This window comes from Platichthys flesus, chromosome 17, assembly GCF_949316205.1.
Source record: "Platichthys flesus chromosome 17, fPlaFle2.1, whole genome shotgun sequence".
Classification (NCBI taxonomy): Eukaryota; Metazoa; Chordata; class Actinopteri; order Pleuronectiformes; family Pleuronectidae; genus Platichthys; species Platichthys flesus.
Window position 1 is genome coordinate 9,521,594 of NC_084961.1, and position 51,722 is coordinate 9,573,315.

Sequence of the window (51,722 nt, forward strand, 5' to 3'; positions counted from 1 at the left end):
CAAACACTGCACTAAGAAGCCCTTTCAGGTTTAATACAGATGTGAGCAGTGTGTAACTCAATATATATGAAACACCACACAACAGAAACCAGGATATCTCATATTTATTGCTAACTAACTAATCCTGCACCTGTGAGGGGTTGAGGGGGAATCCTTCCTCTGCTTGTCACAGGGGGGATTTCTTCATGTCTTCAGGCTTTGCTGTCTTTTTTTTTCTTTCTCTTCTTTGGAGGGAGCTCTGAGTTCCTCCTATCTGCCTCTGGAAATGGTTTCCATCCTCAGTTCTTTCCCTCTCGGGCCCACGGTATTTTTAGATGCATCCCGAGGATTTCACTGGGCAGTGAGGACAGGACACACGACAGCCTGCACACGCAGTCCAGCTGAAAACATCACAGACTGCATGCAGGCACACATGCAGGCTCCATATGCATGCTTCTATGCAGGGTTGTGCACATGCATTCGCTCACTGAGACTCAAACATATGGTCAGATCTGTGTTGCACACACACACACACACACACACACACATACAATACACACGCATCCTCTGAGAGTTGGTGTACTGTATTTCTTGGCAGAGTGACCTTGCTTTAACTTTCTTGTCCTCACGCCCGAGCTACCCCCCCCCCCACCCCCCCTCCAACCCCCCTTATGTCAGGAAAGTGGACAACAACATGTGTTTTCCCACAGTACAAAACTCCAAGGAGACTAAGCTCAGGAAGACTGTCAATTCAACAACTGTTGAACTGAAAAAAAACGGGCAGACACACTGCCTCTGTGTGTGTGTGTGTGTGTGTGCGTGTGTGTGTGTGTGTGTGTGTGTGTGTGTGCGTGTGTGCTCCTGCATTTGAACAAACAAGCCTGTTCATTAGTGATGCCCATGAATTCAGAACATATTTCTGATTAGCAAGCGGCACACAGGACCTCACCACAAGGCCTCACTCAACAAGAAGTGAAACGAACTGATACAAAGCCTGGCTCGCGGGTAGGCTCCACTCAGGGTCAATCAGGGAAATGATTTGGTGGAACAAAATGGTATGTGAAGCGCAAACCTATGTACGACACGCTCAAGGCACGTCTCCTGGCCGAGCCACCCGATCTGGACCGAAACTTCCATGCTCACACACACACACACACACAGAGAGAGAGAGACACTCCATGGAACAAAAGCCGAGGAGGAGAAAAGCACAGACATGGAAATATCCACTCATAAACTCAATTTATCGCCCCTTTTGTCATTTACGGTGCTGCCAGACGTTTGGCGTTCCTCTGAGAAAGAGCAGAGCACTTTTCAGGGCCGGGTGGTATTATTTGCCTTTTTCCCATCTCAGCTGAAAAGTTCCTCTCAGAGTGACACACGGTTGAGAGTTCGGGGATTCTAGCTTTAGCCAGATGTCTTCTTTCCTCAAAGTGAGAGTGTCGTGCCAAGGATGGAAATCCCCACTGCAGTGATGGTGTGAAGCCGTCAGAGGAGGTCAGAGGATTTGCGGTCGGGGCAGCAACATGAAACCAGGTTACGGACAAGTATGAGCACATTTACTCCGGGTAATTTACTTTATTAAGCTCGAATGAGTGAAAGAGTCGCTGTTGACTCGTCTTCAACCTGATCCGCCTCCTGCTCTCCAGATGTCATCGCTTGAGCACAAATGTCAACTCAGCAGAAATCACCCTTGTAACGCCGGCCGGGGATGGTGATGAGCCCGTTTCACACCGTTCCTGCTCTCGGGTTCCAGCTCGGAGCCGCGCTCCAGTAACACAGTTCCATGCATCGCTTTACACCTGCAGCCGTTTGGCATTACACGGCTGTCATGGCAACCAAAGTGTGTAATATTATGTTAAGTGGCCGGGCAGCAGAGGCCCTCGGCTGTGTTCGTCGCTGGAAAACCTGTTTTAATTTCATGGAATCTTGTGTGACCCCCCCCCAGCTGGAGCCTTGACTACAGACGTCAACGCACAACAGGCTCCGTTAAGAAACTAGAGCCTTTTAAAGGAGTTAATTACCCAAATTATGTGAAGTTGTTAATTACGAGAGAGAAGACAAAGGCACAAAGACACAGGTATGGGTAGTTTCAAGAACTTTTTAAATCCCATAATAGGTTGAGCGGTGATATACACACTCCTTAACATTTGCTCTACAGACGACTACCAGGCAATAATCCACATCTCAGCAGGTTCTCAGCTCGCACATTTGGGTTAATATAGCGAGTCGGAACAAACAGCCCCCCCCCCCCCGATCAACTATTCCTTTGAATGGTCGCCATAACAACATCACCATGGTAATCAGCGGGTATTAGACTTTGTTTCTATTTATGCGATGATGTCAGCCGATGTGGAAATCTCCAACTTTGTGTTTCACGGCTGACGAAGGATGAAGGGTGACGGAGGAATCTAGACCGTCACACACACACTCCGGCATTTTGGATCTGAGTTTGCGTGCAGAGTTGCTGGCAAATGTCCCCACGTGGCACCATAGTCAAGACGCTGGACTCCATTTGGTAAATTGACTTAATCGGTTCACACACATGGACTGAAAGCAGTGGCCAATGCTGGTCTCACCACCAGAGCAATTTGGTTCGGTGAGTCTGAACAATATCACCTTTTTGATAAGACTTGATTTAGGTGTGAAGGTGAAAGAAAGAGAGAGAGAGGGTGCAGACAGAGCTGGGACAAAAACGAATCTGCAGCCGCTGCAGGAGTCGGTACATCGGCTCAGCCAGGTGAGCCATCAGGCAGCCCAACCCTCAGATCATTGCATAATCTGTCCCACCTCAAAAATCTCTTGTCCCAGATTTAAATGGAAGGATTAAGTGATTTTAATGGGTTGGGAAATCTTTATTTGTTCATTAAGCTACATGAAGAGTGAAGAGTTGACAGGAAAGAGAGGGTTGGGTTTTACGACCAAAAAAGATATCAAGATTAAAATGTGCTTATCTACTGACATTGATAATTATCAATATAAATGATCTCAGATTTTTGCTCCTGAGTGAAGCTTGTGGTTTTAAATTCTTCTTCATGAGCGGTGATTGAAAAACATTTAATATTGCATTATATAATATATCTGAGGAAGATCAATTATTATTGTATTATTGTTTTATATCTCCTCACTGTGCACAATTTGTGACTTTTGTTATATTGCTACTGATGAATATTATGTTACGATAATTGTTGATATTATTTTAATGCCAATTCCAAGAGAGGAGACAGAGTGGAAATGCATTTTAAGATTTTGTAGGTAACTGAATGTTCTGATTCACTTGCGTGACGTGGATTCGCGGTACCGAGAAATACAAACTAACAAACACAGGAAGCTGCGATAAACAGCAGGTCAGGAACCATTAATCAGGAAGTCTGTGAAATCAAAAAGGGAGGAGGAGGAGAATCATAAAGACAAAAGGAATCATGCAGGCCATAAGTATGGGTTTTAGAAACACTCCGTGAGGCCAAAGGTCTTGAGTACAAAGGTTATAATTAAACCTAGACAGATCGTATGCAGCAACTGTATATTCTCACTGAACAAGATTCCCCAATGCGGAGTGCTGGAGGAGGAATCCTCGCTAACAGCTCAATGTCTGAGACAAAGGTAATGTAACATGTATCCATCTGACACTACAATCAAATCTATTTTTATACTCAATCACACACAATAATAATAATAATAATGAAACTACAAAATAAATTCTACTACTAACGGCTCAAGATTAACTCTTTCAAAACAGGCCAAAGACACACACCAGTCTGCCAGTACATTAAAACCAGTATTAGTGTGATCAGTGTACGAGACAAGGTTTCGGACACACACACTGTTTACTGGCTGCATGTGTCTAGTAGCATGTGAGTAATAGCCACCACATGTATGTGCTAAAATACCAGTTCTTTCCAACTGCTGTGAACTTTGCCTTTAAGGTGAGGCCAGAAACACACACTGATCCAGGTGTGGCTGGTGATATCTCGCTTCATTGTTCAGGCCTCTCACTCCGACACAGCAGAATAAAAGAGCTTGTAATATCATTAATTCAGGATTTTCTGCAAACCCTTACCCGGAGGCTGTGTGGGACAGATGGAGATTTACACACTTCATGTCCATCCTTTCAACCTGTGTAGTCTGTGAGGATTATTACACCAGATGCTTTCACTCGGGTCATAAAAATATCCTTATTCACAGGAAACAATTAAACATTCACTGCCCGGTGCAGAGCCTTCCCTGTCAGATTTTCATGAGGGAAACTTAATAAAAGCTTTTGGGGTAATTTCACTAGAGCTAAAAATGATCTACAGTAGTGAAGACTGGCCACACACACGTGCACACACACACTCAAACGACATAAATTTCTCCTTATGCACATCTACTATTTGTGGGAAAAGTGTAAATGAAGTTTCCTACTTCACGATTGGCTTGTGAAGTGGAGAGAAATCAGGGGTTGCTGCCATGGGGACAGCACCACAGGAGCTGTATAATACCACAATCATTAATGTAATGATAAGGGATTAGATGATAGGATGAGATGTAGTGGAGGTGTTAGGGAAATGAAAGTTTGAACAAATGCACAAGACATAGTCAGCTTTCCACATCAGCAGCGCCACCTCCAGGCGGATAGGAGACATAACGCGCTCAACTTGAGCTACTACAGCAATAATTCAAAACTTCTTACTCTGACCCTTTAAATAGAAGATTAAAGAAATTAAGACAATTCAAAATTCTTTGTAATTACTTGTTCTAAAGTGATTTTTCACAAAGTTAATTACGTAATTTAAAACTTTTCTTAAAAGGTTATCTTAAAAAAATCCAGAAACTGAAAAAGTGCAAGAATTGTAAATGTATGACGCTGCAGACTTTTACGATACACTTTTGTGATTTCAGTATTGCACAGAGCTACACATGCACGAACACATCCTAAGACCAGATTTAATGAGAGCACTTAGAAACATTCATCTAACCTCAGAAGATGAATGTGAAAACATGATTCTGGTTTAAAATGTGCACTTAAATATGAAGCAGTGTCTATTAGAAGCTCCTTCACTGGGTGCAGGCCTGACTTTCTTCTCAGAGGCCGAACTGTATCTCTCAACTCGAAACAAAAGATTCTTGCGCAGCAGAACTGTTCCATTTCCCACAAATTGAGAATGAACTGTGGCTTTGGCTCAGGAGGTGGAGCCAGGAGCTCGGTGGTTCGATCCAGGCCCCCCCATTCTGACTGCCAAAGTGTCCTTGGGCAAGATACTGGACCCTGTATTCCTCCTGATGGCTAAACCGGCAGTGTGCAATTGATGTGTGACAGAGAAAAACTGCAGGTAGACACACTGGTGACACTGGGTGTGTGAACGGGTGAATGGCAAAACTGTCATGAGTGATAATCAAGACTAGAAAAGCTCAATATAAAACTCTTTTAATTCACAGGCTCGGTAGCACAGCTGTATACTCTTTGACTCTTTCTTTAACATCATCCCTCTCTTCTAGTCCCTCATTTAGATTATCTGTGTAATGCCACTAATACATTTGTACCTGTTTATCAATTACGTGCAGACAGATTGACATAAATAATTTATTCAAAATGAAACCCAGTGCATTCCTGTATAGAAGCAACACATCTTCACAGCTGCTCCTTAACATTATGAAGATGAGAGAAAAGGAAAAAGCTGATTGATCTAAAGTAGAAGCACCAATTGCTCACCACAGGATATACAGTGTAAAAAAAAAAAGGTTTTGGTTTTGATTCATCTACTGCCCAGCTTCTGTAGTGAAAGAGGTTCATCTCAAGCAGGTACCTCGCTCTTCCAAATTTGTGTGTATGATGTCATGCTCCACGGTCAAGCGTGGAGGTGGTTTTTTCAACATGGCCTGTGCAGAAACTTTATTTTCATGGGGGCCGCTCGTCTGTTAGCTCTTGCAGCAGCCTTTGCGCTCGTCCTGGGCCTCGCTGGTCAGCCCGAGGGGGCTGGATAGAGTTACAGCACTTATGGAGCCGCGGGTCACCTCTCTGCTGGCCACCTTCCTATGGATCTCTGGAGACACAGACACACACACACCCACCCACACACACGTCAAAGGGCAATTCCAAGAAAACAGAGGATGTGTATTTTGACAAGAGTTAGTGAACCCTTACCAGTGAGGACTTCATTGAAAGCAGCCTCGACGTTGCTGGAGTCCAACGCTGATGTTTCCATAAACATTAAACCTTTCTTCTCTGGATTGGGGGAAATGAAAAGTGGCTATTTTCAGGCAGCAAACTTAACACTAATGAACACTAAACATACTTTTCATTGTCAGTTGATGGGGCTCAAGGATCTGTGGGTAATGACGACACCGGTGAACTGACCTGCAAAGTCCCTGGCCTCCTCTTTGGGCACGGTCCGGAGGGTCTCCAGGTCTCTCTTGTTCCCCACCAGCATGACCACCATGTGAGGGTCCGCGTGGTCGAACAGCTCCTTCAGCCACCGCTCGGCGCTCTCATAGGTCAGGTGCTTGGTGATGTCATAGACCAGCAGGGCCCCGACGGCTCCCCTGTAATACCTGAGTCCACCAGGTGAAAGAGAGTTGGACCTTAAAGGTTCAGCTTGTATGATTTTTGATGGAAGGGATTTATTAGCAGAAACTGAATATAAAATGATCTTAGGGATGTTTTCACTAGTGTGTTTCATCCGTTTCATTGTTATTTTCTTTACCCGAGAATTTACCCTTTGTATTTAAATATTATAGCTTTACATTGGGAGCGGGTCCTCGAGCGCTGCAACTTTCAACTTTACCCCTAGAGGTCACTAAATTCAACACATGGAACCTTTAAGGAAGTTGTTATTGTAGTAAAAATATCTGTTGTGGGTGCAAGAGGTGTGACTGTTAATTACATTAATAACTAATCTCAGAGTAAGACAAACATGTGTATAATCCATATACTCTGTATGTTTGTGTGTGTGTGTGTGTGTGTGTGTGTGTGTGTGTGTGTGTGTGTGTGTGTGTGTGTGTACCCACGCTGAGGTGATGGCCCTGTAGCGCTCCAGCCCCGCTGTGTCCCAGATTTGAGCTTTAATGGAGAGGTTCTCCAGCTGAACTGTCCGCGTGCTGAACTCCACACCGATTGTTGTGCGGCTGTCGTGATTGAACTCATTTTTGGTGAAGCGGGACAGAATGTTGCTTTTTCCTACACCAGACTCCCCTATCAAAACCACTGGAAACAGGCAAAGACTGGGTCAAAATAAATCAATCTGTAAGAACTACCTTTGTGAAACAGTAAGTCCAAGAATATAAAGGTTCAGTGGTAAAGAACTCTAGGCTTCTGTAAAGAATCAGAGATGCTTGGTCGGATTTGACACATGTAGACTTTCTGTCACCCTCACAAGACACACCAGACACCATGACATCACATAAACGTGGCAGGTCTGCCCAGTGGCTGACACTTCTCTGGAATGAATGGAATGAAAAGTCACATTTAAACCGAGAAACCAGGGATAAAAACAACCGCCCATTGCTAGTGAGGTGTGAGGAAATGCAAGATTATGTCTCCAATAGGTCAAAGGTCAAGATGTTTACAGTCAAATGGACATAAATCGTCCACTTCCTTGTTCACCTCCCTCCTGCCTGTGAAGTTCCTGCAACAACCTGAGCTGCACCTGACAGCTCTACCAGACTTACAGCAACACACACACGCACAAGAAAACACTGCTTTGTCTCTTCCTCCAAAATCACAGCTTAACTAAACATGACTCACCTTTAAAGACAAAGTTGTACGAATCATCAGACCCCATGCTGCACGCTGTGGCGACAAGATCTTTGGTGTCACTCCTTAAATATCTTCTCCCAGAGCAAAGAGCAACAGGTAATAAAAAAAATAAAAAAAGAGGAACTGACCAACCTCACTTCTCTTTCCCTCCTTCCGTAGTGGAGAGAGAGAGCGAGAGAGAGAGAGTAAAGGTGAAAGTGGATTGAAAGTAAGTTATAAAAATAAATAAAATTAAAGCAAACAGGCTTTATCCACCCGCTTCCTCCTTTCTGTGTGGATAGGGGGCAGCTCCTGATTGAGGGCTGACAGGCAGGCAGTTGGGCTGGAGTCCTGCCGGCCTGCCGATCCCTCATCAGCTGACACCACAGGGAGGGCAGGCAGGTGGGGGGGAGGGGGGTGGTGGTAGGAGCAGGTGGAACAGGTAGAACCGCTCTCAGGTACAGACTCCGCCCTCTCCTATGCTCTCAAGGAGAGTCTTTTCATTAGTGTGACAATAAGCCTGACCTAACAGGTGGATCTCTTTGTTGCCATTTTGCCACCTGTCTGATGGGGATGGGCTAATATACACGTCTCACTGGAATGGTACTTGGGTTTTTTAAATTTTAAACAGATAAACAGAGTTACACACAGCACATTTTGAGTTTGGACTCACATTTTTATACTAGGTGTTAACAGTAGATGGCGGATATCTTACAATCCTGCGTCATGGTTTGCTTGTGACGTTCATACTGTGACAATATGAGCCACAAGGCAGCCTTGTTTCATACATGAGTCTAATCCTTTATTTCATGGAACAAAAGAACATGATAAACTCCAGTCAGAGAAGGAAACAGGATTCAAAGGCAGTCGGCTTAACTTCGCTGGCTGTGCAGAGGTGGTACATTTCAAGAGGAATTACATTAAAAACACTGATCGCTTTAAAAGAAAGTTCAAATTATCATTAATTTCACAATCTATCATTTCTATCAAATTAGGTCTGTCTGTCGACTTCCAAGAAATTCTAACATTTTGGCTCCTTTCTATTAAATGAGTAAATATGGAATCTTTAAAAGTGTAATCAATAACTGTTCCAAACTGTGGCCAATATACTTTGCAGAATTGTTTGTTCTCCACACACACACACACTTTACTTAAACAACACACTTCACTACTACTCCAGCATATCATTATCCAAACAAACAGTAACAAAATAAGAACCTGAGGATTTTAATGAGAACACCAGAAGAAAACAAAAAGCTACAGAAGTACTCTTGCACGATCACAAGGCTACAATCAACTGACACTGGGCATTGACTGTTTTTGACCATGTTTTATTTTTTTAGTACAGTACTGTTAAAAGTTAGTTCCAACATGTTCGATTGGGAGATGTTTTTCTTCTTCTTTTCAGCTGAGGTCAACAGACAGAGCAAAGCTATCGCAGCAGTTGCCAGGGTTACCACAACTACAATGCTGAGATTTTTCAAAAGGAAAACAGAATAAGACCTAGAACTTGATTTCAGAAACGTATGGTGCAACCATACCAGAATTGTTTGTAAAGCCTTTTCCATTGTTTCTTTAGTTATTCTTTTACTTATTTGATTTCCACATTTATTTTAATGCGAGACAAATTATAATTATCTCTAGGTACTAAATGCACCAAAAAAAAAGGAAAAAAATATATAGAAATAATAAAAATAAAATTAACGAAGAATCAGATTAAAATGAAAGAAAGCTTGTTTGTTTCATTCATATTCATTCTAACAGTGTCCTCTGCTTCAGAGCTGCTGCAGTGGGATATTTGATTATGGATACAGTTCTGGATGACGCTGTGTGGAATTTATTGCGTGGTTTCTCACGAACCCGCCGAGTGAGGGTGTAGATCGCGGACGATGCTCTTACAGGGCATGGGAGGACAGAAGGCACAGCAGTGGTGCCTCAGAAGGAAAAGACACTGTGCACTCTAGACTGGGCACTTTGATCCGGAATGACAAATTACAAGTTTAGGGATGTACGGAGGGCGTCATTTTCTGAAGCGCTTGCAATAAATAGTGAAAACTGTTGGGCAAAAACAGCCGTTTGTGTAGAATCTCAAGAACAGGGAAAGAGCAAGGAATGGGACTGAACACCTGGACAAGAATCCTGCTGGTGTTCTGTCTGTATACCAGAAGATCTTCATGTATTGATCTGCGAGTTAAATGCTAACAAACTGTCTCATGATGGCAATGTATGAAACAGAAGCAACAGCCAATCACATCACATGGGCTAATATGTATTGTGTAAATGCCTGTCTGCAACACTACACTCCAGTTTACGTGAGGAAAAAAAATGAATTAGGAAATTGTGGGGGATCCCTTCTTAGGAGAATTTTTGGGCTCCTTTTCTCTGCACCAGAACACCCCACAAGGGGAGAGTGGGTCAGTCCGACTCTACAGCAGCACTCTGGGACAGACGCCAAACAGAGAAAGTATGGGGACTAGGGAATGATCTGAGAACAGATGAAGTATGAGGGTCTAACAGATCCTGCCCGAGTTTATTTCTGTAAAGTTTGGGACAATAGACTTAAATTTCTCTTGGTTCTCTGTAGATGCTGGGTGTGTGTATGAGTTAGGTATGTATGTATGCACGTGTCTGTGTATCAGTGTGCACTGTATGTCTTTACGAGGGCTGTGAGCCCAGCAGTCTCTCGATAGCGGCATTGATGTCTCCTCCAGTAGCGATGAGGGCCTGCAGGTTGGCTTCGCGGTTTATGAAGCCCATGGCGTTCAGCTGGTCCAGCTGGGACTGGAACCGCACCTCTGGGGTCTGGGTCTACACAAAGCAGATTGACAAATCTTTTAGAAAACAAATTATAGACAGCATCATACGGGTGTTAGAGATGTTATTCCTCTGTACCGTTGCAGTTCCTCCTCCTACTCCTCCTAAGCCTCCTCCTCCTAAGCCTCCTCCTCCAGCAAACATCTGGAGCATCTGTTGCATCAGCTGCTGCTGGGCGGGGTTTGTTGCTGCACTGCTGGGTGAGGAGGCAGGATTATCTGTGGGCATGGCCCCTCCCGTGGGTATGCCTGGAATTCCACCTGGCATCCCACCAGGCATCCCACCAGGCATCCCACCTGGCATCCCACCAGGCATCCCACCAGGCATCCCACCTGGCATCCCACCAGGCATCCCACCTGGCATCCCACCTGGCATCCCACCAGGCATCCCACCAGGCATCCCACCTGGCACCAAACTAGACAAAAAGAATAATCAAAAAAGGAAGAAAAATCATTTAAATAAAATATAATTCATGTATTTGTCTGTGTGCACATACCTAGGCATGAGGCCTGGTGCTTCTGTCTGCAGTGTCTGAAGGCCCTGTTGGATCTGCATTAGAGCTTGCATGGCTCTGGGGTTGGTCATAACTGACAGGGCTTCTGGATTCTGCATCTGAAACCAAACAGAGACCAGCAATACGTTAACATACTAACAAGTTTATGGTTTATCTAGAGCATTATAATAGAATTAAGTAAAAGCAATGTACATGCCAAATGTCTGACATTCTGACCTTTGGCTTATGAGAAAGTTGCTAAAGACTCATCATCAATATCTGAGCTGGTAGCAGAAAATGTATAACAGGTATCTATATTCCTTGAAATTAAATGTTCTGCATGTACAGATACATGCAGAACATTTAATAGCCTAGATGGTCATTTTCAGACCATCTAGGCTAAGACACAATACAATAGACTTCTCCCCCCTCTGATCCGCTCACTGCCATCCTTTCTTGTTACCAGGACTTTATTTGAGCCATTTTAAAAGAAACTTAACATGAAAAACATCTAGGAGTGAGTTACTGGACTGAAAGGTGTGTGGTACCTGCTGCAAAAAGACAGGTAGCTGAGATCTAAACTGATCCTGCAGCTGTGGGTTCCCAGCAAACAAGGGATTATTCATCAAAACCTGGTAGTGAGAGAGAAAGAAACAGTCAAGGTTATTTTCACCCCACACCAGACCATGCTGCTTAGTCCCAAGAGGGCATGTTGAAATTATACGTGTTTTAGCACCTTCGGAGAAATTTCAAACAAATATTGCACAACAGAAATAAATGTTCCGGTGAATCCCTGTGTCACTGTTTGTGCGGCACTCCATACTAGTGTTCTGATTTCCTCTACAGCCTTTATTGTTTACTAGAAGCAATTATTTATTTCTTATTTCTTACTATTTTCTGCAAATGCAAGTGAGCTTAACAGTCAATCCCCTCTGTTCTCTAGGAGTATGGTCTAAATAACTGGGCTTATTGGCCTAAGGCACAACAGGCCAAGCAAGAACCCACTATTTACAATTCATTGCAAGCTGCATGTCCTTGTTCCCGTTCGGTAGAATCAAAAAATCAAAACTATATGTGGGGTGCAGTCCAAACAAAAAGGTCCTAGTGCAGGATTCAAACTATTATTTCAGGGTTAACATTGTGATGATATCTGTGTTTTTTCTCTACAGTGGTGGTTGTGTATGTGCATTTCTCTTTCTGCTCCTTACCTGGGAAGCCAACTCTGGGTTTTGAGACAATGACTGCATCATACTGCGCATGTAGGGAGCAGACAGCATGTTCTGCATCAGCTGAGGGTTTTCTGAGATCTGCTGCATTAGACTCTGCATTCCAGGGCTGTTGAACATGCCTGTAAAACATAAACATAAAGCATATGTGTACACAGGCTAATACAGTAATGGAACCACTGGCAAGTGCACAGCTAAATAACACACATGCTATATAGAGAATCACAAACTGCACTCTCTTACCATTGCCCAGACCTCCTGGATTGATGCCCAGAGGATTGGACACACTGGGGTTGGTGCCCCCGGTGGTGCTAGTGCTTCCTGTGGTCCCCCCTCCACTCTCAGGGGGGTTAGAAGAATTTGGTGGGCTCCATGGATTGGGCAGGGGCTCCCGGTTCTCTGTCCGTGATGGCTGGACACCAGAGTCAGAGCCGCCACCTAGAGCTGAGAACGGGTTGCTACCAAACTACAGGAAAAGAGATTAGACAGGTTTACAAAAGTGTAAAGTGGTCTGTAGTAAAAACATTTACCATTACAACAGATGAGATAATGTGTGAAAACTAATCCTAACAAGTTATTAATACAGCTCAAACAAATACAGATTTGATCAGTAAGCCCTCCTTCTAGCTACCTGTTCCCTGGCAGCGCTGAACATGGGTTCCTGGATGTCTGTGTACATCCTCCTCAAGGCATTGTAACCTCCTGGGATGCTCTCAAGGTTGCTCAGAGCCCGGTCCTGGTTCCGCATCATTTCCTGCATCATGGCTGGGTTCCTGGCCAGCTCCATGGTCTGGAGGGTGAGATAAAAGAGAAGGTACATCAGTTCAAATAGTTTTTAAAACACAACAAGTAAAGATTTTAATAGAGACAACCAAAGCACTTGGAAACTACTGTAATCTTTCATGTGTGACTGAGCCATCATTACTTCCTTTACCTGTCTCATGAGCTCGGGGTTGTTGAGCATGTGGGAGATCTCAGGATTGCGTTCCATCAGCGTTTGCATCTGAGGATTGGCCATGATCATCTGCCTCATCAGGTCTGGGTTGGACATCATGTTTTGCACCAGCGGGTTCTCCATGATCTGAGAAAGCATCTCTGGGTTGGACATGAGCTGCCTCTGCATCTGCTGCTGCAGCTCCATGAAGTTAGATGAGCCCATGCCCATTCCAGCCAAACTCGACAGGTCACCAAAGCCAGCTGAAGGAGGTGAAATGAGTTGGTGATTAAACATGTTTATCTTAGCTCTGAACTGACAACAATTTTCTAAATGCAAAATAATTGAAATACACGTGGACTCACTCAGTAAGTTGGGTGTCTGTGTGGATGGTGGGGCAGAGCCAGTAGAACCTGCTGTGGAGGAGGGGTTGGTGCCTGGACTAGAAATGGATGAACTGGCAGCTGGAGTAGAGGTTGAGCTAGAGGCCGCAGTGCTTGCACCTTCTCCTGCCCTAAAGGGATCATTCGAAAGTGGAAATTCAGAACACGCACAAGCTGATAGTCTGGCTGGACATTGCAGTTTAACATAAATTGAACAGTTTCACAAAAGAGCTTCTTCACTAGTGTTGCAAATTGGCCTCTTCTATAAACACTATGATACATGCATCAGATGCCATTTTCCATTTGCCACTGTATGTGTATGACTATGTGTAATGTGTCTGTCAATATCAGATAAACCATAAATGACAAAAACAGCTCCTTTAATATGAATTGATGATAGTTGGATCCATTTCTTTCATTAGATTCCTTAGTAGACCCCTTTTTTTTTGTTATTAATATAGACTTACTTCTGTGCTGTCTTAATGACTAGGTGAACTGTCAGGCCATCCTTGATGCCGTGTTGGCTGAGGCTGTCGCCATCCTTCAAGATCTTCCCTGCAAAGATCAGAACCAACTGGTCCTGTTTGGCTTTAAACCGCCTTGAGATCTCTTCTTTGAACTGTGCGACAGCAAAAAATGATAAAAGCAAAATTGCGATTAGACAGGAGAGGGAGGGGGAGAGGGAAGGGGCGGTGGGTGGGCTGAAATGAAAAGGGTATTATTAAGAATGAGATGAATACACTTCAGCAGCGCTGCTCTAATCTGTTTCCGTTCTGTTGCAACCTTCAAGTCTTAACAATCCAATTCCCAAGAAGGTCCTTTGTACTTATCCTATTAGCAGTGGTCCAAACGCTCTAAATCTGCCAAATCAGTTACTCTTTAACTGCTGTGTGAACCATTATACACAAAGACAATGATCTCTTCATGAAGAAAAACAAGCAGCGTGGGTCCATCTTTCATTTTTACTGCACATATTACATTTGACTCATTTTAACCCTGAGCCATGAGATAGCACTCGTAGTGCTGATGTGGCCACACAGGAACAGTTTTACAACTAACAATACAATAGACAGATTATTCATTTCATTAACTGAAGCACACAAGACAGGGAGATCCCTGTCCTGCATTATGGCACAAGCAGCAGCGTTATTCACGTGCACAGGTCATCTGACTGTACCATGGCCACAAACAAATTGTATTACGATAAACTCTGTGGAGCTACTTCTGTCGATGGGATTAACACCAGCACAAGAAGATCGATCAGAAGTATATTTTCTTTATGTCACAAATCTCAATTTTTCAAGCTGCTGATACTTATTTCCTTTTGTTAATATCTAATATCAGTTTTCAGAGTTTATCAGAGATGCAGGTCCAAGAAGTGAGTACTGTGCAAACCCTGCAGCAGGGAGCATGATTCCTCCCTGGCCCAGTGATTACATGATGGTTTCACTGGAACACGTCTCCAGGCAAACTGCAGCTCAGAGAGAGCAGTGTATTCCCTGGGAAGCTGAATGACTCAGTGGCAGCAGGGAGAATGTTCTAGACACAAGAGGAGCTTTGGTATCTTTCAGATCTGCTGAGCTGAGGTGGGGGGGAAATGAAACCGACTGGATTCGTCGTCCACCCAAAAGCCCATTCTGTAGTTCCACAAGGCCATTAGCACCGCAGCCACAGAACGAGCCCGTCAGCTGACACTTGTTTGGCTACATAGTTAGCTAACGTTGCCTCATCTAACGCGAAGTAGCTAGCCGTTAGCCATTAGCCGGCTAGCCGGTTAGCCAGCACACATGATAACGTGGTTATGTCCCTCGAACGGATGTCAACAACGTTCATCACGCCGAAGAGCTGTTACCCCACGCAACACAACTCCCACCACGCACAACTTATTTATTTCACACACTCGCAGTTAGCCGGTGAGAGGGACGACACATGCTAACGCGGCTAGCTAGCCTCCTAGCTGAAGTTGTGGGCAGGGGCATGACGTTAGAGCACGCAGCTCTCCGACCAACACACCTGAGTGACGGAGGCATCCTCTGCGATGGCGATCTCTTCTTTGTCCTTCGGTGTTTTCACTGTGACCTTGATAATAGTTCCCTCCGCTGCTTCGGCTTTATTATTGTTGTTATTACCAGGATCTGCGGCGCCTTGGTCAGCCATCTTTACTCCACCAATGGAACAGCTCACGTCTGGCGTCAGCTTCCGGGTCATAAGAGGTCAAACCTCATTCCAGAAGGAATCTCTTGAGTTCATGTCTGTCTCTCACCTCATGTCCACTAGTGGAAATATATTTATCTCTGCTAAACTACACGACCCATCTTTTTATTCGTGTGCCCATCAGCTGGTCATGTGTCTGAAGGTGGTGGTTTTGTTAGTATAATAAAAAACAGTAGGTGGCTCCACTTCAGAGCTTCAGAGACAGGAAATGTGTTCTTTTTTTTTAACTTTAAATACAGAAAATCATAGATTAACACAATATCAATGATATCAATAGTTCATATTATCTATTCACCTTTGTGTATTTAACAAGGAAAAATAATCTATAAATGTTTCTCAAATAAATAAGAATAGTCTTTGCCTTCCTGGCATGGAACGGATGTTGATCAATTAATCAAATTAAAAATACAGCAAAATACAGCATGCTCCCATAAATATCAGTAAAGCTAGCTCAAAGTAAATTTTCAAACTTGAAATTAATCTTTTGATTATAAAACAATTTCTAACTGTAACCTTTTTTTTTTTTCTATAGTGCATGTGATTAATTTCCACACTTACTTATGTCACTTAATCTTTATTCCCTACGTCATGATCATATGTCAACATCATTGGAATTCAAATTTCAGTCTTGATTTCTATGTCTATCAATATTATTTGTTATTTTCTTTCCAGTGAAACACATGACCCTTGTCCCAGAAGGTCTGGTTCTCTTTTCTAACAATCCGGACCTTTGCACAGGGTTCAAAGATCAGACCTTGAACTGGTCAGAGAGGCTTGTGGGAGCTGGTTTAACATTAGCCACACTATGCTGTAACACAGTGGGAGCATGTGGTGCTATTGTACTGTGTATTCATGTTAATTCAGCTTTACTGCTCAATATTGTCCTTTTCCCTTCCTTTCTTTGCCCGACATTATGATTGCTCACATTTCCTCTTGGTCATTTTAACCAAAAAATGGAAAATGCCGGGTGGAACCACAGACTAATCGGCCAGTAACACAGCCGTGGATTTCTGAATTCCTGTTGGGGTTAAAGTGCCTTGCTTAACGGCACCTTAGTCACCTTTACCCCATACTGTATCAGTACATTATCAGTAATTTCTCATTCGTTCTATATCACAGATTGAGGGACTGAAACATCCTTTTAACTGATGCTCATTCATATATAGAAACACGAGCTGACAAACAGATTATCCAGCAAATATATCTTAAAGTTCATGACCCCTGTAATTACAGTAGAATATATTTAAACTTTGGTAATTATCTTAGTCATGTACAGTCTTTTCTTTAGAATGAACGATTTTGAAATTTTCTTACTGTACATAGATCAAGACTATGCATTTTTGTATATATCTATCAAGGAATGACACATTTTCCATTTCTAAATATTGCTCAAAATATCATTTTAACGATAGAGATTAAAATGGAATAAAACACATGTGATACCAGATTTTTTTATCAAGAAAGTCCAATAGATGGGTCAATGAGTTGCGTGTGTTCCCTCTACATGTGTCCCTCCATGCTGCCGCAGTGTGACAGCACTGAAAGAGAAGTGTTTGTTTCAGCACGTTGCATTGACACAGACAGACAGTCCTGCATACCTATGCACATCCCCAGTTCTAGAGCACACCATTTACAAACAAACAAAACCCCAAAAAAAGGAAACCTGGGCCGCCACCCCTTTTCCAAGGCCCCATACCCACACACACTCACACACATACACGTACAAGGTCACATGCACTGTTGTGGCCCCTGCAGCATCTCATTCAAGTGCATCCCACACTGGGAGAGCGATGGCCGCAAAGGATTTTGCTTTCATCGGCAGAAAAACGAGGGGACAACTTTTTGGTGGAAGTATTGTCTGTGACTCTCTCCCTCTCTTTCCCACCAAGTGAGCAGCAGCAGCTCTCTCACTTTCCCCCTCTCACCCGTCTCTCTCTTGACCTCTGGAAGGTGGGCAGTAGACAAGGTGCATTTCCAGAAACGAGGTAAGGGATAACATTTCAGGATTTGTGTGTGTGTGTGTGTGCATCAGAGAGCGATTAAAAAACACTGATGCAACATGTGGATCTAGAAGCGGAAGGACAACAAACTGCAACATCATAAAGAGTAGCTGTAACTGTGGGTTTAGCGTTGCACTTGTTCAACTAGAAGTGATGTTTCCAGCAAAGAAGAGGTAAATGTTTGATTACAAGTTAGAATCTCGATATTATATATTGATGGATAAAGCAGCTGATACATTTGTTATATGTTAATATAGAGACTAATATTTTCAGTTTGGATGTGTGTTTCGTGTTTTTTTTGGATTTCCGTATTTTGGCGTGGCTTTGTGATTGGATGGCACCACATGTGGCTTCTTTTCAAGATCCTTTTGGAGGTTTTTGCAGAATTTGTGGAGTATTTTTTTTTTTTTTTTAAAGATACCAAAGTTTACATCATCATGTGGTGGCAAACCGGAGCTTATTGCGTTTTATTGCATATGCAATGGCTTCGGATGCAGCTCAGCTCTGAGAAATAGCGTGAAATTCGATACACACACATGTTAGTCTGTGTGCACAAGTTTATGTCGTGCTTGATTAAATAAGAGTGATTTTATTATTGCTCATTTGTCTATTATCTTCCCTAGTTGCTCTGCAGTGGCCCCGTTGTCTCAGCTCAAGATGTACAGCTTCATGGGAGGAGGCCTGTTCTGTGCTATAGTGGGTAACATCCTGCTGGTGGTCTCCACTGCCACTGACTACTGGATGCAGTATCGTTCCTCTGGAAACTATGCCCACCAGGGTCTGTGGAGGTACTGCATGTCCAACAAGTGCTACATGCAGACCGACAGCATAGGTGAGACCCTCACAGTGTTTATTTTATTGTTTATTACTGCAGGAAAGCCAAGAAACAAGATGAATGAAAAGCACAGGCATGGTTCTGTTTTTTTCTGGGGAGTGCGTAGATTTGTTTTCAACTTGACATTGCACTGTTGCTGTGTGACTGGCTGGACAATCTCGACAAGACTTTGAACCCATGCCTGCTAAGTCCCAGTATGTTTCATCATCAGCTGCTGTAAGAGGCAAGCCATTCCTTCTCTCAGGACGTGAGAGCTGCTGTCTGGAGCTGTGCACTCCCATATGTCGTTCTTTAATCTAATGGCAAAAGTAAAACATTTTCTCAGAATCATGGAAGGAACAAACAGTTTGATTTTGATATCGAGAGATAAAGATATTTCCCCATATGGTTAAATCATCTGACACTTTAAAAAGCAAAACTCACTGAATCACTTCCTGCACTTTGGGCCCGACTTTAAAAATGATCTTTGCAGATGTCATGTTAGCGTTAATCAAGGATGCTCTCAAAGACATTTTTTCAAGGTGACATAATTTCCCTACTCCATCCTGTTCCCTCCCAGCCTACTGGAACGCCACCCGGGCATTCATGATCCTCTCAGGGATGTCGTGCTTCGCAGGGATCATCGCCGGCATCATGTCCTTCGCACACTTCTCCTCCTTTGAACGGTTCAACCGCTCCTTTGCTGCAGGAATCATGTTTTTCATCTCCAGTGAGTTGTCCTCCCTCCAACCTGACACACACACACACACACACACAATGTGCAGTTACACAAATACTCAAGCATAACGGACATGTTCTTTCCACTACCCCCCAGCTTTCTTTGTTCTGCTGGGTATGGCCATCTACACTGGAGTCACAATCAACTTCCTGGGAAAACGTTTTGGGGACTGGCGCTTCTCCTGGTCTTACATACTGGGCTGGGTGGCCATGCTTATGACCTTCTTCGCAGGTGAGATTGGACTAATATCACTTTTTTGTCGTGTCTTTTTTAGATAACCTCATTCCTCTTGATACATTATGAATAAAAGGATGATGTATGATAGGAGAATTACAGCTGAAATACAAAATAAGTTATATTTTTCTTGTACCAAACACACTGCCTCTGTCTGTTGCAGGTATTTTCTACATATGTGCCTACAGAATGTGTGACTGTAGGAGAGGAACTGCTCCACGGTAAAAAAAAAAGCTTGTTTATCTTTTAAAGAAGACACTGCCACTTTGAATAGAAGGAAACCAGTAAGCACTGATGCAGGTTTGACTGATCTACTGAAGATATGATGTCGTTGCTGCTCCTGGAGGCCTTAGACTGTCTGTTTTCTAAAAGTTACATTATTTCAATACGGATTGTTTTCAAAGAATATACATGTTGATAGCACAGAGGGGGTAAAACTCCATCGGAATAACCATGTGTCTCATTATTGTTACACGGTATTGGTTTTATTTAACTTCCTTTATCAAATATTGCTGGAATTTGGCACAATATATAAATAATAAAGTTGATTCTCAAGTAGTGGCGTGTTTTTTTGTTGTTGTACTGACAGACTACCAGAAGATGGCAGCACTGAAGCACTCCACTACAAGTATGACTAGATGATGTTTAACCAGAATAGCACTCAGTGGAGTTCATACCTCCACTAAGGCCAGACAGTCCCGCTTTGAAACCACTTTTAAATTCACCAGATTCAGGTTTTTGATTGGATATGCACCAAATTGCACTCACTCGTAAAAATCCATCCCCTTAATGCGCCTGATTTCTTTTCCATGAATTATACTCAGAGAAATCAATGATAATGTGGTAACAAATACTTGTGGATCTGCCTCCTGATCTGGATCTGCACCAGCATTTAATGGGCAATCCGTCCAGTAGTTTTTGCGTAACCCTGCTGACTAACAGACAAACCCAGAAGAAAACATAAGCTCCCTGGAGGAGGTGTATGTCCATTCATCTGATGGGAGCATATTCACAGGTGACTGAAACAATTTCCCCCCCAGGAACCATTTTATAGAAGTGGTAGTAACATAAAGCGGGAAAATATGTAATATGGGAATATTTTTCACAGCAGAAAACAATACATCAAAGCTACGCAGTACATACCTTTGTCTCAGGATTCCCCCTGAAGCTGTGTGTTTTGGCCCTGCCTCCGTAAATCCCCCCCCCCCCCAAACTAATAGTGTTTTTTTTATTAGGTTGTTGTTTGTGGGAAAGGGCTCAGATCTTCAACAACATGTTTGTGGACATCCCCTGAGTACGCCCAGTCATGAACAGCACTTGGAACACTGGTAGGCGGTATGTCTGTACTTGTACTTCTATTTTTGTGAGGACCAGTATAATTATTAGACCTTAAAGACTGTGTTTCAGACAAACCTTAAAAGGACTGTTTAGGGTCTGAGGGATGGAATTAGGTTGAAGAATGTCATATGATGATGATAGCTAGGTTATGGGTCTAGGGGGATGTATTATGTCAGAATGTGTGGGTGTAACATACAGCAGTACAGAAACTGAAAAGAAGATCATATTCCTGGCAACCAGGGTGGGGTCTACGCACGGTGGGGGTCCCCAGCCACTGATTGTTCCATCTCCTCCGTCATTAATAACGGCTTCCTCCTTTTCCTTGGTATGCTTCCATTCCTCCCCATCAGCTGGGGGGAACAGAGCAGTAGCTCCTGATGTAATGAATGCTTGGTTGCTCGGTGACGCAGAAACAATGAGAGAAATGTAAACAGTCCCGGACAGATCCGTTGATCTAAGTTTCCATAACTGGCCCTCGTGGCTGCTGAAGAGATAAGCTGCGTAATATTGGGTTCTTTTTCTCCAGAGTCAACTCTGAAGCCTTCGCTGAAGCCAGATCTTAATAACCCTTGGGAGGAATTTTATTGCAATTGATGATTTGTAGTATTTATCTAGTGGAGAGCCACATTGGAGGGGAGGTTTATGGGTTTGAGTTTTAATACTGGGGTAGTAAAAATTGAGGAGGTGAAATGGTTCTGATTTCATTATTCACTTTTACATCTGCATTTGCAAGTGTATTTGTGACACATTATAGTACAAGATAGAAAAGTATTAATAGTTCACAGATTAAAAGGCTTTTCATCATCTGAGAATAATCATCATGGCAAAAAAAATATTTTTCTACATTAGGCCGGTAAATTCCCAGTCACGTATTTTAATAGTTTTTCTGTTAGTTTGCAGCATTAGACAAAAACCACTGTACAAATGAAATGAAAACCTGGTGGAAGGATGGGTTAAGGTTGGACAGGAAAATGAATGGACTGACACAAAATATGAAACAGGTAAAACAGACGGACACGTATTTCTTCTATAGTTACAGAGGACGCTACCATTTCGTCTGCATTTGTTAGATATTGAGAAGGATTATGCAAAAAATACTACCTGGAACATTCCATCCAATTTCTGTGCGGATCCAGGATTGTTTTTTCACTTTCTTTAACATTGTGAGGTACGTCTTTTTCATTTTCATTGATTTCTCAGAGAATATTTCGTGGATCTTGATGAATGGAAATCGGATATGTTTAGGGGATTGACCTTGATTATCATCATCACTTTGTTGTGTATGCAACATAATCTTTCTTGGGAGACACGTTAGTTTGCAGTGAAAAGCATAGAGTGACCATCTCAAAGTACAACTTTTCTCTTTAAGAAAATACCAATTATGAAAGGTAAATTCAACAGATGCATTTTTCTCATTCCCCCGTAACCAACAGAAACTCCAAATGTACTTAAAGTTGAAGGTGTGAGCAACAAATTTACTCAAAGCTCGTAAAAAGTGGTTTCACAGGCGAGCCCTTTCGATTGCAGGAATGCAAGGTTAAGGTCAACACCTCCACCGGTCTGCTCACCCTCATGTTAGTCAAAGTGTTTTGCTGCACCTGGTAGTTTTCACTGACACAGCCAGTTGATATATGCGGCAATTTGCTCAATGTGGCTAATTTTAAAGACCTGCAATTTCTCCCTCACACTTCAAACAGGAGGGCGACTCCGTAAAACTGTCCCTCTCTGAGGCAGACGCGCAGCCAGGTGTTTGTGTGGGACGAGGAGACACAGGCACACAAAACACACAAACACATACACAAATCAAAGTATAATTAATGGCAGCGAAAAAAGATCCAATGATTTGATCAAGTATTGAACTGAGAGTGGAGATGGGGCCGTCTGAAAGGAATTTAATTAAATCCAGTTTGAAGAAGTAATATAATAATATGTTTATCCGAGAAATAATATAAATTACTACTAAACTTTATGTTATCATGTATTTTCTTTGGCAGGGTCGTCCTCTGGCCAGTGTTATTGGGTTTAGTAATGGAAGATTACGCTGACACAGCAGGTCCTTAGAAAAACTGTCCTCATCCCACCCGACCACGTCCGATGGAGCTTCCCCCTGAACATCCCTTTGTGCCTCGCTGATCCCCAACCTTCCCTAAAAATCACACACCCTCCCCTTCCATCTAATCTGTCCGGCATTTTCCCCTCATTATCTCACCCTCCGTCAATGCAAGACACAATACGAGCTGTTTCAGAAAAGACTTTATTGTGCTGCACAAGTGAACACTAATGTGGTATTTGCGTTTGGTGCACACAATACATGAGATACAAAGAGACAGTGCGATAGTAGACATTGCACAGGGAAAACAAAAAAGAATAAAAGTATATATAATTTACGCATCTCGTCATAAATAAAGTCTACACATCAGTGACTAAGTGGTTCATTTTACATAAAATACACAACTTGTGAGCAGATGTCTGCTGCAGCTCTGTGGGGGTGGGTGTGTGTGTGTGTGTGTGTGGGGGGGGGGGGATTAGAGGAGAGGTTGTGTGGTTGGAGAAAACTGTTTAGCTGAAGTTAACATTAATATCTATGATATGAATCGATAAGGACAGGTCTTGCAGATAATATCTATTGTTATTGGTCCCATCTGAACCTGCTGATGAAATAGTCATAAGTAACGTAGCATGTACTATCCTTTTACATAGGTAAAGCTATTCAATGCTGTGTCGGCAAAACAAACCAACACTGACAACAAGATGTCTCTGCACAGTGGAAATGAAATAAGATTCCAGCTTTGGTCAGATTCAACTAACATGTGAATGAAAACTAAGTTGTCTGCTCTTCTCAGGCCCTGATCCACATCAGTTACCCTGTTTGCAACTACACTTCCCCTGTTAAGGTGCATTGAGGAACACAGCATTGGTTTTTCCAAATAGGTCATGAAATGCTCGGTGTAAATGACTCTTCATCTCTTAACCAGTCTCGTAACCAAAGGAACCAGTACAGGAAAACATAAATTTGAAGCTTCTCCTCCTCAGACTGCTGATGTTTCACATAATTCTCTGTGTTTTGTCATTTATTGTAAACCTGTTGGGCATCTCATGTTGATGGATCACTCTGGTTCCCTTCTCTGCCTTTGCTCATATCAATCCGAAAGCAAACACTCAGTATGTTGCATGAGAAATATGCACAAACCACTTTCACCCATCCATAGCCGCCCCCACCACATTACACAATGTGTGACCATCCGAACATCTCTCTTTGCTTTTACGTCCATCTACCTATCCATGCCTGAAGGAGACTATGTAAGGACCTGAAAGATCACAAGTGCTGCCGATAGAGAAATAGAAAAGCTCTTTTTGAAGTTACAGTTGAGTCACACTGGGATGTAATTTAAAGTAAGTGGTAATAATATAGCATGTTTTCCTTTTCAAGTGAGGCTGTGCTCGAAAACGATGTGAAAGTCCCTCAATGAGCCTGCAAGCATGCTGAAATGAAGACATCACAAAGAGCTATGACACAGTAGCAGGGCCGATGAGTCGGAGCATGTTCGATTTCCAGCAGAACGCGAAAACAAAACCAAATTGAAAATGAGACTATTAACATGCTATACAGTTTATCGGCAACCTGCGTGACATTAAGCGTTTGTTCAGCACCAATGAGAAGTGGCTTTACATGTTTATTACATGTGAAACGCGTTAAAACTAAAGTCAGACATATTGTAGGACTGACTGGATTAAGCAGCAGCTTCCCCTCCTCCTTCTCCTCCTGAACAGTTACAGCTAAGCAGAAGCAGAAAAGCAGCTGAGTGATGTGTGTGTTGTGAAAGTTACTAGATACAGTACATTTAAAACATGAGTAGTAAAATAAAACTTTAATATATGACCTTGGCAAAAAAACAAAACAACAACTTGATCTCGAATTGTAACATTGTACACAGAAAAAAGCATTTTTAAGACACCTATTCACAATCACCTTCTTTTGCAGTGGTCAATACAACTGTGGTTTCTTTTTTTTTCTTTTTTTGACGCTTCAGTGTTTTTATTTCTTTGATGACTGGTGCCCTGGGGTCAGAAAAGAACAGCATGATGTCTTTAATTGTTGGATTCACCTGCAGCCGAATAACAGAAGAAACATGTGTAACCATTGACGCTGTCCTTCCCATCACAGTGCGTCAAAATATCTAACGGTATTTGATTATTTGAAGTCACCTCATGTTTCCTCTGCTGGATTCTCCGATTGTACTGGAATGTGTGAGAAACTAACTCTAAACGTAGGTGTCCTCTAAGATCAGTGACATGTTATCACATTACCAGGTTAAGCTGGGTGTGTCCCTCTGAACGGGTCTGATTTCTAATAATCTGTCTCTCGCGTTTCCTCGTTTCTACACAGTCCCTCTGTGACCGCGTCCCTCTGGATTCTAGCATGTATGGCTGCAGACGGCTAAGGTTTCAGGTTGACTCTTGAAAGCATCACATTGAGCTTCTCCTTGTGTCATCAACCTACGTGACATGAGCATGGCTTCACCGGAAATGACTGAGGTTTCTGGGAAGTCTTTGGAGCAGTCGGTACCTGAGGTGCTTCATTGTGAGGCAACTTTAAAGCACTGGAGCTTAGTTTCTCTGTTTTTGGTGCCATAAACCTTGAGTTGCGGGAGAAGAGGGGAAGGTCGCTCTCTTTAAAGGTTGAAGACGGAGGAGGGGAGGAGTTGTATTAATCCCCAGAGTAGAAGTGAGGTGAGAAAGGAGAAGATTCAGGGGCTCTGGGGCTGGATTTGGTGTCATCGTCACCCCCCCCTCCAGCCTGGTGGACAAGGGGAGTGATGAAGTTCTCAGACTCTGGATGTGGTTCTCCTCTGGGGTAACACCAGACTATAGATAAGATTTAAAAAATATATATATCTGTTGTGTCTTTAAATGTGTCGACGACGATGGTGGTGCTGGTGGTTTTTCATGTCCTCCATCGTGATCCTGCCCCAGGCTCCGATCACAAATGCCTCGATCTCACACTCGTTCTCCCCGCGAGCGATTCGGAAGTAACCGCTCTCTCCCCAGTTCTTTCCCCAGGAGTTGGCAGCGATCTGGAAAAACACAAAGAAAATACAGATGAGGATTGTTTTGTGACAGTATGTAACTTCAGCCAATTGGAGTCTCTTAAGAAAACCACTACCAGAAGATACAGCAGAGACTAGCAGAGCCAAATGTAAAGCAGATTTGACGCAATTACAAGGCGACTAAAATATAACTTCCTGTTTCCTTAAATGAAATTGGGGGATATCTCTAGGTTTTAAGATTGTTGGAGACATTTTGGGTAACAAATATATTACACATGTAAAATTGTAATGAAGATTCAAGCAGAGTCAAGAAAGAAAGGTTTTCAGAATTTAGCTCACCCAATATTTTCTTGACGTCCCATCAAAGTTTCTTTCCTCTCCCCACCTGATGTTCAAAGCAGAAAGAACATGAGAGTGAAGGGTCACACAACAGGAAGAGGAGATGTCCTCACATGTAGACTTAAGATCAGCTGTGTACAGCTCTATTTAAAGTACGGATGATTTGCAGCTAGCATTCTTCTCAGGAATGTGTTCACATACTTTCGCAGTTGGCTTTATTGATATAGAAAAGCAGGAAGAGGTATAAGTAGTGTTCAAGTGGGGGAATGGAAAGAAACATTTTTCATTTTGTTAGCAACATCCTGAAAACAGAGTATTTATGGCTGGACAACGCCTTGAGGCACTCCTACATCTTTCCAATTCAAGGAAGGCGGAGTACTCCTTTTCCTCTTTCTCTCTCCATGAAACAGGAAGGAGAGGGTAGGCTTAGAGGAAGTTGACACCACCTTGACTCCATCAGTGGACGGACAGCACATAACAAAACTGATGAAAATCACACAAATACACACAGGTGAATCTGAACTTAGAGGCTTATCTCAACCCTTCTTCCTTGTTTCTTCTAAGAAAACCTTGGCAAAGGCCCCGCGAATTCTCATCATGCCTTGCACGTTCGTCTCAGCTTAGCAGCTGCCAACTTTTAGACGCCTACAGTTTCTGCTGGACATGATCAAAACATTCTCCCAAAGCCCGTTCCCATCCTGTTTTTGCACTCTAGGCCTTCGGTTTCCCAAGAGAGTCCGGGTGCCCGAGCGCTTGTTATCTTTTATAAGGGAAAGGAATGCTGGGAAATAGAGAGGCTGGCCTCAGACTCTGCCAACTCAGTAGCCCGCCACCAAAACACGGGCAGATAGTGCCAACCTTCTATCAGCGAGTGACTTTATTAGCCCGGTGTTTCGTCGACTGGAGTCAGACATCACAATGACCAAGAGTAGACACAATAAAAACAGCTGCGTAAACGTCAGATGCTACAAACTGAAATAAATGGCAAAGGTGGGATTTGAGTTTCAGGGGCTCTGGGGGACACAGTCACTTGTAGGTGTGTGTGTGTGTGTGTGTATATATGCCTGCCTGTATATTTATTGATATGGACAGAGCCAGACAGCATCAGACCACTGTTGACCTCTAATCTGGCCTCCAATCAGCTCACTTGCCCAGTCGGGGACAATGATGAGCATACCGCTGTGCCCACGTGCCCCTGCCCTCCCCCAACGCCCCTCAGCCCACCCCTGACCTCCTCTACGGGGGGACTGATCCCCCTCTCTCTGTCCAGTGCAGCGAGGATCAGCAGCCCAGACAAAGACCTTTCCACCACAGTGGACCTCAATACTCTCTCCAAAAACTTTCCCAGGCCCTGGGCTTAGAGGAACGCACCGCTATGGGATTTGGCCTATGTAAACACACTGATGCTAGTGGCTGGCAGGTTGGAGCACTGGGTTCACCGGCTCCCCCGCTTCGCTCCATCTACCTCAAAACCTGTGTCGCAGGCCCATCCACATCCACTCCAGCCAAACAGCGGGAGGCCTGCAAGAAACACTGGATTTCCTCTTCCAGAGCTTCATCTCACACACTGCATACCTCCGCAGTTTATTGAAAAAGATAGGCTGAGGTGTAATTACAGTCTACAGCGTGTGATCCTGTCGTGAACACAGTGCGCAAAGTTTCCCAACAAGACATTTCAGAACAGCGTGCGATCCTCAGGTATGTGATTTCAACGAGCTAAGTACAGGTTGGAGGATGAAGGCCTAAGTGTTTATCATACACATGTCTATACATGATGTATGCAATGTTATAAAATGTACACGAACACAACAAGTAGAACTGTAGATCCCGGGTAAACAGGCTGTATTTTGTCTTCAACCACGGCCAATCAGATAAAAGCAGATAGAGCTGAACCCCCCCGTCTGGAGTTCATGTAACTTCAGAGACAAGCTCAGACTCTGAGGTACAGTCAAACATTCACATTCCTCAGCCGCCATAACAGACCCATTACAGGGATAGCTGCTCATTTCTCTAATTCGGAAAGTGAGACCGGTGAGCAGCAACGTATCATTGTCCCGAAACACACACTTCAAAACCAGCTGGAGGACTACTGGAGGAGAGCGCGAGCACATAAAAAAAAAAAAAATGACTTATGACTTTTTGCAGGTCAGAACCTCTGGCCTCTCACTGCCCTGAAAACAACACGTGAAAACAGCAGCTAACAGCGAACCTGTCTGCGTGAGGACGCTCTGGATGAGAACAAGAGTACAGAGGGGATAGAAGAGAGGGTGGGACGGTCGGTAATGAGACGACCGGCAGAGCGGCGATGATGGAGACGCTAGGACATGAGAAGAGTTGTGATGGAGACACGGGGGGGTGGGGTAACGAGACACCCGAGGGTGGGGGCAGGTATTCCAGGTGTGTCAGCCGTCTGCCTGCCCGCATACCTGTGGTCGCAGTAGTTACTAGATAAAGGAGACTGGGGCAGACGGAGGAGTGGAGCCAAGGTGTGTCTGTGAGACCTGGAGGGAGGTTTATCCACATGTACAGTGTTGCCAATCTTGTGCAAACACACGTGCACATGAGGCTTTGAATGAAGCCCTATGGGAGCCGCAGCTGCTCAATTAAATCCTGGTTCATCCTTAATAAACTGGGGTTTTTTGCTCCCGAGCAATAGTGAAACCACACAGATGAAGGTTTGGGAGGAGACGAGGCAAACGTTTTTTGGCCAGAGAATGAAAACTTTGTACTTAGTTTTCCGGTCGATTGTGGAATATTTCATCATCAAACACGGAATCATACAATCACAGCACAATCGTGTTTATCTTGAGTCTAATCGTGTTTGTGCAAAGGGTAAGAACTCGACTTGGGCCCGTGCTATACTTATTAATACACAACAAAACTGAGACAACAAAGGCTTGGTACTTGCAGGGAAACTGTACATGGGTGACTTACCCAGTGATCCTGACTGAGTGTGTTCCGTGTTTGCGGTACTGTGGAGGTTTGGTGAAGCTGACGTCAGTGTGTTTGTAGATCCCACTCTTGTAGACAAAGAAGTCCTCGTGGACCTCCATAATAGCTGCAAGAACAAATGGGCAGGGAGAATTAGTTGGCGGATACAACACACCCACACACACACAGTTACACACAGAAACATCGATATCCGTTTAAGAGCTGCTGAAGGGAGATAAAGATCTTACATAAACCTCAATTAATCTAAAAGTAATTACTCAATTTCCCCTGGTGTGTGTGTGTGTGTGTGTGTGCGTGTGCTGCACAGCTGAATTCCATGTGACATTCACTTTCCAGATTAACAACTCCCGGATGTTTCTCTCAGACATTCCCTCTTTTGGAGATCTACCTGCGTGCTTTGGCCCGAGAACACTTCTCAGAAACTCACAACGAGTGTGTGCACTCACACAGGGACACGCACAGACACACACACTCACACACACACCTATACGCCTTTGTGTCAGAGACAAACTTAGAGACAAAAGGGGAAACTTGACATGAAGCCAGTAAGTTTTCATGAGCTGCTAAACAATAAAACAAGAGGCTGGCACTGACTCAGAGGGTCACAGAGGACACACACACACACACACACACACACACACAGACACATGCACACACACACACACACACGTGACTCCTCTACTGGAGTGTACTTGACAACAGTCCAGATGGGCACCAGACAGTGAGGCGAGCTAATAAAGGAAGGTCAGTTCCACCACACTGACATGGAGGCCCATCATTTCTGACCAAGGGACCGAGGTCGTAGTTAAAACCCGGGACAAAACCTCCGGGTTGATAAGGTCAAACATGACATCATGACACGAGGCTCGAGGAAGCACACATTGGGATTTGTGTGTCCCTCGGGGGTGCAGCAACACTCACCGGGAGCAAATGTTGACAGTAATGTACATTTGAGAGGAACACACAGAAGGAGGCATCGTCTTACCTTGCACAGGGCCATTATCCATAATCTCCTTCATGATCTCTTTATCCTGAGAGAGGAGATAGAGGGAGCGATTTACAGGCAGAGCAGAGGGAGATGGAGAGGAAGATCATTACATGTCGGTGAAATGGAGAGGATGAAAACAACCCCCCCCTTCCTCCTCCCCTGGATGTTAAAAGTTAGATAACAAGATTGAGTCCAGCGGGGGCCTCTGGCCTTAATGCCTGGCTTATTGACTTCACAGAGCATCGGGAGACAGTAACAACAGGCTGTAATGATTTTCACAGGCATTAGCTGTCGTTTAGCACTGATGGATGCTGGCTGATGAAACCACATGTTGGCTGCAGCTCGGTAGTCGTCTGTGAGAGGAGGCTCCACGCAGAGACTGCTTTGAGTGAATGTTGCACAACACCTAATGCTAATAAGAAAGGCCATAGGGGATTTCTCCATGTAGTGGACGAGCGTAGAGTTGAAATTTGAGATCATAGGCGATTTAACTTTGATGGAAACTCTTATGTAAAGTTGTGCTTCTTAATAAATGACCAAATATAGAATGTAACTGACGTGTAGAGTGGAGTAATATGATAATACAGTGATCTGATACAGACACATGGGATATAACATCAGATAACGAATATAGATGAGGACATCCAAAGTTCCATCTGTAAATTAGTATAATTCACTCACTGCCATGTGTATCCAATACATTTATAAAGTATTTCAACTGCCTGCCCCATGAGAGCTCCAAAACATAAAGGTAGATATGAGGCGTCAGTTGCGAGAGCTTAATCCTGTACATTCCCGGGGTCATTCACAAGGGGGTCAACTATGCATGAAAGAAAATGTGCAAAAACACTTAAGACATGTGAGAGAGATTATGTCTACTGTAGCACGAGGAAGTTCCAAAATTCTACAGTTGGAGGTTTGAGGAGCAGGTTGGGTGTTGGTGATGTGCTGCTTACGCTGGAGGAGAGCCTGTATGGCGGCGTGGACTGGTAGATGTCGTTTTGGTAGTTCTGTGAGTTGGGGCAGCGCTGCGTGGCCTGCCTCTTCCCCCGGCCAACGGAGCGGCTTTGCATCATGCAGCGTCCCACCTCTGCTGGCGTCTGCTGCGGGGATCGGTAGGGGTAGCACTCCTCCGTCACCACTCTGTGAGCGGGGAGAGGAGAGAAATAGATGTCAACAAGTCATCACCATATCTTGGCTCTGCTCGATAAGGGCCATTTTGTGTGTGGTGCCTACCCTCTACGCCTGAGGTACCACCAGGCTCCATCGATGCGGCCCCCGGCGCAGCCTCCCTGGTTGCGCGTGTCACAGGAAATAAGGTTTTGGGGCGAGAGCTGAGGAGTCATGTGACCCATCGACTGGATGGAGATTCTGTCCGAGGCCACAGCTGGAGACAAGGATCGGAAACATGACAGAAAGACTCGATCACAGGTTACAGGATTACTTTGATTTACTTATTTTGTACCTAAAAATTCTTCAAGAAACTAAATTGTGTTATAAACGGATGTCAGGTATTTAGCAGAAGGAGAATACATACCCATGAAAACTAAACAGGTAAATCCGGTTAAAAAACATTTAATGGGAAAAATCCCAGAATACTGTTGTCACATTGGTGTACTCCTCCTCATCTCTATTTGCACATGACAACGTCTGACCACAGAAAACATCATGGAGACAAGAAGGAAACTTCTGACTCAGAGGACTTTATCAGCAGAATTACTATTCAACATATTACCACGGAACTTGGTGGAAGGATGGGAAATGGGCAAAGGAAAAACATGTTAAACCTTGGCACGGATCAGGATCAGGGGGGCAGATCCAGGATTTGTATTTCACATTCTTTAACATTGTGACATGGGGCGTTGTTTTTGACCTTTTCACCAATTTTCTCAGGGAATCGTGGATCTATCACCAATCTCTGCATCTTACAACCGCACGTAACTCTTTTACTCTATATATATTTGTTTTTTTATATTGTTTGATATTGTTGTTTTTTATATTGATGTTTATAAAGTGCACCAACCACACCAAGGCAATTTCCTGTATGTGCAAATATACATGGCAATAAAAATAATTCTGATTCTTATTCTGATGAAATATGGCCCATTTAGGGAGCTGATATCTATGACTTGAATATATTGGGACTGTGGGGTCTTGACAGCAGTGCTATTCTTATTTGTGTTTTTGAACTTGTTTCAAAAGATGTTTAATTTCAGACCTTTTTACTTCCCTACTATTTTCAGAATATGTCCATGTAGTTCGCCTTATACTGAATTTACTTGAGGACATACCTGCAGTTGAGAAAGCCCAGGAAGCTGCACAGTTGCCCTGGTCCAGTGGCTCGTGAATCTTCCCGGGCCACTTCTCTGCTGAGCTGAAGTAGAGTGGCAGACTCTCACTCTGAGGATCCATGTTCATCTAACGGAGAGAGGGAGGACACGTCAGAGTCATGTCTATCTGCATGACGTAGGGAGGTTACATAAGTCTGCTGATCAACCCTACGGGAGAAGGGACCCATTCACCGACGATTTGGGCTATTTGGGCCTGGGTCGACCTCTGACCCGGTAGATTAGACAGCAACCTTTGGTCCCAGGCCCTCTCCATGAAACCAAGAGGCCATGTGCTTACATCAATGCATAATTGAATCCCTCATTTGTGAACTGAGCATTCACGGAGGCATCAACCTCCATTCAGATAATCAACCTCACCGTGATGATACATCTCAATTAGAACGAGAGGATGACCGAGGGCATTCACTCCCAGGTGCTTCTCAGATGCCACACGGGCTCATATCTATAAGTCTCCACTCTGGGTTGGACGCTCGCCTAATCGCCCAGTTATGTGCGGCAACAGGACGCACGCTGCTCTGCGATGTATTTCCCCCTCTCGCTCACAAAGAGCTGCATTCCTCTGGTTAAATAGTGAGGTATTCAGAGAACAGACGGCCATCTGATGCATAACTCAGGAATGTGCTACTGGTCACGGAGGTGTTGTTGTGGAAGGTCAAAGTCCAGAAAATCACACACCTGAAGAAATTCAACTAAAGGCCGGATTAAAAAAAAAGAGAAGAGGAATGGCTGCAGGAGTAAGAGTTGTGTGTGTTTTGCGTGATTGATTAAGTTTCCATTTTTCCATCCATTACAAATGAGTCTGCAGACACCCAGAAAAGGAGAGAGATTTATGAATGGACTCTGCTCTGCTTCCTGGCACAGGTAGGGACACGCTGACAGCGGAAGGAGGTGGGGGAGCGGCTAGGGTTTTACAGGTGGAAGAGTCGCGGAATGCTGGGAGAGGTAAACGGGGGAGTGAGGAAGTGAGGAAGGATGGATGGATGGATGGATGGATGGATGGATGGATGGATGGATGGATGGGCGAAGTAATAGATGTGGGGCGGTGGTGAAGACTGGAGGGGAGCCTGCTCTTTATTCTCCTCGGCTGCCACCATCACCCTCGCTTGTCTTCTCCTGTCTGATGTTTTGGTTCCGTCTAATGTAATCTGTCTGCGGGAAATGTAAACAAGTGGATCAGAGTGGGCCGAGGTTCCAGACGGAAACGGCATCACATTCCGACGGGCCGCCATAATTAAGTGAAAGAGTTTAATCAGCTCTCCCTTCTTCTCGTTGATCTGGAGACCAGCATACCGCGAATCCCAAGCTCATGGGAAGAATAAAGAACACGGCACAATGGCAACAATTCAGCTTTTCACCTGTCTCCTAAACTTCCTGTCTCCAACACCCCCGACCCCCAACACACGTGTACTCCTTCACCTCCATGTCGTGTGGGACACATACATTTTCACGCTAGTTTGTGACTAATATGATTGATGAAAAAAACAAATACACGTTACAGCACATTCTTGTGAGTTCAAGGTGAATGTCTTTAAAAATATATATATATTTAAAAGGGGAAATCCAGGGTTTAAGAGGTGTTAGAGGTTATGCCACTGGCAACATGTAAGGTGATATTTCATCTCACTTTTTTAAAAGCAGGGTCAGATGTCAGAGGTCAAGCTACAAAACAGCAGCACTCGGGATTGCAAAGAATATCAGTGGTTTAAGGTTGCTTCTGTGCCTTCAGGAATTTGACCGCACACATATTTTGTTTCGTCGGTTAGATTACACCCCCAAAATGATTCTCTCTCAAGGAGGACGACCGCCATGTACCTGGATCTCATTCATGTTCATTATGGTCCTGGAGGGTCTCTGTGTGCCCAGACGGTACCGGATCCCCTCGTCCAGAGACATGCCGTACAGCTGACTGTAGTTTGATGCCTGCCACCTAAAGACAAAAACGTGTTAAACTTTGCAACCATGATATCCCTTCACATATGTGTGTTTACGTGTGTCCGTGTTTTTTACCCATAGTTTCCTCTGTTGACGGCATTGATCATCTCAGACTCCATCAGGCAGGCGTTCTGCTCACACTCCCATCGTCCTGTGGTCCCACATGTACTGAAGTGGGGAGACGGACAGTAGAGACAATGAGATGCTGTAATCACACAGAAATAGCTTCGTTCTCCATATTTAGGCTAATTCCGGAGACCTCAGTGGCTAAAATAGAAAGATCATCTCAGTCATATACACTGAGGCTCAGTGGAATTCCCAACAAGCGAGTCAGCAAAGAGAGGGAAAGGTTAAAGGGAACAGTCAGCCTTTTATGGCTGCAGAACGCAGAGGCATTTTTAGTCCAGAGGGAATGAAACATCAAGAAGATGACGGAGCAGATAAGAGAGCAGGATATTAATGATGATGTTCAGATGTTTAGTTTGGGGATACTCAAAATACGTTTGGTATGAAGGTGTGTGTGTGTGTGTGTGTGTGTGTGTGTGTGTGTGTGTGTATGTTTGATTGTGTGGACCCCGTATCATTAGATAAGTTATAGTTAAACATGCGTCAGCTCACCCTCGACCCAGAGTAAATGGTTAAAAACATTCCTGCACAAAAATGTAGCTTCATTGGAGAGTCCCTGTCTTGCTGGTTAATATTTTCTAACTATGACATTTTACAGAACTTTGGATTACCTGTATATTTCTTTTAGCTTTCTGAATAAAACAAAAACATTACTCTCGCTAACTGTCCTGCACTTTTATTATTATTATTACATTTATTATTATTATATTATCCTATCAGGTTGTTGCAGAATAACACGTAGTAATTAAAGAGATTGTACCTCAGTTCATAAATGCCTTTTCTAAACCATCAAACTATTGGGAGGGTCATAATTATGTGTTATTATAATCACATGCTGATCCATCGTTTCTTAAAGAAACGACTCAACGCTTTTGGATAAACACTTTTCCTGTCATGCCTGTGTGGTAAATAAGAAATTAAAAATAAACCCTGGAGAAACCAAGCCACATAATCAAAATCCACCTCTAAAGCTCACTAATTAACAGGTTATATTCTGTGTGTTCAATGTGTACTAAAGCTGAAGTGTATTAATGACAGATTGCTTTGTTACAGGATTACAGATTAGTCCTGGTGCTCAGCCGACCTGACTGTTATACATTTTTTGAATCACTTGTAAACAGCTCCCACACTCGATTCTTCCTGGGAAATGTCAAGCTTTATTGGGGTTTTCTGGTTTATTTCAGTTTCTGACTAAAAATTGTTTTGTTCTCATGTGTCTCGTAAAAATACTTATCTCAATAAAACCTCATTATTATTCTAAGAAAATGCCAAACCTGTAAAGTAGTGTCTATAAGTCACTGTGTGTAGCCACAGCTCCGGCCTGATATGAGATTACTATGAGGACTGAGTTGGTGTGAGAAACAATGAGGGGTGTTTCCCACACTGACATATATGGACATAGTGTCTACTGTACATCTACTATTATGTTCACAAGAGTAGGGAACCTTTCCAAGAGGATCATTACACACACACACACTGGCACAAAACCACTCCTCCCAGGGAATCTGAGACCCATGCAAACACAATGCTCATGCACACGCCTACATACAAATACATACATGCACACACACTGGCAGAGTTAAGACCCCAGTGCCCCACAGACGACGGCTTTGATTTGAGGAAAGAGACAAATGACCTTTGCCATCTCTGTCCCTTCAGCAGCAGGAACACAGGCCTGCAGCTCAGCGCTGTAGTCGCAGCAATAAATCCACACAGCGGTGGACACACACTCACAGACAGACACACACGGAGACAGGCATAATGACCGACTTATGGAGACAAGGGGCAGGAGTGTGTCTCGGAGTGAAATATAGGCCTGACAGCGAGAGGCCATATTTAACATTCCCCGTCACAGTCACCCCATTACAGACGGAGCTCCCGTCCACCTCGGAGACAACACACACACCTGAGTGACACGAGGTATCACAGACCCTGTCAGAGCCGTGGGAACGGAGCCGTGTTTGTGTACACCGTGATGTGACGCTATCTGAGACGCTACGCAACGAGACAAAGCTGCAGCTGTCGTTGTCTGTCGTCCGATCTGAAGGACATTGCGCGAGGGGCAGACAGAGCCGAGCTGCTGGCAAATCAAAGCCACGTTCCTGTAGGAGGCCGACATGGTGCGAGCAGGAGGCGCCACGTTCCAGATTGTTGGGCGGAGATAAAGTGCTATCAGGATGCCAACAGCTCAGGGAGGAAAAGGCCCATGGCTGGAGATCCCATTAACACAACAAAAGACTGCCACACTTAGCGTTGCACATCCTCACACACACGATTGTACACAATGTGCAAGCGTCACTTTAATAACTCATTCTCATAGTGACAGGCCATTTGCTGCTATTAACAGTGACGATATGTGGGAGGCGCAGATAAGAGTGTGCGTGTGCGGGGGCTCCATCGCTGCTAATGAGAGACCGGAGGGAGAAGAGGAAGAGCGGAAGCCCCGTCCTCCTCCTCCAGCTGGGAGGACGCACATCTGGGAAATTAATAAGTGGAGAGAGTGGGCGCGGGATAAGGGGAGTGCTTGTCCCTGTGTGCCAAAGTTGTGGTGTAATTTTTCAAGCGTCCGTGTGTATTGCCCTGACAAGCACATGTTGGAGCGTATGCACATAACACTCTTTTGTTTGGTTGGTGAAAGGGGGGAGTTAGCACATAAATGCTGTCTTCAAGACCTTGAGAGGTCATTTTTCACCACGCTCAACCCACACTAGTCTTTCCTCTGAGAGAAAAGTTATTCCGCCATTTATCAACGTGCATCCTCAACCCATCTGCAGACCATCGCACCCATTGGCTCAGACCTAATTATGCCGTCTTGATAAGAGTCAGACTTCTGGCCTGTCAAACTGACACATGGAATTACTGGAGATGACAGCTGGAAGCTCTAAAGCGGATGGTGTGGAGATCAGTGGGGTCAGGCTGGTTAGGGTTGGACGTGTCGTGGCAAACAGCCTCAGCAAGTCCATTTTTGCATGGCACCAAATATATACGACTGATCCACAAAAACATGTTAAATTAACATGTTTGTGTCAAGTGTTCATGTACACACACGGATACTTTTACAGAGTTTTTGAGGAAGCTTCTATGACACAGATGTGAGAAACCATAGTGGAGGACAGGTGAGGAATTCTGTTTCCCTTCTCTCTGCCTTCAGTCACTCCACCGTTGTCTCCCTCAAGTCTCTCAAGGACTGTTTTGTGTCTCCTTGACACTTGTACATTTAGAGAACAACAGCCTCACAGACTGTGTTGCCCCAGGGTGTTGAAGGCTGTGGAGATAAAAGACACTTTGCTGCCACTGATAGCTCATCTAAAATACTTATTTAGGACATTTTCACCTCCTGTGAAGGTCATAAAATCAAGAGTATATCATCAGAATCACTGAAGTGGAAAAATAATGCTTGAGCTTTGGGTTGCTGTGTTCAGGGTCGGCTCAGAGACTCAAGGGGAAATGATAGAATTTACCAGGGACACTATTGTAGAGGTGGGCACAGACAACTACAGACCAAAACAAAATTATACACACTGCTGAGCTGTTTGTTACTTGATGTCAGATATTTGGGGGCTGGATGTTTACCATTGTGGCCTGTCAGTTTGAGAGCAGCACTGACTGATATCACAATCAGATTTTGTAATGCTTTCACTCAAAACCCTGCGCTTGCACTCAAATAGCCCTAGCTTGTGCCTAGATCTGCTCCGCTGGTGCTCTAGTGAGGTTGCACTCAGATATCTTGTTGCCTTAACAGATTTCCTGTGCTCCTCCTCTGGGCAGAACAATTGAATTAGTCAACATTACATCTGGCTGTGCATTGGTTTGGGAATCTGGACAGATTGTTGCACAGAAGAAAAAAAATCCAAGAGCAGAGGAGGAATCTGAACCAGAAAGAAGCGTGAAGAGAATAGCTAAAGCTAATGCGCAGTAAATCTGTCCTAACAACATTTGTGAGAAAAAGAGCACAAGTCGCATTCACCCATTCACTCACCGTTTATGCATTCACACACCAGTCATACACTGTTGGCACAACCGTCAGGGGTAAGTTAGGGTAGTTAAGTATTTTGCCCAATGACACGGGGATCGAACCGCTGACCTGGTTAGTGGACGACACTCTCTGCCTCCTAATATATTTATACATTGCCTATTGTTTACAAAGAAGTTAGGATAGAAGGAAGTGCAAGTACACAGGGTCAGTGTGTGCGTGTGCGTGCGTGTGTCTATGTCTGTGTGTGGTATGAACATCATGTCAACAATGTGAGATTTCAACCCACAACATAGATATAAAGGCTGGATATCATAAAAACTGGATATTACTCCATAAAGCCACCAGTGTTTATGATAATAACTTGGTTTCTTATTAGAAACACATGCTGTGCACAAACACAAACACACGTATTGTGCAAAACCACACAACCTGATTTTGAGTACAGATCCCTGAGGATTTAAGAAAAAAGCTGGAAATGTAGAGGAATGTAATGCAAAACATAAACACACTATTTAATTTGCTGTATTGGTGCATTCGTGAAAACATGGCATGTTGGGCTAGAATAATTCACTAATCTTATGGTTTATACAAAGTGTTAGATGGAGCTGATAGCGAGCACATGTGGATGAAACAGTCAGAAGGTGAGGGAAAGATGTTATTTCAGCTTTGAGCTACTTCAGGGGACACTGGGGGGAAAAGCCTGCAGGATTTAAAAGGTTGAAAAGGGAAAGTGGAGAAGGTGCCGAGGGGTTTACATACCATAAATTGCAGTTTTCTTTGTATGTTTGCCCTGTGAGGAACCTGTTTCCATTTCTTTCGCAGCTGCCTGAGAGGGAGACAAAGAGGGGCACCTGTGGGTTTTCATGTGGCTCAAAAACAAAGATCCTTCTGCTAATCACACAAACGAGCACTCAAACTTAATGCAACACAAACAACACAACAGAATGTGCAACTCCTCAAGTGCGTGTGCAGTATGTGTGGGTCTGGGTGCACCCTGAGCTCCACTAATCCAGTGTAGGAATGTGCTGTTAGCTGCTATCCAGGCTTCCCAGGCCCTCGTCATGCTTTAGCCAGCTTACGCTCGACTTCGCCACCTCTTGTGAAATTTAGGGAAAGCGCCACAAATGTGGATTAAATCATAATGAAGCACCAAAAAAGCTTCAATCGGCATTTGAGAGGGTTGGTAGAGAAGTCATGTCCGGTCTGCATGGAAAAATATCCGAGAGGGACGCATTCCTTCTGCAGGCATTTGTTCAGCTGCACTTGGAGTTTGAACCTTGCTTGTTGGCGGATTGAAAAACTGCACCGACTTGGTGACAGGCTCCAATGAGGTTTATCTGCACGCTGATTTACAGCCGAGGGTGCTGCCAGTGTGAATTTCATGTGGAATTCACAACATGCACTCGGGGTGAAAATTAACAGTGCGAGTGGGTCTTCCTCGCCTGTGGTGCGAGGCCTCAAGCTGATGAGTGTGATTTATGGCTCCGATATCCACTTTCCCCCCTCGCAGCTGCCTCGCCCGGCCCATATCACAACTCATTTAGTGCCGAGCTGCAGCGCGGGGAGAGCCACACTTTTTATGGAGAGCAGATTTATAGGCGGGAGGCCGTAGAGCTGACAGTCGGCCATGTGACCCCGTGTAATGGGTGGTTGTGACATTTTTAACTGCATTTAAAGTCAGGTTGTATAAACTATTGAATATCAATGACTGATCTGAACGATCTGTGGCTGGACGGGCGGCAATAAGAGAAAGGACCTGTTGTAAAAATCTGTCGCCTCCTTCCTTTGAAGTGCGACAGCTTTCTTCTGGGCTGCTTGATGGTGCCATTGTGTGTCTGTGTGTGTGTGTGTGTGTGTGTGTGCGTGCAAATGCGTTGTACGCATCCCAGCTCCTGATCCCTCTACCTTGTCGCTCAGGGAGTACATACCTGCACCGCCCACCCCCATCCGCCCTGCACCCGTTGTCTGTCTCTCCCTCCCTCTGCATTGCCCACATTCTTCTTCCTGACCTCCATTCATCCTTTCATCCTCCCTCCCTCCCTCCCTCCCCCTGTCTGGGTACATAAGAAGACCACTGTTCCCCGCTCTGTTCTCAGGTACAGGACTCTGCTGTCGCTGGCATATTTTACACCTCTGCACTGGGAGAGTGGTGTGACAATGGCTTACAGAGTTCAGTCAAACATTTTTCTACTTTAACTCATCTATTTATCATATGAAATATAACAAATATGTTTTCTTTAAAGGGAGGAACAGAGGGTCATGTATTTCTTACTCCATATTTATATATTTATTTTGGCTTTATATTGTGAGATCTATTGAAAATAAAATGACAAAAAAGTCTAAATTTGTATGTAAAGGAAAAAGCTTCTGTCTTTTTCAGGGCCTTTTAAAATCCTTATATATTAGAAACCATTTGCCAGTTTTGACCATATAAAGCTCTTCAGTGGTTACCGATTGGAAGTTATAACAACAATAGCACATGTATTATATTCCTCAGTTTAAATTGTTATTTTATCTCTGACTTATCGGAGTTTGAGGGAAAGCCGGTTACATACCTGCGTAATTTATTTTCAGGTGTCATGCTGCTTTGCATTGTGGTCCAGCACAGAGCTGTCGGCAGGGTTCTCTGCTGCTTTCTGATTGAGCTTAACCAATTCCAACAGGTCCAAACACACACACACACACACAACACACACACACACACACACACACACACACACACAACACACACACACACACACACACGTCCACCCTTACTTACCAATGAAAGGAGGCTCTATGCCCAAACAGTGACCCCAGAAGTCCGGGCAGCAGTCGGAGACGGTGCGGTTACAGAACAGGTCACAGTAACAGATGGTGTCCAGGTAGGGCACCGTGCACAGGTCGTCTCTGCCCGGGCAGCAGCCTCCTCTCCTCTCACAGTACGAGCCGCTCGGGTCCTTGATGCCACCAACATGGAGAGGACTGGCAAGCTCCCTCTTGGTCCTCCTGGATAGGATTCTGTCTGCTGTACCCTCTCCTACCAGCAGGAGCAGCGCCGACACTGTCAACAGGATGAGCTTCATGATAAATCTGGGAAGGAGACATAACAAAGAGGTTGAGGCGATTCGATTCAAGACATGAGCTGGTGTGATGCTTGTTAAAACAACTGTTATATGATGGAGTGGAAACAAATTTATGAAACTTTTCCAAAGAAGACGCTGGACAAACGCTTCACACTTCAGAGGAAGAGAGGTGAGTGAGGTCAACACTGTGAGAAGGATAATTGGGGTAGGACTGCTGCCAACTCACCATCCACCTCTTGCTGCGTATTTCACATTCACTCTCACAGGGAAACACACACACACACACACACACACACACACACACACACACACACACTCAAGATAAATTTAAACAACCTTGGCAGCAAACGGTCCAAATAGAAACCCATGTGATGCTTGGAGATCATCTGCTTGCTTATTCCAGCTTTTCCTTCCAAGTCGCCAAGACAAACAGCAGCTTAATATGTAAACGCTCTCAGCAGGATGGAAGCGGTGGAAAACAAGTCCTCGATGGTCGCTTCAAACCCAATGAACGATGAAGCCTGGTCGGGTCTCAGGGTGAAAGGCCAGTTCACTCTCTGCCTTTGTTTTTTTTACCCTCCCTGTCCCAATATTTCCTCCTCTTGTAACAGATTTATTCGTATTCACACTGCAGTGGTTGTGACACATGAGTTCAGCTGCACTATAATTACCCTGTGCAGTCACTAGTCACAGGGAGGGGGCCTTTATTACCCCAGATTAGAATGCTATCACAGTCACGGAAATAAAGTAATGTCCTGCTGCCAGAGCTAATCAGTCACACTCGAGGAAATTGTCTGGGGGAACTTTTACAGTCTGCGCTCTATGGACAATAAAGTTTATCTAAAATGTCATGTTGGGCCATGGTGGCATGTGTGGTTAAAACAGATCACAATACAATCATTCTCCAACTGCACAATCTACAATCACACAACAACCATTTTAGCACAAATTGGAGCCCGTCTTTGTAAGAAAGTGATTCTTCTCCTGGTCTCTGACTTTAAATGACGTGCAGTCAGTGGTGGAGGAGGCCCTCAAACAGTTTACTAATGTAAAAGTATCACATTACCTTTTCTACTTCAGTAAAAGTAAGTAAGTACTTGCTTTTAAAAATACTTAAAGTGTTAAAGTAAAAGTACGTGCTGAGTGCCTCTTTTCCCCAACAACATACTCGGCCTCCTCTGATTTCATTTCAGTTGTTTTCTACCAGTGATGCTGCTGCTGCAGGTGCATGTTGCTCTCGTTAAAAAAGGCGGGGTCTAATGTTAAACCCCGGCCTGATTGGATTCAGATTTTGCTATTGAAGTAAATGTACTTTGTTACATCTCACTACTTTGTATACTCTGAGACTTTTTTACTTTTTTTCTGTGATTTCGACATTACATTTTCAAGTATGCGATTGCGTGCATGGGTGGGTGTGTGCGTGTGCCTGTGTGTTTGCATGTGTGTGGGTGTGTGTCTGTAAAAGAGCATCACAACTGTCCCTCTGCGAGTCGACAAAGGTCAAACAATCATCCATATGGCTGTTTGTGTGCGTGTGTCTGTCTCAGGTTACTCAATGGGTGAGTCTCTGCGGGGGCCGGACAGAGATGTGGGGTTGGCCTGCTGCTTACATAAATAGCATCATTAATTATCCAATCAGACCTCAGAGCACAATGGACCCTCCGCACATAAAGCGGGGCTCCGGAAAAGGATCTTTGCTGCGCTGTTTTCTGCATGACTGTGCCTTTAGTTGAAACAGCCACACACACACACATGCACGCCCACACACACACACCGGCATATGGCAGCATGGGTTGGGCAGCCCTCCTCTTTTGCCCCCGTGTTTTGTTGTGGCAGACTCTGAGCAGCAGTATAATAAAACACCCACCAGTCTGCTCAACAAAGTGCTGACTTACTACGACAGTGATTTCCTGAAGACTTGCTTCTTTCCTATCCCTAACTCCAACCTTAACCTAAAGCTAAACATGTCATCACCTTGAGATGTAATAATTTACAAATGTCGACTTGCTTTTTCCCCTTAAGTCCCAATTATGTGACTGTATAAACAGATTAGGTCCCCACAACACAAGTAATATCTGGAACACATATCACACAGTAGCAGGAAAATGTTCACAACCTAAATTGTCTTTGTTGCTTGCACCATCTGATTATATTAAAAAAATACAGCTCTTTCTCTATTAAAGGGTCAGTTCACAAAAATTCCCAAGACATGTTATAACGTATCTAAGCTGACATAGAAATCCAAATAGTTGTGTTATGATCTTCCCAGGTTATGAAATATCCGAGATGTAATTCAACAGCAGAGCAAATCCCACACTTGAACTATTTTGGACCCAGATTCTCTTTTCTGACAAATACTTTTTCCGCTTTTTCAGTCTGCGGGAACCAGAAATTAACTTTTGAATTAAAGTTATTCACCTCACTGCTGTATTGTGTTGGAGGCAGAAATATATAGACGAATAAAAACCTAAACTTTCCGCCTGGGTAAGAAAATAAATTTGTTATATTGTAAACTCTTTCTTAGGTGAACTTTGGTTCACTCAGCTGAACTTTGAGATTGCGCTGCACCACCCACCAGATGATTCTGGAATCTTGGCGCAGTTAATCTGCATAAAAGCCCTTTCAGCTCCATTTCCCCCTGTGTGACACTGCACAGGCTATTATCCGTTTCTATTTTTAAAGCGCCCACCAGTTCAAGGCAGTGGACGACATCTATGATAAGCATACAGGTGTCTAATAAGGCCTGCAACAGGGGAGAGGATTACTGGATTGGATGGAGCCTCACACTCACTGGACTCAGTAACCTCTTAAAAAAAATCTCAGCAGCCCTTCAACTCTTATTCAATCCTAGGCCTGAATATATTGTCTCACACAACCCCACACCCTGAAGGTAAATATACGGCAAGAGTGAAAACGAAAGAAAGACAATGGAGGGAAGAAGATGAGACGATCAGGTTACATCAAATCAAATATAAAGTTCCTCTGATGCATGAAGACATTTGAGAACAGTGAATCTGCAATGTTCAGCTTGCACCTGCTCTGAACCTAGAGTCAAAAGGTAAAGAGAGTTAAAAAGAAAAGAAGTTTATTTACCTTGAATTAAAAGAGAAATCCAGGTTGTTGTTTTTTAAATCCGACAGAGGCTTTGGGATGAAGTGTCGCTGACTCGCACGTTCAGGAAAGAAACAAACGAAAGTCGGCCTCCCTGCTGCCTCTCTCACAGGATCTGCTCTGTCAGACTCTCGTCTTCTCTATATACAGGCAGCCAGTGACGTATGACCACTCCCCCCCCCTCGGTGCCCCCCACCTCCACCTCCACCCCCCCTCACTCCCGGCCCTGTCCCCTCCACTGCCTCCTGCTCTGTGCTCGCTCCCTCTCCCTCCCTCCCTCCCTCCCTCCCTCACACTTGTTTCCCGGTGACTCCCACAGGTTGGATATCTCCTCATGCCTCCCTCTCCTTATCAGACTGGAGCCGCACTGGTCTGAAGGTGACGAGCCACATCTGTATTCCCTACGTCCATTTCCAATGTCACTTCCACTGTTAACAGCAGCAGTTCCCCTCAGCCACTATCTGTGGTTTTCCCCCTGCATGGTCCAATGATTCCACTTGTTGTACACACAGTTGCTGAGTGTTCACCCTCTAGTGGACACTGGTTTGCATAACTTCCCCTCAGGGAGCCAGGGAACTATTTGATTGGCTTGAAGACAAACTCCCAACTTCTGGAAATGTTCAATGTCTTCGGCCCAAATTAGTTGTTCTACATCATCTGCCTCTGTTTTCTCTTCCTCCATTGAATCAGTTGAGGAAATCAAAAAAGGAAGTGTTTTCTAAAGATTTTTTTTTTCAGAATGCAGGAAAATGTATAGATTATACATGGTATATATGAATCAGTCTTCTCAAAGGATGATCAGTTTCATATTGCATGCATAATTTTAAGACCCAACTTTAAACTATCAGCAAAAATCACTATAATAAAGTAATACTGAAAACATTTTTCTTAAAGTTTGTATTAATGTGTTCCTGCTTTTTGTTTATTTCCTAGATCAGAAAGCCAACCAGGGGTTTAGAGCACTAACATGGTGGTCCTGAAAGACCCAGCTGCCCCGTGGACCCCCTGTAAGGTTGATCAATGAGCTGGAGGCTGAATCAATAACTGTAACACAGCAGGGTGTAAGACAGGGTGGGGCGGGACAGAGGGCGGGGCGTCTCGGAGAAAGTCAGGAAAAGAAGAGAACCTTCCAGTTTCTTCCAGTGTCATAGGAAAGCACTGGAAGCAACTGGAAGACTTCCCTATTCCGGTATCTCCTGGTTGATCAGGAGCAAAGTCTCATCACATGGTCCAGTGGTTTCAAAATAATTGATCAATACACAAACAACAGTACAATATTAATGATCAAATAAATAAGTAAATCAAGCAGTTTTAAACATGCAGTCAAATATTTCTTCCGTCCATCAGGGCCAAACAACTCCACTGTAAAGGAGTATTTTTAATAGTTATTGAACTGACTTGATACTTCTAAAATATCACCATATTTCTTTACAACTATGATTCAAAAGCTTAATCTTCTGCTCAGACTTTGATTCTTATCTGCCTTGTAAAATCCTAATCCTCCTAACTTCTAGTTTTTAGTTTACATAGAATTTATTAACTTATTTAATAGACTGCATTCAAAGAAAAAAAGAAAAAGTAGGCAAATGGATCAAAATCTAACTTTGTCACCCACTTAAATCAAAATCAAAGTAATAAAACACTTTCTAATTTGGGATGGAACAAAGTCACCACGTACATTTACTCAAGTACTATAATTTAGCTCAAGTCTTCAGTTACTTCAACTTTATTTGATTATTTCAATTTGATCCTATACTTTATACTTCTTTCTCCATAGATAAACGTTCTACTTTCTCTTGTTTAACAGCTTTAGTTTCTAGGTACATTACAGGTTTATATTTCACTCTGTGGTCAGTATAGAAAATTATGAATTGCATTAAACTACTCTGCAATATATAAAACTGTTTAAATCAACACCTCTGTTGGCTGTTGTGTTGCTTTACTCTATAGATCTGTCATTACTTGGTTTACTGCAGAACTATATGTGAAATAAGATGAGTAACCACATCTATAAAGCAACATATACTTTACATGTCATGCAGGATTTTGAAATGGGACCATGTGACACTTACATGTCAGACAAATGTGAGTTTCATGAGTTCCTTAGGCAACAGCTAACAATCTTCAAAAGACTGACATAACAGCAACTGCCATATAAAATCGGGCTCGGGGGAATCCCCAACCTGGATATGTTCTTTGCAAGATTCCAAACAGTTTGTCTGACTTATAGGACAGAAATGAAAAGCTCTCAGACAGATTATTGTCCAGCAATGTGAGCAGAAGATGAGACAGTTCTGGGTTCTAGGTTCACTTTTCAACACTGTAATTACGACTGAAGCACTGAGCATGTTGTTTACCTTCCAGTGAAGATTGAGTCAGTTGTACTGACATGTAAGGAATGAAAATGATTCACGTATACGAGTGTATGTGACGCTGGGTTGACTGTAAATGCATAAGAGGTTGATTGTAGACATCTGGAGAAGAACATGTGTGTGTGTGTGTGTGTGTGTGTGTGTGTGTGTGTGTGTGTGTGTGTGTGTTGGTTGATGTTGGGGTTAGGCATGATTTGCCTAACCCCAACTTATGTGATAAGTTTTTGGTTAGGCTTTTTTTTATGAATGGAAGTCAATGTAAAGTCACAATAATCCTATTAATAAGGATCCTTACGATTAAGGATCATTTTGCGCAAACCTGTGTGTGTGTGTGTGTGTGTTTGTGTGCGTCCTTTGCCCTTTAGCATTCAGTCACTTTCAGGAATCAACGTCTTCTTTCCTCAGTTTAGTTTCAAATCCGCTCGTCACAAGGATTTTTTGCGTCCATGCAATCTTCACTGAATGACTGAGAGGCACAAGAGACAAAAGCGTGATTGTCACCATCTGTAGAAGAAGGTGTATGTGTGCATGTGTATGTGTGTTTGTGTGCGTGTGTGTGTGTGTGATTTGAGGACCCTCTGTTAACAGACCCTCTGAATCACACGAGGAAGTCACCAGACCAGGGAGTGTGTGTGTGTGGGATTCAGACGAGGACAGTGAATCACTTCTGATGGTTCATACAAATGTGTTTTACAGGATCTGTAGGCGTTGTGTTGTAACACTTGTGTAATGGTGTGCATCCGATATGTACACACACAGGCCCGACCAAGCCTTCGGTGACTCAGGCCCTAACAAGCCCCTCCAGATGTTTCACTGTGACACTCATTTCTTCAAGGCAGCGGCAGAGAAATGTGATATCAGATCAGCTTCTGTTTGTGACGTCATTTCCCCGAAAATAGCCTGAACTGTGGAGGCCAAGGACACACATGGTGACAATAGAGCCTATAGACAGACGAGGTGAGTCCAGCAAGTGCACTGCAGGGAAACACACATACACTCAAACACAAAAAGACAGTTGTGTTCATGCTCTGACATGTGTGCATTTAGACTTTTACTTTGATTTGGTAACTCCAGGCCTCGCTTTGAGATTGGACCTTGGCGCACAAACATACACACACACACACACAAACGGTCATCTTGACAAACAATCCCTCTCTTTTTCAAGATCATTGCATCACAATCCTCCTGTGATGCTGCGCAGCGAGTCCGGGAATCCCAGCTGCACGGTGTCAGAGTGGAGGTCGGCACTCCCTGACCCCTCGGAGGAGTGGACACGTATCCATCTCCATCTCCCCCCGCTCCAAGAACAATGTGGGACGGGCGCTGCTGATAGTAAACAAGAATGGGAACCCACACACGTGAACCGAGTGCGTCAACAATCCGTCCGACATGTTTTGTGGTGCTTATTGTAGCAGCAGGTGTGTGGAAAAACACCCACGTGTTTGGGTTAATGAGAAGCACAGACATCTGGGAGACTGTCAGAATTTCAATGTACTGTCTGTTCTCGCTCTTTCTGCAGCTGCAGCTCTGCAACAGTTTTGTTTTGGAGAACAGTGGATGCACTTTCGTTTGGACTCTTCTCGCAAAAACAGCCCCGACACAAACAGCTTAATGGGTTGAGGAACATGAGATAGACTACATCGATACACAAGTCCCCTAAGTCCTCTTGACCAAGTCAGTTGCAGGCTTAGATTGCTTCTCGGGGTCGAGTAAAACAGGTCCCGGTCTATCGCTGCCTTTATTCTGCACATCTCCAAAACTAAACATCTGTCTCACAGTCAGTCAGCGGAGCAAGGACATGACTGCATGGATGTGAAATCCTTGTCACCACAATTTTGTAGATTTGAAAACTAAACTGCGGAAAGAGGACGTCAGGTCAATTCCCTGAAAGTGAATGAGTGCTAAAGGGCAAAGGAGACAATCAGAACAGCTCTGACACACACTCTCACATACACACACACACACACACACACACACACACACACTCTCAAATCTGGGTGCGCGCATGTTGGGGAGGTGTTTGCTCTAATGTCCTTCTAGTTTAGTGTTTAGACAGTTATGAGTTATGAGTTGAGAATTATCAATGAGTTCATATCATGCTTAAGTGGCTACAAGCACATTTGACATTAACAGAGAAATACAAACATACAAACCCCTTTTCCACAGTTAGTATTAATGTTAATCACACAAAAATAGCAGAATTTGAATTATTGCAGGAAGTAAATGCTGTCACTTTTGCCACCCTCACATGTTTGTCCGTCACATCGGACTCATATCGATTGTGAAACCATTGACTGATTACTGCTGACCGAGAGGTGACAGATCCTGAATCAGTCAGAGGAAAGACTGAGTTGCCAAAAGAATATCTGACCCCCGTATGTGTCAGCAAAAATGACAAGTTCTGCTTGATGAGAAGAATTCTTCACAAGCTCAGCAGAAATAATGATTCCGTGGAAAAAACATTTGCTTTTGTGGAACTTTGATGAACATGTGGAAGAAAGAGTGTTAATCATGTTAGAAAATGTTGACTTGAGAACAGATGTCTCTTTTATGCTTACTAACGTAATAAATGATATGATTACTGTAACATCTCAGTTTAAGTACTTTTTACAGGACTACAAAGTAAAAATAAGAAAATACAATTACATTCTTATTAATCAAATATTTATCATAAAATATTTGTTATAAAAAACTAACTAGCTTCTCCAAAAACTGCAGCATGTCCTGATTATTTAGGAAACCACTCACCGAGTGAATCATCTGCTACCTCTCATCAAACACTCATATTTTCATCCACTGACAGATGTGGTTCTATGAAATAAAGTTGCTACAAATCCTTTTAGAAACATCTTTGTTGATAACTTATTACTTTTATTACATAATTACAAAGCATATCTTCAGAGCCTGAGATTACGTCTCATGTTACAGTGTCTGGAGTGTCTCTAATTAAGTAAAGACCTCCAACAGTTTGTAGCCACAAGTTCATTTCAAGTCAGAGTTACTGTGTGTGACGTGCAGGGGCTTGTTGCTTTGATTCTGTAATGTTTTTCAGTCACAAGCACACAACATCTCTGCTGAGTAAGAGGTGTTGATAAAAAGGTAGGTCAGGTAAAAACATTGCACACTGTTTGTCAAGAGAGTGACGCAATCATCTGATCTCTGGATGGATCTTGTTCTCTGAGCTGTGGGTAACACACAGGTTTTTTAATTATTAATTATTAACTCCAGCGTCTTCCTTTTAATTGTTCCCCCGTAAAACCAGGCAGGTTCGAACCAAAAGCACGAGGAAAAAAAACGTTGTTTCTTTACATATGATATATAATAAATGTATTTAATAATGCAACAATTTACTATATAATAAACTTAATTCTAAGATAATGTTACGTAACATAATATGCAACAGAAGTTTGTTTGAATATAAGAATATAAAATAACGATTCAATTAAGGTTACACGTCTTAATAATAACAAGTAATCAAGATTCATTTGGGAGAAACAGAGATTCTTTAATTTCTAGAGAGAGGACATGTAACATTGGACAGTGAAGGAAACACGTTCTGTCCAGATTTGAGAGAGAGAGAGTGTGTGCATGTGTGTGTGTGTGTGTGTGTGTGTGTGTGTGTGTGTGTGTGTGTGTGTGTGTGTGTTTGTGTGCATTTGTGTGCGTGTTGTCCTTACAAAACACACCCTCAATCTCCCTTGCTGATGATGTCATCCCTTTACTTTAACAGAAAGAGAAGCCGTGGCCTCAGGTGGTCCATCTCCCCAGCTCCTCCACTCAAACCTTCCCAGCCCTCCATCCATCCATCTCTCCGTCCCCACAGGAACTGACCCAGCCCTGTGTGCCTGAACACCCTCACTCAATACCTGTCAACCATGCATGCACTCATCCACTCATCCATGCATTATGTGAAGGTACTCATCCCTCCTAATGGGGAGTAACATGTTCACCAGGTCTGTTCTATTTTTTTAAATTCTCATCACATCTGCATTCAAAGCAAAACAGAAACATTTCATGAATAAATTCATTCAATTCCAATTCTGTGTGTTTGTTGATCTGTTATTCTATTTCTGTTTTTGCAGCAATACAATTTTATTAAAGTTGTTTTTACTTTGAGTTGTTTAACTCTGACACATGTATTTTCACCTTTGACCTTTGGTAAGTCGTCCGACTTGTCCATAGAGAAAGCGTAGCACTTTGACATACACCTGTGTGACAAGGTCTACGTAAAGTGTCAGAAACAATCTTTGAGAAAAATCTATTTGACGTGTACTTGACTTATTCGTTTGATCCAGGTCCAATCCACTTACATGGAGGAGACAGGATTCCTCCTATTTAACAACGACATGTGTTTCACTGGGCCAGACTCTGATGCGACTGAGGCTTTCTTGTGTCTCCTCAGATTCAGCAAAACCATGCCGAGTCTTAGCATAAACAAAAAATGATGAATCAATCAAGTACACACTTTATTTTGCTAAATCGTTCAGAGCAGCGTGACTCCTCGGAGTACGACACGTTTACCGCTTCACTTCTGCCAAGGAATCTTCCACACAAATAAAGCGGAGGAAGAGTTTGGCCCCTGA

At 43.6% G+C, this 51,722-nt stretch overlaps 4 protein-coding genes across 4 annotated transcripts; 1 reads left to right on the forward strand and 3 right to left on the reverse strand.

Moving 5' to 3' along the window:
• Positions 1 to 5,366: 5,366 nt before the first annotated feature.
• LOC133971960 (ras-related protein Rab-25-like) lies at positions 5,367 to 8,052 on the reverse strand. The gene is made up of 5 exons (XM_062409102.1): positions 7,700 to 8,052; positions 6,964 to 7,159; positions 6,314 to 6,507; positions 6,101 to 6,181; positions 5,367 to 5,999 (listed from the first exon to the last, which is right to left on the reverse strand). Exons 1-5 carry the CDS (start codon positions 7,734 to 7,736, stop codon positions 5,875 to 5,877), a joined length of 633 nt encoding a protein of 210 aa, XP_062265086.1. The 5' UTR covers positions 7,737 to 8,052; the 3' UTR covers positions 5,367 to 5,874.
• Positions 8,053 to 9,005: 953 nt separating this feature from the next.
• On the reverse strand, positions 9,006 to 15,718 carry LOC133972380 (ubiquilin-4-like). Its single transcript, XM_062409804.1, has 11 exons — positions 15,554 to 15,718; positions 14,008 to 14,159; positions 13,523 to 13,671; positions 13,158 to 13,420; positions 12,855 to 13,013; positions 12,467 to 12,689; positions 12,206 to 12,345; positions 11,546 to 11,629; positions 11,001 to 11,116; positions 10,583 to 10,919; positions 9,006 to 10,498 (listed from the first exon to the last, which is right to left on the reverse strand). The coding sequence occupies exons 1-11, from the start codon at positions 15,695 to 15,697 to the stop codon at positions 10,346 to 10,348; spliced, it is 1,920 nt and encodes a 639-aa protein (XP_062265788.1). The 5' UTR covers positions 15,698 to 15,718; the 3' UTR covers positions 9,006 to 10,345.
• Positions 15,719 to 17,541: 1,823 nt separating this feature from the next.
• Positions 17,542 to 20,059, forward strand: LOC133972656 (lens fiber membrane intrinsic protein-like). Its single transcript, XM_062410219.1, has 5 exons — positions 17,542 to 17,739; positions 18,378 to 18,586; positions 19,149 to 19,298; positions 19,404 to 19,538; positions 19,705 to 20,059. Exons 2-5 carry the CDS (start codon positions 18,412 to 18,414, stop codon positions 19,764 to 19,766), a joined length of 522 nt encoding a protein of 173 aa, XP_062266203.1. The 5' UTR covers positions 17,542 to 17,739; positions 18,378 to 18,411; the 3' UTR covers positions 19,767 to 20,059.
• Positions 20,060 to 23,114: 3,055 nt separating this feature from the next.
• tinagl1 (tubulointerstitial nephritis antigen-like 1) lies at positions 23,115 to 44,897 on the reverse strand. The gene is made up of 12 exons (XM_062409759.1): positions 44,750 to 44,897; positions 41,353 to 41,663; positions 39,351 to 39,417; positions 34,565 to 34,657; positions 34,370 to 34,484; positions 32,498 to 32,624; positions 31,443 to 31,593; positions 31,163 to 31,349; positions 30,204 to 30,249; positions 29,201 to 29,324; positions 26,267 to 26,312; positions 23,115 to 25,954 (listed from the first exon to the last, which is right to left on the reverse strand). Exons 2-12 carry the CDS (start codon positions 41,654 to 41,656, stop codon positions 25,787 to 25,789), a joined length of 1,428 nt encoding a protein of 475 aa, XP_062265743.1. The 5' UTR covers positions 41,657 to 41,663; positions 44,750 to 44,897; the 3' UTR covers positions 23,115 to 25,786.
• Positions 44,898 to 51,722: the final 6,825 nt, after the last annotated feature.

Coding starts and splice junctions, on each gene's coding strand:
- LOC133971960 (XM_062409102.1), bottom strand. CDS start 7,736: ATGGGGTCTGATGATTCGTACAACTTTGTCTTTAAAG. Junction 7,160..7,699: donor GTACAACTTTGTCTTTAAAG/GTGAGTCATGTT, acceptor GCCTGTTTCCAG/TGGTTTTGATAGGGGAGTCT. Junction 6,182..6,313: donor GGAGGCCAGGGACTTTGCAG/GTCAGTTCACCG, acceptor CCCCCAATCCAG/AGAAGAAAGGTTTAATGTTT.
- LOC133972380 (XM_062409804.1), bottom strand. CDS start 15,697: ATGGCTGACCAAGGCGCCGCAGATCCTGGTAATAACAACAATAATAAA. Junction 11,117..11,545: donor TACCTGTCTTTTTGCAGCAG/GTACCACACACC, acceptor GTTTGGTTTCAG/ATGCAGAATCCAGAAGCCCT. Junction 10,920..11,000: donor GCACCAGGCCTCATGCCTAG/GTATGTGCACAC, acceptor CTTTTTGTCTAG/TTTGGTGCCAGGTGGGATGC.
- LOC133972656 (XM_062410219.1), top strand. CDS start 18,412: ATGTACAGCTTCATGGGAGGAGGCCTGTTCTGTGCTATAGTGGGTAAC. Junction 19,299..19,403: donor AATCATGTTTTTCATCTCCA/GTGAGTTGTCCT, acceptor ACTACCCCCCAG/CTTTCTTTGTTCTGCTGGGT. Junction 19,539..19,704: donor GCTTATGACCTTCTTCGCAG/GTGAGATTGGAC, acceptor TGTCTGTTGCAG/GTATTTTCTACATATGTGCC.
- tinagl1 (XM_062409759.1), bottom strand. CDS start 41,656: ATGAAGCTCATCCTGTTGACAGTGTCGGCGCTGCTCCTGCTGGTAGGA. Junction 34,658..39,350: donor AAAGAAAACTGCAATTTATG/GTATGTAAACCC, acceptor TCCCCACTTCAG/TACATGTGGGACCACAGGAC. Junction 30,250..31,162: donor CATACAGGCTCTCCTCCAGC/GTAAGCAGCACA, acceptor CTCCTCTCTCAG/GATAAAGAGATCATGAAGGA.